Source organism: Pelodiscus sinensis, chromosome 17 (assembly GCF_052426305.1).
Source record: "Pelodiscus sinensis isolate ZL-2025 chromosome 17, ASM5242630v1, whole genome shotgun sequence".
NCBI lineage: Eukaryota > Metazoa > Chordata > Testudines > Trionychidae > Pelodiscus > Pelodiscus sinensis.
The window spans coordinates 19,684,610-19,756,698 of NC_143068.1; the positions used below are offsets into that span (position 1 = coordinate 19,684,610).

Sequence of the window (72,089 nt, forward strand, 5' to 3'; positions counted from 1 at the left end):
TCCGGAAAAAAGCGCCAGTCTAGACGGGGATCTTTCGGAAAATAAAGCCTTTTCCGAAAGATCCCTTATTCCTTATTTTAAGAGGAATAATGGATCTTTTGGAAAAGGCTTTATTTTCCGAAAGATCCACATCTAGACTGGCGTTTTTTTCCGGCAAAGCTCCGAGCCTGAAAAAAGCGGCAGCCATGTTTATGCAAATGTAGCGGGGGGATTTAAATCCCCATTTCATTTGCAATTGCGATGTGTCTAATTTGCATCCCTTTTACGGAAAAGGGATGCAGTCTAGACACAGCCCATGAGTATAGATAGATACCGATTTATAGATTTATAGATATATACTGTAGACTAAAAAAGTAATTGTGACAGGGCATTAGCCCTGCACTGGCCCTTTAAGGGCAAACCCCAGCCTGAAGCAGGGCTGGGGAGTTTAGCCCCAGCTGGGGCTGTATTAGGGGATGAGGGCCAACTGGGGGCTATATAAAAACCTGGGTGGCGGCTCCCAGGAGGAAGGTCAGTGAGGGCCTGGCTGCTGGGGAAGCAGGAGGCTCCCTGGAGCTAGAGCAGGGCTGGGGAGGCAAGGCAAGGCAAGGCAGGGCTAGGGGAGCTCTAGCCAAACAAACCCCCAGGCGGCAGGGCCTGCATAACGGCCCGGTGGAGAAACAACAACCCCGGAAGGGGGGGCTCAGAGACGGACTTGGGCACTGCCGGAGGGCAGTGTGGCGAAGAGGACGACGCGGCCTGGAAGAAAGAGGGGAAGCCCCGCCAGAGGGAAGGTACTCTGCCAGCAGAAAGAGCTGATCCCGGAAGCAGATGGCAGACCCCCCGCTACAGTGGTGAGTGAACCCCCTCACAGTAATAATCTACTCAGAAGCGTTATTCTGTTCATTTGTGTCCCTGCAAATTGGGCTCAGTTCTTGAAAACAACCCACATTTGATCCTATTGATATAACCTTTTGTGAATGTCAAAAGAGGATGCACTTATTTCTTTGTATAAGAGGTGACAAGCTATTGAATGCAGTATGACTTTCCTGTGCTAGTCAACCTGTCATCCCAAACTGAAAATTAATTTCTCCTAAAACATGTAGTCAGGATGTTTTCTAGTCACACGGATAAGGAAAATACATAGAGCTTCAGAACCAATCTATGCCATCTGTTGGGACCTTAGAGGGGCTAAGGAAGGAAATGAAGAGAAGATAGAAATCACTCCCGGATAAATAGGAGAGAGAGCCTGACGCTCTTCCACTGTTGAGAAGCCCTGTGGATAGTTTGGGAAGATAGAAATATAGGACATTGGACTGAAAGGCTAAGTGTACACTGCCGCACTATTTCTGTATCCTGAAATAGCTATTCTGCATCTTTTGAGTACGCCTATTATTTCGAAATATAACAGGCTCACAATTCTGACATCCCTGTAAACCTCATTCCATGAGGATTAGCAATTTATTTCGAAATAAGTGCTGTGTACACAGTGCCAAATTTAAAAATAAGCTATTTTGAAATAAGTTCAAAATAAGATACTCAATTTGCATAGCTCAAATTGCATATCTTATTTCAACCTACAGTGCAGTGTAGACATGCCCAAAGGGAGCTGTTGGGTCATTGAGTTTAGTCCCTTGCTATACTATGCATCTCTGTCCTATAATCTATTTCATAAACTTTTCAGTTATTATTAGACAATCTTTCTATTAAGTGGCCACCATTCTTGTCTGTCTGTCATGGGATTTTCAACTTGCTGCTCCTGCGCACGTGCCAATGTAGCTGCCCCTGCCAGCTCCTGCAGGTGTGCTCTGCTGCCTGGCTCAGTTCCACACAGCTCCACTGCCTCCTCCCGCCCTCCCCCAACCTGCCTGACCGCAGGAGCCATCATGGGTGAGCCTTGGCTCGTGAAGGATGGGAGTTGGCTGCGCATCGCTGCAGGTAAGAGCGCACCACAAGCAGAACTCTGTCCTGCCATAGTCGTGCCCCAGCCCATAATATTCCCACCCCCAGGGGAGACCTTCATGGCTGCCACCGGCTGCCCTGCCAGCCCAGTGCTCTCCCCCAGCCAGCTATTCTCCCCAACCTGTCCTGAGCATCCCCTGCCAACCCTATTCACCCTTCCCCCTTCTATGTGTAACCCCCTGCCATCCCCCCTGCTTGCCCTCCCCCCTATGTGTAACCCTCCAATGTGTAACCTCCAGGCATAACCCACACACCCCAATTTGTAAAAGCCTCCTCCTCAGGCACAGCCCGCGCTGAACTCCCCACCCCACATTTGCACATACACTTAAAAACCTATTTTATGGTTATGAAGAACTAAAGAAGAAGAGTTCCAACAAACAGCCCCCCACTATCCTTATCTATCAAGTGCACTCCCCATCAACATCCACAGCTCCTTCAACTTCCCCCTGAAATCCTACTTGCGCTATAATGTGTACAGCACCCATAGCTGGATAGTTGGTGATCCGTGACAGCTCTTTGTGTTCGTTGCCTTGTCTCCCCACCCTTTTTCTCAATTGTGCTCATCTGTTGTCTCACTTATATTTGGAATAGTAAGTTTGTTGTGTTTCTACAACACCTATCACCTTGAACACTCTTACACGAATTCCAGTTACATTGAACTTTCCAGAAGCCCTTCCAAAAAAAATTGGAAACAAGTCTAGCTCAAAATACATAAGCATATCAAAATGAACCTTGGACTTTTTATTAGTTGAAACACACAAAAAGACAAAAATTAAAAAAAATATAAACACTTTTTAAAAAGACAATTTTTCTAAAAGCACACCAAAAGACTAAAAATAAAGTGCACCAAAAAGTCAAAAATAACGTTTTAAGCTAGCAATGTAGGAGAAAGATTGGATGGCTAACAGTTAGCAACTACCTTGAATCATACTTAGCTTAAAACGTTATTTTTGACTTTTTGACATACTTTGTTCTTATTTTTAGTCTTTTGGTGCGCTTTTAGAAAAATTGTCTTTTTAAAAAGTGGTTTTTATATTCTTTTTTATTTACTTGAAAAGCTATCTGTAGATAAACAGGACAAAATTTCTCTTCAGGTTTGCTATTCACTTCCAGGGCGTCAGGATTTCATTGTCAGTGTGGTAAATGTCCTATTGACGCCAATTGATTTCACCCTTTGGAAGGGCCTTCTTTTTTCTAATACTGCTCAGGAAGCAAGCACTGTTTTAGAATCCTGCACTGTGAATCAAAAATGTACCTTCCTATGCTTTGCTGTGGATTCTGAGCACAAGGATTCTTAATTTTATTTTATGTAGGCTTTTATACAGAGTTCATCACTGGTGTATTGGCGTGCCTTCCATTAGTGCATTAAGCGATATGATTACACAGCTGTCACGTGTTGTTTGTTCTCTCTTACCCCCCACACAGGGAGAAATATGTTCCAGGTGGGATCTCATTTTGATAGTGTGTGTCTTTTTAGGCAGACAGACAGATAGATGTTGCTATGTGTTTGTTAAGATGGCAAGGTTAAAGAAATGTGTCTTATATTTGGAGCAGACAGTGATGAAGTTTGTAATAGTCCTTAACAGTGTTCCCCATAAGCTGTTAACTTGTGTGGCCACTCAGCCACTGAGCTGATTAGCTGAGCGCCCACTGAGCGGTTTGTGTTTCTATTAGTGGCACACATTCACAAATACCTCGGTGCACATAAATAATGTATTCTGTACGTGGATGAAAAAAAATCCACACAGATGGAAAAGATTAGAGGGATCATTGGTCCTTAGATCCTAGGGGGATTTCATACCTTGGTCTCAGACCATTTCCAGAGAAGGTTCGGTCATGTGCACAGATGCCATTTCATCTGATTGCTGAGAGTTCTATTTTGCCAGATGTGTGTAGTTGTCTACCATGGTTCTTGTCCCAGAGCTTTAGATCTTTGAGATGCTGAGCCCAAGCCATGGAAAGCTTGGAACATAAAGACTGAGACCTTGAACTTGATTCAGAATTCTATGGGAAGCCAGTATAAATAGTGGAGGATAGGTGAGATATCTTCATGGTAGGCTGTGTTGTTGAGGGGATGAACTATGAAGTTCTGAACTACTTGGGGATTCCTAAAGGCTGAAGGCTTCACATTCAGTTATGTTGTATTTTTGTAGTCCATCTGAGAAGTGATGAAGGCATGAATAACTGAGGCCAGGCCTTTATCTCCCAGGATGGCATGGAGTTTCCTACTCCAGTACAGATAGTAGAAAGTGCAGATACAGTTATTTGAGAGCTTGGCATTGGTGAGGAATCCAGGAGTCCTCCTAGGCGACATATTGAATTGACCAATTGTGGTTGTGTATTCTCAACTAACAGAGTCCGCACTGTAGATATCATTTCTTCAAAATACTATCCTCCACCCACCAGCATCACCTCTGCTGTGCTTCAGGAAGCTGTTTGTACCTCAAGCTCATCTCATCTAAGCACGGGGTATCCTAATATTAGTAGAATGGACCTATGGTGCGAAAGATAGGTAGAGCTGTGAATCATCTGTATATTGCTGGCACGTGAGTCCATGTTGTTTGATCTATTCACCTTGTGGATGCATGCAGATGTTAAAAAGGAATGGGAAGAGAACTGATCTTTGTGTCCATAAGTGAGAGGGTCTAGAAGAGTTACAGTTCCCCTTCACTACTTGCTGGGAGCATCCTTCCAAGAAGGACTCAAACTATTTTAGCACATTCCTTGGACACCATCCATTTTTCTTAGGAGATACAGAAGAATATCAACGAAAATGGGCAACAAAAATTATTAGGGGGCTGGAGCACATGGCTTAAGAGGAGAGGCTGAGGGATTTGGACTTATTTAGTCTACAGAAGAGAAGATTGAGGAGAGATTTGATAGCAGCCTTTAACTACCTGAAGGGGGGTTCCAAAGAGGATGGAGAGAGACTAAGACAGATGACAGAAAGAAGAGCAATGGTCTCAAGTTGCAAAGGGGGAAGTCTAGGTTGGATATTTGGAAAAACTATTTTACTAGCAGGATGGTGAAGCACTGGAATGGGTTAACTAGGGAGGTGGTAGAATATCAATCCCAAGAGGTTTTTAAGTCCTGGCTTGACAAAGTCCTGGCTGGGGTGACTTATTTGGGGTCAGTCCTGCTTTGGGAAGGGGGTTGGACTCTGTAACCTCCTGAGGTCTCTTCCAACCCTATGATTCTTTGATTCTAATATCATGGTCAACAGTGCTCAATCCTCCAGAGATACCCAGGAGAATGAAAACAGATATCTGTCCTCTGACCACCAGTATTAGAATATCATCCATCCATACCATTAAAGTGGTTTTGGTTGTGTCCTGGCCTGAATCCAGATGGTGTTGGGTCTATAATGCTAGCTTATGTTAGATGAACTTTTATCTGGCCTTCTGTATGTGCTTGCTTAGGAGTGGAAAATTTGGCACATGGTAATGGTTTGTTAGGGCTAAAACAGTAAGGGTAGGTTTCTTCAGTTTTGATTAGATTATTGCATATTTAAAGAAGGAAGGGAGATTCCTTCCCTGAATGAGGCATAACAACCTATACAAAGGAAGGTATCTGAGGGCATTTCTATAAAGGGACATCCAGATAAACTACATTAACTAAAGATGTGAGTTTAAATTCATGCTTTTAGTTAATTTGGTTTATCTTTCCTAGGTGTCCCTTTGTAGATGTGCACTACATGGTACCTTTTTGGTAATCTCACATTGCATATAAGAGTCCAACTTCTGTTCTCATTTACACTGACGTAAATTCAGGGTAACTACCTTGAACTCAATGAAGTTATCCTGGGGTTACCACAGTGTCATTTAAGGTACGTTTACACTGCGCACTTATCCGGAAGAAATACTCCAAAATCGCTTATTTTGAAATAGCACGTCTACACTACAGAGAAACCTCAAAATTAGTCCAAGGCAGACTTCCCTAATGTGCAGTTGGGTGCCTAATATGGAGTTCTAAGATAGTTGGGTGCCTAATGTGGACATACTACCTCAATTTAGAGCCCCAGGAGGCAATGGGGAGTAATTACTTGGAATGGCCTTAGGAAAGAGCTATTTTGATATAGCAGCAGTGGAGCATTCACACTACTACTATTTTGAAATAGCTATTTTGGAATAGGCATTATTCCTTGTGGAATGAAGTTTACAGAAGTCGGAATAAGCTGTCCAATATTTCAAATTTATTTCAAAATAATGGAATTGCTATGTAGACACTCACATTGTTATTTCAGAATAACGGTAAATCTGAAATAACGCTTCTGTTTAGATGCATTCTTAAAGAACAATTTGACACAAGACTGAAGATTTTTCTTCCTCATCATAGTGTCATTTCTGCATATTGGGGCTTTTACCGTGAGGCCAGTAATCTCAATGGCAAAGATTCTCACTGGATTGTGGAAAGAAATTTCCTCTCCATAGTGTAACTAGCAATAGCAGGTTAAGAAACTTACCTGTGACACATTTCCTATGCAAAATGTCTTCCAGTTGACAGATAAACAACAAACCTCATCCTTTCTTCATAAAATATATGCATTTGAATGCATTTTATAAAGTTTCTACTTAGAAGCATTTAACAATAGGAGCAACTTATGAGAATAGTTCTCTTTTGCTCCGAAATCTGCATGGTTTTCCTTTTCAAAATACAGTCACCCTTCCAAAGTACTTTCATATTGTCAGACTTGCTGGGGAAGAAATTCAGTCAGTCAGCCATTAAAAGGTGGGAAAGCTTCCTGCTGTTATGTATATGAGAGCAGGGCATTGTCTTGTCACATGTCAGATACTCAGCAGTAGCGGGAGAGAAAATCCTGTTGGTATATGATGGAGTTTGTGAGATCTCCAAACCGTAATTATTGGAATGTGTCCTGGGATAAGTGATGCTGTCACTGAACTCTGATTAGGTCTGAAGCAGGGTAGATGTAAGAAGGTGGGGGAAATAATGTCAAAGCTGTTAATTAGCAGGTAGTAAAAGTAACCAAAATTGTACAATCTGAAAGCAATTTGTCATCCACTTGCTTTAAATTAGAAACTTGGTAACAACTATGCACTTCTGTTGCACCTTTCATTTCTGGACCTCAGTGCACTTTATATTCATTAATTAAAATTCACAATGTCTGTGAGGGAGGTGAGTATGAGCATACCCATTTTAAGAAGGTCACAATGCAAGACCAATAGCCATGCCAGAAACAGAACTCAGGAGTCTAAAGTGCCAGCCATGTTTTCTAACCATGAGACAATGCTCCCTCTGACTGATTTAGAAAAAAGAAATATGCAGCTGAAAAAAATAATTCATGACCGATGCATCAATAAGCATGCATAATACATTTCTGAGCCTGCATCTTAAAAGGCACAAAGTTTTAGATTACCCAGTTCTCAGCTGCTCATTTACAATGTTTGCTAGATATGTCCATTCTCAAGAGCAGAATATTGGCCCCACTAAATCCGTTCTGTCCACCAGCTGGGTGGTACAAAGCAGGCTCAAAGTTGGTTTTAACCAACAATGGGAGGATTCCCCACATGTACAGAAATTCTTCAGTATTGTAGGGCTGCCCTAATGGCTTCTTTATCACTTCTTTTCCCAGCTTAGAGAGTCTGGCTTAGGAAAAGAAAGCAGGGAGACAGCACTCTAGCGATCCCCAAATGCCAGAATAGCCTTTGGGACTCATGGGAATCAAGGGGCAACTTAGAACAGCTCAAGCTTCTCTGTTACTCCAGGAGTGAGACCAACTCAAAATCAGGAGAACACAAAGGAAACTTCTCCCATCTCCATAACTCAAGCCCCAGACTATGACACAGACACTGCTCAGAATATAGCCAATAGTTCTGCGAGCTCAAAACATCTCGGCTGTGTCTACACTGGCATGAATTTCCGGAAAGACTTAAAACGGAATACTATTCCGTTTTCAGTTTTTCTGGAAAAGGAGCATCTACATTGGCAGGCTGCTTTTCCGGAAAAGCCCTTTTTCTGGAAAAGCGTCTGTGGCCAATGTAGACGCGCTTTTCCGGAAAAGAGCCCCAATCGCCATTTTCGCGATCGGGGCTTTTTTCCGGAAAAGACTACTGGGCTGTCTACACTGGCCCTTTTCCGGAACAGTGTTCTGGAAGAAGGACTTATGCCCGAGCGAGAGCAGAATAGTTTTTCCGGAATAGCGGCTGATTTTGTACAGTATAGCAGCGTTGCTTTTCCGGAAATTCAAGGGCCCGTGTAGACAGCTCGCAGCTTATTCCGGAAAAGCGGCTGATTTTCTGGAATAAGTGGCCCAGTGTAGACACAGCCCTCATGTGTGTGTGTTTATATATATGGACCATTCTTCTTGATGTTACCTGCCTGAACATTTCACAAAAGTAAGCCTACGTTCAGCAGACCTTTGAATGCTTCATAAAAAAAAATCAGTAAATGTTACTCATTAAATTGTGGGATGATAATCATCCAAAAACTATAACTTGGAACTTGAGCAAAAAAAGGAAGCAAAACAACAGTAACAAAAAAATCAGTCTACATTCTTTCTTTGGAGAGAAACATTTTTTTTTTTTTTTACAATCTACCAATATGGAATAGTTTCAGCATTTCCTGCATGACTTTCTAAAGGCTTAAAATGCCTCAAGGCACTCCTGTGTGCTGTACTTGGAAAAAAGCATTACTTTAAAGACTGGACAAATGAAGCACAAAAGAGTGCTTTTGACCTGGCTATTACCACAGTGTGTTTATACATGCATAGAGTTGGACACTGCTTCTCAGTGCTGAAGAGGTAACTAGTGCAAGAAGGTTCTCTCTCTGTCTCTCTCTCTTTCTCGAAATGAGTAGAGGACTAAAGGGGATTCCCAACTGTAAAACAAAACATGTCAGGAAGGAAGGGATTGTCTCAGGGTGTGACTGTAACAACTATGTGGTTATGTGGGGAGGAAAATATGGGAAGGTTCTGTGAATATTTATAGAACACTGGAGAACTGTATATTTAGAGCCCCCAGGTGAACTCAACCATAGTAAAAGAACAACAGTCAGTGATGTAGGGATCTTGGCAAAGAGGATCCTGTGACATTTTCTGGACATATTCCAAAGGGTTCAATAGCCCCTTGCTACAGCATGTTTTTCAGCTTAGTTATGAAATGCAGAGAATCCTGCCAGCAATTTATTACAGTTATCAGGGAATTGTGTTTTCTCTTGCAGTAATTTTAACCTGGTGCTATGTGACTCATAGACAGATAGACACTGGACCCAATTCTGCACTGATTCATACCACCTGCAACCCCACCAAGTCATCTGGAATACAGGGATTAGGTCTAAAGAGTTGGCCAAATTGTTCCAAATAGCTGACATATATCATATAAAATCTTTCTTTGGATTTGACTGTATTGGTAACTCAAATAATAACAGACCATAACCTGCAGACAAAGCTTTCTCCCAACACTCTCTCTTCCTTGAGTTTCCTTGAATAGCATCATGCCCTTTTATCCAGATGTAGTTAACAAACCACATCAGTACAATCAGGCACCAAAACATGTTCATCACCCTTCTGCAGAGTTTTCACTCCCACTGAAAGGAAGGGTCAACAGCCTGGTATCTCTGTATGGCTGTAGGAGAGGCCATCCACGTACAAGAGATAAAGGTCAGTTTTTCTAAGGTAGTTGGGTGCCTAAAAGGTGCAGATAGGCATCTAAACACCTAAAAATCCCACTAGGTGCCCATCTGCATCTTTAGGCACCTACGTACCTTTGAAAACCTGGCCTTAACTTAGTTTTTGGTAAATTGACCTAAATAAGATTAGATTTTGAGGGACCGAGAAAAAGTATAAGTAACAACAGCTTCCACAAAATGATGCAAAGGTTAAAAATTCAATGACAAAAGGTCACCTTTTCACACATGCATTCAGACCACTGGCAATGCAGAACTGTATAACTGGATAGGGAAAAGAAACAGAATTTAGACACAGCCTTGGACTCATGTCTGAATTAATCTCAGGTAACAACCTGAGCCACAAAGTTCAAATCCAAACTTCCCAGGGCATTTTGCCTGTCATTATAGAAATGTGCCTAAATTACAACTGCTCTGAATATCCCCAAATTTCATGGAGGTTCAGATCTAGGCTTCAGCCTCTGGAACAAATTGTGTCATGGCAACTCAGATAAATACACCTGAAGGGCAAGCATTTTGCCTCTGCAATAGATCTAGGGCCAGGTGTTTGTTTTTTTTAATGCCCTAAAGAAAGAGACTCTCGGATCTTTCTATAGTCTCCCTGCCCCCATTCTAATATTGCCTCCCCATTCACAGCATGCAAAATGAGCCCTTTGCTATTCTCTGAATATAGTTCTCAGGGATTGTGTACATTTACTGGGAGATTGACGCTGCAGAGATTGATCTCCTCGGTCTAGTAAGGACCCACTAAATCAACCACTGATAGTGCCCCCGTTGACTCCGATACTCCACCAGATCATGAGGAGTAAAGGAAGTTCATGGTTGAATTTCTCCTATCAATCTGCAGAAAGGATGCTGTGAAAATTTGACTTAAGGTATGTCAACTCCAGCTAAGCTATTCACATAATTGGAGGTGTGTATGTGATCTCAGGTTGACTTTCTTCCATAGTGTAGACTGGGCCTAAATGTATTTTTTCAGAACACAATGTTAATATTTCCATCCAGATTCTCTACTACATTCCATTTATGCTTTGTACTGCGGAGCGAGGGCCAATTAATGTTCTAGCTCTCTGGTTCTCTGCTTCACCTTCAGTACAGTTTACAGTGTAATTTATAGGCGATGGGGCTGGTGGCTCTGAAGTGCACCATCCAGCAATTTTTTCCTAGGGAGCATACTTCAGCACTGGTATGCCAGTGTGTACACTGCAGCTGCTCCTTTTACCTGACGCCCTCCCGCTTATCCCCGGGAGGAGGGGGGAGTTATCACACCCTGATATAAAACCATTTCATGGGAACATTTTCCTAAAATAGCAGCAGCACATCACTCCCTGCTGTGGGTTATTGCTAAATGTGTGTGGTTTGAAAATAATTACAGTTAGATCATTCAGTGCCTAGTATTTCTCCTACTCTCTTTTGAGATTAGACCATTCCACCTCTAGCCCTGCCCTCCAGCTGCTGAAGCAGAATTATCTGTCTCTAAGGTTCAAAACAAAATATTTCTTTCAAATATAAGGGAGTGGACTTAGATTGCTTGCCAACTGGTATAGAAGTCAAGAATTCAGTCCTGTGAGAGCTAAGAATCCTCAACTTCTGTAAGCTCCAATTGGAGATGGAGATATATGTGACCTTGTTCCAAATATCTTTCAAATATTGCTTTAGTCTGGAGATTCATGTGACTACTCTGTTGTCAAATGTGGATTGCATCACATGTCATCCAGTTAGCTTTCCTTATGATAAGGTGCATCCTGACTAGGGCGCTACCAAATTCATGGCCTACCAAATTCACAGTTTGTGATACATTTTCCCCTGCTGGGAGTTTGGTAGGGCCCTAATTATGGCATGGTCAGATATGATCTGATGCAATACTGTACAATGGCTTTTGATTATTTTGAGCTATTTCAAATCTATATAGAGAAATTTCAAGTATATAGAGAAATACCATCTAGATCAGGGGTTCCCAACCTGGGGTACGCGTACCCCCAAGGGGTACAGGGAATATTTGGTAAATAACTAGATTATCCTAATTGAAATATTCCAAAAGTAGTAGTGTTAGTGAAAAAAGTTGTGGATTCTAGAGTCTAGAATTTATTTCCTTTCATATTGAATAGGGGGTACGGGAAGGTTTACTAAAAGCCAAGAAGGCACGGGGACCAAAAAAGGTTGGGAACCCCTGATCTAGATGGAGCTACTATAATGAGGATGTATACCTAGCTGGAAAACCATTCTCATAAAGTAGTTATACATAGTTCACAGTGAGGCTGGAAGGGCGTAATGAGTGGCATCCTGCAGGGATCAATTCTGGGTCTGGTTCTGTTCGATATCATCATCATAAACATCATACATGTAGTGAGTACATTTATAAAATGTGGATGATACCAAACAGGCAGGGTTTGCAAGTACTTTGGAAAACAGGACTATAATTCAATTGATCTAGAAAAACTGGAGAAATGGTCTGAATCAACAGGATGAGATTCCATAAGGACAAATGCAAAGCACTCCACTTAGTATGTGTGCAACGGAGTGTTCCTTCCTAACTCAGAAATGACTGCCTAGGAAGGAGTATTGCAGAGAGGGATATAGGGGTCATAGTGGACCACAAGCTAAATCTCAGTCAACAGTGTGTCGCGAAAAAAGAAAACATTGTTCTGGGATGCATTAGCAGGAGTGTTGTCAGCAAGACACAAACAAGTCACTGCGCTGATTAGGTCTCAGCTGGAGTAATGTGTCCAGTTCTGGGTGCCACATTTCAGGAAAGATGCAGACAAACTGGGGGGGAAAAAAGTCCAAAAAAGAGCAACAAGAGTGATTAAAGAAAATATGAACTAGAAAATATGAACTGTGAGAAAAGATTGAAAGAATAGAGTTTCTTTAGTCTGGAAAAAATAAGTCTGAGAGGGGACATAACAGCTTTAAAGTACCTAAAAGGTTGTTGCAAGGAGAAGGAAAAAAATTATTTTGCTTAACCTCTGAGGACAGGGCAAGAAGCAATGGGCTTAAACTGCAGCAAGGAGGGTTTAGGTTGGACATTAGGAAAAATCTGGCAAGGTGGTTAAGCACTGGAAAAAATTGCCTAGGGAGGTTGTGGAATCATCATCATTAAGAGAGGTTAGACAAACACCTTTTATGGGTAGTATTCCTGTAAGCTTTGTGCTTGTGCGGCCACATAGAAGAAATTCAAATGTTGCTCAGAGGAGCACTCGCAACTAGGTTTCTGTTTCTATTGGTGATGCACATTTGCACATGCATTGGTGTACATAAAATTATTCTGCACGTGGATGGAAAAAATGCACAAAAGAGTAGAGGGAATGCTGGTTATGAATGATCTAGATGGTGCTTGTTTCTGCCATTGGTAGAGGGGACTGGACTCAATAACCTCTCAAGGTTCCTTCCAATTTTATTCTATGAAGTTAGTCACTTATTATCATTTTGGCTCACAAATATTGACACATCAGTATTCTATCCATGGTAGAACTGACATGAGCACATAAATACAAAGATAAGCAAGCTGGCAAATACTTTTTGTTCACAGCTACTCAAATTAAAGACAGGTACTTTGGTGTGTCTTCAACCAGAAACAAACTGTGAAAATTCATTTCCCAGTGCTATCTAAGTATTTTTTTATAATTCACTATGATCACACTATATATTCAGATAGAAGTTACAAATAAGCTTTTCAACTCTTCCTTGTTTATACAATATTAGCACCACTTTATAGAAGTGGGTGCTAATTAAATGCTGTGTTTTAATAGAATCCCCATGAATTTGTAGAGTACATGCTGGAAAGACTTTTCAAAATAATTTACTTTTAAAATAAGTGGGATAATCAAAATCAAAATAATTCAAATCTTATGTTTTGATTCCCACTATCTTTACCACCAAACTGATTAGGCTTAGATGCCTCAAATGAGGAAAAGAGGAATGGTATGGAGGAAGAATCAAAAGAAATTTTGCTCACTTAATTTTTCAAGGGTGGTTATTTAATAAAGGATTCCCCCCTATTTTCAGCCATGATTTTGCTCACACAAACCAAGTAACTGTGCGTGGACCCTGGAACTACTCTAACTTGTGCTGCCTGTGGGATGCACTGCAGCTCAGAATCTGTGGCACACTCCCTACCCTGTCCCTGCACTGATAGAATTATCTGCCAAGCTTTTGTGGGTCATTTATGGCGCTCATATGCTGCCAGAGACATGTCTACAAACCGGAGGTGAGAATAGCATCATGGCCTCCTCCCAAGAGTCTGATGATACTGAAAAGCCTACCCCTATAAAATCCTTTGGCAGATTACTGAGTCCCCTCAACACCAATCAAAAGTCAGTGGAAGTTGAAGATTTGCAGTCCTTTGGTATGGTTGTTCAGTGGTTTAATCGAGTCATAAGAACATAAGAATGGCCACACTGGGTGCATGTCCATCTAGCCCAGTATCCTATCTTCCAACAGTGGCCACTGGCACATGCCCCAAAGCAAATGTATAGAACAGGGAATCATCAAGTGAACTCTCTCCTGTCATCCATTGCCAGCCCCTGAAAAACAGAGGCTAGGGACACCATTCCCTAGCCATTCCTGCTAATAAATATTGATGGACCTAACCTCCATGCATGTATCTATTTTTTTTTTTTTGACCCTGTTAAAGTCCTGGTCTTCACAACATTCTCTGGCAAGGAGGTTCCACAGGTTTACTATGTGCTGCATAAAGAAAATGTTCCTTTTGTTTGTTTAAAACCTGCTACTTATTAATTTCATTTGGTTTCCCCTGGTTCATATGTTATGGGAACAAGTAAATAACTTTTCCTTATTCACTTTCTCCATGCTTATTTTGATTTTATAGACCTCTATCATATCCCCCCTTAGTCTCCACTTTTCTAAGATGAAAAGTCCCTAATCTCTCTTTATCTGACATCCATTCCAAACCCCTAATCATTTTTTTTTTGCCCTTTTCTGAACCTTTTCCAATGCCAACGTATCTTTTTTGAGATGAGGCAACCACATCTGCAGTAATCAAGATGTGGGCATGCCATGGATTTATATAGAGGCAATAAGATATTGTCTGTCCTATTCTCTATCTCCTTTTTAATTATTCATAGCATTGTTTGCTTTTTTGACTGCCACTGCACACTGAGTGGATGTTTTCAGAGAACTATTCACAATGACTCCAAGATGACTCTAGAGCAGCGGTCCCAAACCTTTTGGGGCTGCCGGGTGCCCAGGGGTAGGGCTGCTCACGCGCTACGCACCCGGGGGTGGAGACATCCATGTGCCGCGCAGCCAGGGCAAGGCTGGCTCTGATCACTCGGCAGGTGCCCATAAATGCCCTGGCAGGCACCACGGTGCCCGCAGGCACCACGTTGGGGACCACTACTCTAGAGTGGTGATAGAAATGTAGCCGTGTTAGTCTGGGGTAGCTGAAGCAAAATACTCTAGAGTGGTTATAGTTAAATTAGTCCCCATCATTTTGTATGTATAGTTGGGATTATTTTTTCCAATGTGCATTACTTTACATTTATCAACATTAAAATTAATTTGCCATTTTGTTGCCCAGTCACCTAGTTTTGTGAAATCCTTTCGAAGCACTTCACAGTCTGCTTTGTTCTTAGCTGTCTTGAGCAATTTAGTATAATCTGCAAATGTTGCTACCTCTCTGTTTACCCCTTTCTCCAGATCATTTATAAATAGGTTAAATAGGATTGGTCCCAGTAAGGGACCCTTGGGGGACACCACTAGTTACCTTTCTCCCTTCTAAAAACTGACCATTTATTCCTACCCTTTGTTTCCTGTTTTTTAAGTCCTACATTTATTCTCAGGGGCATCAGTCAGAGGTACTATTGCTTTGTTTACGCTTGATATTAAGGGCAGGTACATGAGTTTGGATGAAATAAGAAGTGACCCACATTTTCATCTGGACTGATCTTTTTTGGTGGTTCAGAAATCTGTGTTAACTTCATTCTCTGTGCTTCTGAGTCATAGATCAGGTTGGAAATTGAAATGGTAACATATTTTGAAAGCAGATGTTTTTGTGTCTGGAAATATAGAAAGGCAAAGAAATTCTAAGACTTCTAGATACATCAGAAATTCAAGGTATACTGTATTTCTTTGAGTGAACTATTCAATCTTAATTCAAATATAATGTGCCTAATTCTCTTTGTACTTGCAATGGTTTTATATTGACTCCATACATTATGTCCTAACAAATAAGAAGATAATCAGACCCCTAGGTACAAATACAGACCATCATCTTTTGATATTTCTGCTTCACAAAAGCATTGAATTCCCCAATTGTCTGGCCAATTGAAGAAGCATAAATGATTTTCAGTCCCATTTTTACCTTCCATAACATTGGGGAAAACATCTCTTGACAGAGACCTCCATCCAACCTATGTAGGTTCTGAAAATACAAAGTGGGAATAGAGACACTTCAAGTAAAGTTAATAAAAATGGCAGAACAGCTTAGTCAAAGTTATTAAGAAACTGCATACTCCATGAACAGTGATTGCAAATGCAGAGACAATAAAACCTGAAAGATGTTAAAGTCCAGATTGATTACACTCATGACGTTCCATTTATTATATTTCATTATTTTAAAATAGATACTGAGTCATAAACATGGCTGCCAATAAGTCCACCTGGGTCCTATGAAAAAGATAATAAATACTCCTCCCTGACTTTTTTTGGTCATATTACAGATATTGCAGAGATTGCTTTGGGGCTTTCATCCAGGACCCTAGAAACCTCGTCCCTTGTGCTTTTCTCTACTCCATAAGTCGTGGTTTTCAAATATTTTCATCTCTGTTCCATATCAGAAAGCATCTGCATTGTATTATATTTCATCCCTGAGCCAAGAAGGGAATATGTTTTTGGCATTTCTGAACACGATCAAATAGATTTCATTGCTAAAAAAGTGGGAGGGGAACCCTACCATACAGCTCTTGCTATTACCTTAAATAGAAAGAAGATCTGCAGGAAAATGTATGTTGATGAAGGATATTGATTTGCAGGGCCCTATTTATACCTGCTGTATGCCCCTTTAACTTATGCCAGGGATGAATTAAATTTACTTATTGTCAATAGCATTTTGCAGTTTAAAAAAAAAAGAAAGGAAGGGAGAAATAGGTGATTAATAGTAAGCTACATTTCAGTATTCTGTAACAGCAATAAATTAGCTGAGCTTAAATATGTTCCGCAAACTGGATAACAACAAAAAATAATCATGAATATCTCATGTATAAAAACTAGTTTCACTAAAAAGCAAACCCTTTGGAGCATTTTTTCTACAGTAATTTACTGTGGAGTAATATATTGTCAGCATGGACTATGCTAAGCACATCTATTTTTGTTAAAAAGATAGAGGCATGATCTTGTGGTCAGAACACAGAACCGAGAGCCAAGAATATCTGGGATCTAATGCAAGAGCTGACTATTATTCCCTCTGTAACTTTGGGAAACTTAATCTCTCCCTCCTCTTCACAACATGTAAAGTAACATTTAACTCCACAGAACTCTTATAAGGGCAGATAAACCAATATATGAACATCAATTTTAAGAGGGAAATAGCCATGTATCTGCAAATTGTTATGAAATGAACTTTTTTTTAGGAAACCTACACAGTTAACACTTTAGTGATTATTTTTTGCCTTTTTGTCCTGTTTTAAAATATTATCTTGAAACAGCACAATAGCAACTTTTTGCTGAACTTTAGCCAATCAGGATCATCCCACCAAAATAATGTAAATACAATTAGTTGATTTAAAGCACATTTCATGTTATGCTTATCTGCTAAGTGTTTCGGTTATGGCACTCATACCACATGAGTCACTCATACATATTCCTCAAGGAAGAGCCAAAAGATGGAAGGAAAATGCAGCCCGAGGAAAAAGTCTATAAAGATTTCTCGCTTTTCTAATCCCTTCTCTCTAATGTTTCTTTGTAAATTTGTCAGATGGGAATGAAATTGCCTCATAACTCTCCAGACGTGAAGAGCATCACTGCACAAAATTACGTACTTGTCAAAGCAAGGGGGAATTTATGTTGGTGTTCCTGAGATGTGATTTTATTCAGTCTATTTCCTTTGTGCACATCATTGCAACTAGAGAGACAAAAACAACTAGTTTATGTATATTCTTTTTCCTTTGGTTTCTTTCTTTTTTTTAATACTATGTTGAATTTTTTTTCTTCCATTTTTCCCTTTTGTTTCTTTTTCCCCCCAACTCCTTTTATCTACTGCTTATTGATAGTGACAAGAAACTTCCATTCAACAATACAGTGATGATAGCAGCTATGATTTTACCAGTACTAGGCAGTTCAAACAAGTACTAAGATAATTTCCCTATGGAGCATACAGGAAGGTGTGGGTTCTTTTCCGGAGCCATGACAAAAGATCAGAAATTATTTTGATTCAAAAACCTTTAACATGTCTTCCAGACAGCAGAAATTTTATTTCAATTAATTCTTACCACTGGGTTTTTGTATTGCAATTTGAATTCATTCCCCCATCTGAAGGCTCTGCCTTTGTATCTAGCCATTATAAATTTGCCATAAGTGTTTTCCCAATATGTTTCAATCCAGCTCCTCAACACTATTTTGAAATTGTGTGAATTTAAATTTTGGAATTTTTTCCTTTCTCTTTAAGGATGCGATTTAATCGGGAGATTAAGTTGAATTTCAAAGATACTTGATTGCCTAGTCCTCTTATGCAGCATCTTTAAGAATTCCAGCTTTAACTTTTATATAACTATGTGTTTATCTGTGCCCACATTATTTTCCAAATAGAAACTAGGGGTGCATCTACACTGCACCATTTTCCTGGAATAACAACCGTTATTCCGGAAAAACAATACTAGCGTCCACACAGCAGTTGTGTCATTTTGAAAGAAAATCAAAATAAGGGAGGGCTTTTTCCAATGTTGGTAAACCTCATTCCATGAGGAACAACGTCTCTTCTGAAAAAGCTTTTTCAGAAGAGGATGTGTGGGAATGCTCCACTGCTGCTATGTTGAAATACCTCCTCACCAGGGCCAGTCTAAGTTATTCCTCCCCAGTGCCTCCTGGGGTTCTAAATCAAGATAGCACCTCTACATTAGGGGAGCCTGCCTTGGACTAATTTTGAGGCTTCCCTGTAGTATGGATGCTCTATTTCAAAATAAGCTATTCCGGAAGATATCTTTCAGGATAGCTTTTTCCAAAATAAGCTTGCAGTGTAGACATACCCTAACATAGAAAATAGGTAGGTAAAGGCCCAGATCTTTATCTGTCAAATAAATTAATGTATCCAGTTGATCAACAGTTCTTTACAACACATATAATTATAGAGTCTAACACTGAACCAAAAATCATTGTCTATAACAGACTTCATAGTGGATTCTAATCTTCATTTCATATCTCACCCAAAAATTACATGCTCTTCTAGGCTTGTTTGTTTGTTCTTCTTGACTTCTGTTATAGTAGCTGAGTTTCCTGACATGTTTTGAAAATGGCTTCATCGTGGAGTTGGCCTCAAGTTACAAAGTTCATATATGGGTGCAGATTTGGACTTGTAGGTGGAGAAGATCATTTCCATGATGTACTCTCAAGGCCATCTATGTTGCTAACATTACTCATGGGAAACTAGTCCAATTAACCTACAAAACTAAAAGTATAGTTAGGTGAAGTAGTTTGCAGCATCCATTGAATGGCTCTCATGGAATAAACAATTAGGAAAATCTTACAAAATACTACTTAGACACCTGCCCTGAGCAAATAACTTTTCTTCAGAAGCAAAGGAACTATTGTTTTTTCATCACTCATGAACATGATTATGGGGGCAAAGCAGAATTTATGCCAAGGTGGCTAATCTGTCGTGACAATTTTGCAAAGCAATAGCAGAATTGATAAGTTACTTAGCTTTTACACTGTCTAGGGTGGGGGTTGCCTTTTTGTTCAATGTTTGCACAGTGCCTAGCATAATGGGGTCCTTGTTCATGGGTGGGATACGTAGGCACTATGGCTGTACAAATAATAATGAAACTACTTAGATGGCAAAGACTAAATCCTGCTCTTCCCTTACTCCAAAGAGTGGTGCATTTCGAGATAAATGAAGTACTCTTGTGAGCAAAATTTGGCTCTATAATCATAAATGGATTGTACACACCCTTTAATGGATCCCATCAGCCATTCCTGCTTAAAAACACAGAGATTCAGGCTTAGGATAAGGAAAACTGTGCGATCCTCTCCGTATAAACATAGAGCCAGGTTGTTTCATTGCCCATCTTCTTTTGTGACTTTCCATGTAACAGTAGAGGCAAAACTGGCCTCATACAATGTATGTTCCTAAAATGCAATGTATATATATTCTCTGTAGTTGCAACCCTAGAAAGAGGGAAATAAATGTTGCATTGTAGTCACATCTTTAGGACAAATGTGGTAGCAGGACCTAAGTCATGGTTCTAAGCAGCCAACAGTAGATTGTATAACTGTACAGAGATGTTATAGATTCCTTTTTTAAACAGAATTCTCTCCACTGAGTGCCTGCATACAGAATCACAGAGTTTAAGGCCAGAAAGGACCAGGAGATCATCTAGTCTTGTCTTTCTATATATCACACCAACTCTACCAGCACCTTCAGACTAAACCTAGCAACAGAATTTAGACCAAAGTATTACAGCCTGCAGGAGCCTAGATTATTACATACCCCCGGCAGAGAATAGGAAGATCAAAGTACATCACTGCCTGTGAACCTCAAGATGAAGGGAAGTGACTGATACATACCCAGGTAATCCTGGCAAGTGACCCACCCCAACATGCTAAAGAGAAAGGGGAAAAATCTCAAGAACACTGCCAATCTGACCTGGGGGAAAATTCCTTCCTGACTCTAAATATGGTGTTCAATTAGACCCTGAGCATGTGATCAAGAAGCAGCCAGCCAAGCACCTGGAGAAAATGCCCTAAGTCACCTAAAAGCCTCCCCCTCCAAAACCTTCTCTCCAGCAGTGGCCCTCCTTGATCCTTCAGAGAAAGTAGGTTTTTTTAACATACAGGCTATGTTAGAGGGGGAGGGAAATCCCTTCCTGACCCCTGCAGGTGCCTGGCTGAAATCCTGAATTGTGAGCTTTCAGGAACATAAGACAAACTGGAAGAGAGTTTCTGGGCTGCTGCACCTTGCCCAGACCATGACAAATAACCCTGTCGTATAAGTGCACTCATAAATGTGTCCAGTCCTCTCTTAAAATTAATTGTTTGCCCCCACAACTCCAGATCTTCACCCTCCAATAGTTAGAAATCTTCTGATTTCCAGTGTGAATTTGTTCACAGCCAGCTAACATCCAGTTTTTCTTGCACTAACATTGTCCATTGGAGCAGGGGTTGGCAACAGGCTGCCAGCGGGCCAGATCTGGCCTGCCAACCCACTAGATCTGGCCCACAGCCCCCTCACTGGAACCCCTTAGGCAGAGATCAGTTTATGTTTTAGAAAATCAGTTGTTCTCCACTCTCAGACAGCTGGGGATGGAGGAAGGAGACTTCTCATGCTGTTCCCCTCTCCCCCAGTAAAATCTCTTAGCTCTCATTGGCCAATCTCTCAGTTTACGGCCAATAGGAGCCAAGAATTTTTGCTGGGGGAACAGGCAGTGGAGGGAGCCTTCTCCCCCTACTCCTCCCCCAGGCCTTTCCCTCCCTCTCATGCCTGGAGCGGAGCCATGTAGAGCAGTGATCAGCCTTCAGCAAGAGCCTGCCTCTGGTACCCCAGTCCCTCCCTAGTGTATACCAAGCCCCTTCTCGTAAGATATGGCCTCCATTCCCCAGATCATCCTCCAAGCTTTTTTGTGTACCTGTTTCAGTTTAAATTCGTCTTTCTTGCACACGATGACCAGAATTGCACATAGTATTCACACAAGATATTATCAGTGCCTTGGACAGTGACATGAAGACTTCTGTGTACAAACATACATTTCCTTTGCCTGTATGATGGTGTGAGTCTACATGCAATGTATGTGTGCAACTATCATTGATGTCAATGAGCCATTAATATTTGTCTAGTAATGTTAGAAATCTAACATTTCTATCAGTGTTTTATCTAGGAGAGAGTATAGCCAAATGGTTCTCAAACTGTGGGTCATGACCACATTTAATGGTAACACCAGGACTGGCATTATATTTGCTGGGATCCAGGCCCGCGTCACCCAGTGAGGAGCAGTGGGGCTTGGGGTCCCCCACCCAGCCTAAGGGGGTGTCAGCCGATGGTCAGGGCAGTGTGTGTGTGTGTGTGTGTGTGTGTGTTACACCCAAGTCTTCAACTGCTGGGACACAAGGCCCCATCGCAGTGGGCAGTCTTGGAGAGACTGACGGGCACCCCAAGGAGTTTAACAACCGTGTCTTTGTCTGCTAGGATCGGGATCCCTTTGCTGACAGATGCCCCAGAGTTTATAGGAAGAGCTTATTACATCTCAGATTTTAACTGCTAGGATACAAGATCTCTTCGCAGCGGGCAGCCTAGGGAAGACTGAGAGATGACCCTACAGATCTGTCCTCTGGAAGTGACACGATCCAAATGCCCAGCTCTTCCTATATCTGTCCGTTATGACTGGCTGAAGTTCTTGTGCTTGGTTCTGTTACAGCAACTGAAGGAGTCAGGTTAAAGCTTAAACAGTTACAGGTTTATTAAAGAAGCTTATAAATCATATGGTTGCAATGGCTATTGCTCTATTTCTTAACTGCTAGCAAATATAGATCTTAAAAATGGTTACAAAGAAAATAAAGATAGAAAATAGAAATAATGGTACCAAGTGACAGCTTAATCTTTAAAGAGCTCTAAGTCTATGTGTACACTTAAGACAAAGGACACATCCAGGTACAATTTTTACCCCCTTCTGTGCCTCTCGACTCCAACGGGTCAAGCCAGGGCCAGTCCCTCAATTCCTAGGAAAGACGAAGATGAGGTGGGCGTCCCCATGCAACCTCGGGAGGTCAAACACCTAACCCGACCAGCAGATAGATGGTAGATTGACACTCAGAGTGTGCTGCTGGACCCATCTTTATACCTGTAGGGGCCCATATCCTCTTTCTTATCTAAGATGCGAAATTGTGTTGGTCTGTCTTTGTGATGTCAGTTCTTACAATGGAGTTTCAACTTAATTTACACTTGCAAGAGAGATAACTAAATTGTGAGTACTGGACTAAATTGTGAGTACTGGACATTTTTTTTTTTTACTGGGCGGGAGATTCCGCCCCCCCTCCCCCCCGGACAGTGTGTGTTCGTATCAATATAGGTTTCAGTCGAGGGTACTCCTCGGCAGCCTCTTCGTCAGCAATTGGCATATCTCTCTTTACAGCCATCCAGGATCGCAGCAGCCTGCATATCCGGGTCTTCTGTTCAAGGCTTTTACAGCTCTGTGTGCCCTGTATGCTCCAGGAAAGCAAAAATGGATGTTACAGGGAGGTTCCTGTCTGGCTACAGGGGGACAGGGCTTGGGCTTTAGGTCCAGCCTGCCTATCTTGCCCCCTCCCTGGGCAACGAGGCTCAGGTGAGCTCAGGCTTCATTCCCCCCTTGTGGGGTCATGTAGTATTTTTTGGTTTTAGAAGCGGGGTGCAGTGCAATGAAGTTTGAGAACTCCTGGAGAACAATGAGCTAGCAGGACTGGTGGATTCTCATTTCAAGCACTGCCACGAGGCCCTCCAATGGGCAGGGGAGGGGTAATTGCTTCAGGGCCTAAAAATTCAAAGGGGCTTGGTGTCTCAGCCACTGTGGCTGCTACTTTGAATTGCTGCCAGAGCACCACTCCACGCAGCTCTGAAGGCTGGGAAGGAAGGCACGCTGTAGTCTGGGCTGACTTCCCCTGGCCCTGCCTCTTCTGCCTGTGGCCCCACCTCTTCTAGGGGTGCAGAGCCAGGCCTTCCCGCATACCTTGCCCCAGGGTTTGCAGTCCTGTCAGTCCTGCTGACTGCCACAGCTCTGTTCTGTGACATTTCAGAGAAGCCGTTTATCCATCTGTATATTGGGTATACTTGTATTTACCTCCACATAGGTGGACTTGCAGGGCTAGTTTTAATAATGTTGATGAAGTGTTTTGAGAACTATAGAAGAAGGATGGTAAGTAAAGGCCAAGCCACATATTTTGCTAAAATAAATTAACAAGCTCCATGGCAGAATTTTCTACTATTACTCTTCTTTTTCCCCTTTATATTTTCTCTGCTGTTTTGATCAGAACATACGTTGTTTATAACCCCTAGTTTACTGGCCCCAAATATCATTACAGCGTCTGCACTATGATATATGTTTGGTTGTTACCCTTTTAATGGATAAAAAAAGATTTAAGTACTTCATTCTGTTGCATTTTGACAGCTGTTAGCCATCATTTTTCCATTCACCTGCATTTAGCAATCCCATAAAGGGAGGCAATCTTAGAACTAACAAGAGCCGGGCACTGCAAGGTGATAATTCTGTATCACTTTGGCCTATAAATACCTGACAGGCTTTGCGCTGAGTCAGCAGTCTGTAACAAAGTGGCAGCCATGCCCTTTTATCTGTGTGAGTGTTTCACAGCAATTGGACTATCAGCCCCTGCAGTGAAAATCCATAGTATCGATCAGGCCATTTCTCCACTGTAATTCTTTTGTAGGAAATCCCTGATGACAAATTTTATCTGCACCACTTTTTGATCGCTGGTTTGATGTAAACGATCTCCAAGGGCAGAGTTAAGCTCTTGGCCGTTCCACATTATCAAGCACTAGCTTTATTTACTGAAACTACACTTGTGGTCACCAAAGAAAATAAAAAGAGAGAGAGAGGCGGCAGAAAATTAGGAGTGAAATAATATTTCAAAGAAGCAGGAGTAGGGGGAAACAGGTACACTAGTTACTTTGTGTCGATTACAAAAGCAGGTGCCACATTTATAATCACAAAAAGAGTAGAAACAGATTTTGCTAAAAATGCCTAGATGGCAGTGGATGGTATATTGAAATTGGAGTGTCTATGGACTTGATCCTGCAAGCCCTTGTTTTTGTGATTGGTCCTGCTAGTTTCAATAGAGCAACACTGAGAAAAGACAGGTCACATGAGTAAAGGGTGAAGAATTAGATTTGACTTCTTTTTCAGATTTATAAATCTACCTTTTACTTTGTTTCTCTAACAAATATGTAAGCGAGGCCATGATGAAGTTTGCTGTCATGGTAAGATCCCCCTCCCTATGGCCCTACCTTGTCTCAAAAGGTTTGGAGGCTAAGCCCAGTTCTTCTACTAATTCAAAAGATACAGGTCTATCAGTATTTGGTAGTGTTAAACCAATGATTTATTTTTAGGCCCTTTAGTCTGTAAATTGAACATGAAAATCCTACAAAACAGACTCATGTGATTCTATCCCTTCTATAGCTGGTCAAAAGCAGAAGCAGAGAGAAACAATAAATACAAAGAACAAAGGAAAGGTGCCGTTCTAGAAGGGGGTCCAGGTTTAGGTATTTCTAATTTTTATTATCTTGCTTGGTCCCCACACAGCTCCTATTGCAAACAAGGGAATGTGTGCACATGTCTTTCTCTGTTAGCTCAATTACCACAACAAATGCAGCACTACAAATTCCAATATAATATAGTCTGTTTGGCTTAAATAAGATGTAGAACAATCTCAGTATAAGCATGGTACTGCATTCTTTGAACCCATCTCCCCTACATATTCCGGGTGACTTTTGAGTGCACAATCCATGTAGGCTGGGGGGGGGGGGGTGTCATAGTTGCATCCCTACTAATATTATAGGCCTGTTTCTCACATATGCAGGCCCATCTGGGTGAGGGGCAGAGGAGTCAACTTCCCCAGGGCCCAGAGTTCCTGGCCACAGCTGGTGTTGCAGTAACAGCAGCAGCAGCCAACAGACCTGGGCCCTTTAAATAGCTGCTGGAGTGCAGCACAGGAGGTTACCTGGGTGAGGCATAGTGCTCCAGCCCCACCTCTTCCACCCAGGGCCCCCCACCTTGCCCAGGGATCTGGTGAGGCTGTTGGCCCCTCTGCATATATGTGGATAAAAACTTTGTCTTCAATGTCTGTTGTACATTAGCCATACTAGGTACGTATTACATACTGTGCTCTTGCTTACATATTTCCTCCGTAGCCAGCTTCTTCAACAAGAAATACTGAAAGGTGCCCATGTTTCTCAAATTATACCATCCAATATGCAGATTTTTTTATTTATTCATAACCCTGAATCTTCCACATGCCCCAAACATGGCATGCAAAGTACAGAACTACTTGGCAAACGCTCTGCTTTAATTTCTTTTCTGATATGTTAGGTACCAAAACAAAATAGGTTGCATAGCAATGAGTTCTTGATTATAAAAACGTCTTTCTGTTTCCACAGTTGTGCTTCAGCATGGAATTATGTCACTCCAATAAAATTCAATCTTATACCTACAGCTACATATTGGGCAGATTAAGTTTAAGAAACTGGAATTAGATGACTGCTGGGGATGGATCACTCGATAAATTATCCTGTTCAGTTCATACTATCTGAATAATTTGGTACTAACCGCTGTCAGAAGACAGGATACTGGCCTGACTTGTATAGACATTCATATAGTCGGGATGATCTCAGTGTGATATATTAACCCTAATTTACAGAGGGCATTAAGTGCACAAATGTATGTGCAAAACAGATATTTGCAAGCACAATACCACATCTTGCACATGCAATTACACAGTTTGCATGCAATTATAGTCCCTACAGACACAAGTCAAGCATGCGTTTATGTGAACATTTTTCATGTCCAGGTCCATACTTAATTCACTGAAAATTTGTCTCATTATTATTGGAGCACTGAAATAGTTTTAGCTGAGTAGTAAAATGACCCATTTTTACTATGTTATTATATGCTTTTTTAAATTAATGGAGATTGCCTATCTCCTAGAACTGGAAGGAACCTTGAAAGGTCATGGAGTCCAGTCCCCTGCCTTCACAACAGGACCAAGTACTATTCCTGACAAATTTTTGCCCCAAATCCCTAAATGGCCTCTACAGGGATTGAACTCACAATGCTGGGCTTAGCAAGCCAACGCTGAAACCACTGAGCTATCCCTCTGCCTTAACTTGCCAAAAGAAGTTGCTTTTCTCATCACTTACTTCAGCAAACTGACTTGTGGTAAGGGAATCAACAGTCATTAGGTTGGAGAACTTTGGGGAAACCATCTTAATTATATGTATAGTTGAATTAATTCAAAAATTTCCCCCATTGGTACTTACTATGTAGACCTATAAGCATGAAGACAAATAACTGATGTTGGGTTGGGAGTTCACAACACATAGAAGACAATAAGAAATATTTATAATTTATTTAGATTTTTAGTGACCAAGTATCTTATGTTCATGGTGCCTCCCATAAAAGAATGGATAGTACAAATAGTGGAGACCTTGAAGTAATTATACAGCTACCAGTACAGTATTACCATGTGTCCAGAAAGTAGTCTTGAATGCATTTTCCAAGCTTGGTCACCCACTCCCTTTCCCAATGCCGAGAGGAGAAGGCATGTCCTTGGAAGCTTAACAAATGCCCTGCCACAGCTCAATTACACTGATAAAGAGGAAGTGCCAGCTCAGATGCAGCTGAGAATTATCACCATGCCATAGGGATGCAGAGGAAGTCTTTGGGGGTAACCACCCAGGACCCTTCCAGCAGCCAGTGCAGATTCCAGCAGTTGGACAGTTTTTGCTCTTTTGTGATTCAATCAGGGTTTCTTTTGCTTGTTTTAAATCTTTAAAAGAAATTCAGCACTGGTGAAATGTACCAGCTTGACAGCTTAGGCAGTCAATTTTGTGTGTGATACAGACACCTGTTCACTAGGAACTGTATTAGGACCACCAACGCAGTTCACTTGAGCTACTGAACAGCCATCATGCAATAATGACTTTCAATTACTACTAACCTGGGCTGGAGTTGAACCCCTGACCTTAAAACAGTCTCTAGCCCATTAACAATCCCCTGATGTTTGACTGTTCTGAAAACAGCATAGGGGCTTTTCCTCTTTATTTCAGTTTTTTTTAAAGTACTTAACATTGCGGGGGAGGGGATTGAAATACTCAATTTGCAGTTTCTCTGTATCTCTACTAGCACATCCAGAAGAACAACTTTCATTTTCACTGAGGATGACTCCTGCTGAAATCAAATTCTTTTTTTCTCTCATTCCTTGATATCCTGTCTCTCTGATACCTTTTGCACACTTAGATTTCAAGAGTAATTAGAAGCTGCTGCCATTGCTCTTTAAATTACAGATGTGAACGTCTGAATCCCATTATGAACCTTAGGATCTCCTGATTAGTAGCTGAGTATGTGGAAGGGCTAAACAAATAACACTCAGTGAGTGATGTACAGCATCTGATTCATTTAGCCAGTTTTTCAACTTGTAGAATATCCACCAGCAGAGCTCAGTTTCCTCAAATTAGTTATTTTAATTGTTTGGGGTTTTTTTTTCCAAAATATTTTTGCTCTGTGGATTGATGACAAACTGTTCTCTGCAAGTATTGGATATTTGAGCGATGTTGGTTAGTTGTGCTTAGTCAGATAAGTCACACAGTATTGATTCTGTTCCTTGAATGGATGAACCATGCCTTGAGTCTTTAAAATGAAGACTTCTCCTTACAAATACAGTCTGTGAGGTAAGGTATTAAACTTAGTTACACATGACTGAAGGCTACTGACCCTCTCACTGCATAATTGCAGCTTGTCACTTACCTGGAAGAAAGGTTTAACTTCTCCTGGAAGGTTTGAGAATGAGTGCTTAGTCCATTTCAAACAGGTTTCTGAGATATTTCCAAATTTCATTCTCCCTCCTCTTGATGGGTTTATGGGGAGTGGGGTTAATTACTTTTCTGATCATAAACAGTCTTGAAATGGACTTTTAAAATGTGGTGCCAGGGAAGATCCTGTTTAGACATTTCTTGCTAGACAAGCCTAGTAAAGGTGATCAGCTTTCAGCTATGTCACATTAGCTTGTAGGTTATATGCACTAAAGTTAATATGCTAAGTGGAAGGATGCTTCTGTATAGCCAGGACAAAGTGCAGTGTTCCAAATGCAGCAGTCAGATTAAAATACAAATGAATCAGGAAGGTTCTCTTACAAATACATAGGATGGCATTCATTATAATCCTGTTTGGTGAACCAAGTCTGATTTTCTGCATACAGAGGATCTGATGTTGACTTACCTGACCCAGTCAGCTGCTTGAGATTTCACCGACTTTCTACCCTTAGACATTTGCCTTACTACAAAATCTAAGGAAAGGGCCATGTTTTTAAATACTCCTAGAAGTGCTATCACTAAATGACATGTCATAACCTCAATCCATCAATCAATCAGCATTGAGTAAAAATGTGGTAGCCTATCCAGAAATTCCTCTTATTCCGATTATACTTCCAAAAGTAACATATTTCAAGGTGACAGTAGAAGCCAAAGATTTTATAGAAAGGTCGTACACAGAAACCCTTTTCCTAGACTTAGCTAAATAGCATTTTTCTGTATCTTCTGTGGCTACGTCTAGTTATACACACAGGCTGTGTCTAGACTGCATCCCTCTGCCGACAGAGAGATGCAAATCAAGCACTTCGGAAGTGCAAATGAGCCCAGGATTTAATTATCCTGGGCTTCATTTGCATACTCACGTTCCGACGCTGTTGCGACGCTTTGCATACTCACATTTTTTGAGGAGTACAGCATCTGCCGAAAAAGCTCCCCGCTGTCAGCAGAGCCATAGCTACACTTTACTTTCTCTTTCAACACTGAGCCTGATTGGCACAGCACCCAAACATGAGTATGCAAATGAAGCTCTCCTGACTGAGGAGAAAGACACTCCCTACATTCCCCTCATATACCAGAGCCTGAGAGGGGCAACCCTAGTAGATTCCTTGTGCTCTAGCCTCATGGTAAGGCAGCAGGGGGCAGGAGAGCCAGTGCAGGCTCCTCAATGCTGGGGGGACCATGAGCTTTGGGGGCCAGATCTAGGCAAGCCAAAGGGGCCGCATCCATACCCCTGGCCTGAGGCTCCCCACCCAGTTGTAGAGTTACAAAAACATGCTTAGTGTTTAGGCTTTATTGAATGTTTGGAAATTGCTACCTGTATTGAAGTCCTTTATAATATCCATATCCCATAAAGTAAGGCTATATTTGAACATTTGCTTTATAAGTTGCAGAAACTATGCTATTCATCAGACAGGAAGAAGCATTAACTAGTGGGGAATATTAAGCTCTTTGTACACACTCACTTATGTCAATATCTTCAAGGGTGTGAATAAGCCACCACGTGAGTAACGTAAATCACACTTTTCTCAGCAACAATATGGACAGCACTATGTCAGCAGGAGAGCTCATGCAGACATAGTTATCTTTGCTCATTGGGATGGGTTATGATGGGAGAGCTCTCTTTTGTTGGCTTAGAGCAGCTACAGAGAGATGTATCTGCACCCCATTAAGCTTTCTACTGTAGCCATAGCCAAAATCTCCAATAAGTGCTGTGCCCTGCCTGACAAAGAAGGCCCACTGACACCCACATGAGCTATTGTGCAATATCTGAGGACAAAAGACTTTATTGATTCCCTATGAAGGGGAGATATGCAAGTGAATTTCTCCCATCAGCTGAATCTGCAACTCAAATCTAAATGGGGGAAGGAGTAAAAAATCCTAACAAGGAGGAGCTGCCTAGACATACAGGAGCAAGGATTACTAAGCACAAGCAAAAGATCTCCAGTGCTGAGCCTAAAATAGCCCTTTAAACATAAAGGGTGTGTCTGGACTACATGGCTCCATCGATGGAGCCATGTAAATAGTTTACCCGACATAGTCAATGAAGTGGGGATGTAAATAATCCCTGCTTCATTAAAATAAAAATGGCCACCTCACTGTGCCGATGATCAGCTGATCTGGCACAGCGCAGCAGTCTAGACGCGGATCGCTTGACAAGGGAAGCCTTTGTCGACCGCTCCTGTAAACCTCGTTTCAGCTGGGGAAATTGAGCTGGGGAAAGAGACCAGTACTTTGGAACTGAGAGTAACCTGAATATTGCTGTGATTTTTGCAATAAGGGACTGTGTGTAACAAAGATAAGGTTAGCTATGTGGCAAGATATATCGGAGTACCCAAAAGAACTGCCTGTGACTCTTTGTTAAGGTTGTTACTGTGGCTGAGGAGTTCACACTTGATAACTGCTTGGTGACACAATGATTTAACTGACAACCAATTTGGAGCTGGTGCTCTCTTTCCTAATAATCTTCTCTTAGCTTGCTATACTCTCAAGCCAATATAGGACAGCTTGAGGGGGTCATTTCCAGAATGTAGGTAATTTTATGCATATAATATTCTGGTGACCACCTGTTATGTATCAGAACGTTATATAAAGTGTGCTAGACAGCTCAGAGTAGTAATACGAAGACCGTGAATAGGATTACGAACCAGGAAGGACAGAGGAGGCAGAGAAAGCATGAGACAGGTTTACCGCTATGATATTATGTGGTACTCAGTAGAGACCACGGCACAGCATGGTAAAGCAAACAAAATAATGATTTGTACACAGCAGACTGAATCCTCACTTGTGTCAAGATCAGGTTTGATGTAGCTGAAGTGGGGAAGGCAAAGATGGCTTTAAGTCACCTTTCTGTCCTCCCTAGGATCGTGGAGTAAGAGATTGGCTTAAAGCAGGTTTAGGGATAAACACCAGAATAAGAATCCCGACACAGGGTTCTATACTGAAATAACTATTCCAAAATAACTGTAATATTCCAGATTAGCTTTTTTGGTAAATTCCAAAGTGTAGACAAGCCCTTATTAATTTCCTTCCTATAATACTCATGCATGCATGAGTGTAAATTGCCTACTATACAACTTATATTTTATCTAGCGTGGAACAAAGTTGCAGGGATGATTACTGCACCTACAAATTTAAGTACACAATTATGCATGAATTGTCAGGCTAAATCATCTGGAAATCTAGAAAAATAGTTTTTTTTACTATTCCCTGTCTCATTGTGGAAGAACAAGATACCACAGACCATCAAGCACAAAGGGTCAGTTCTTTCACAGTGGAATTTTATACTATCACCAAAGAAAAAGTCATCACCTAAGTTTGTGTGTGTCCCTTTACTTACCGATAGTGGCATATTAAGGTTCTCACTACTGCTGAAGAGAAAAATTCTCTACTGGTGTGAATGGGTAATACTCCATTGAAGACATAGAACTATATGTATTTAGACAAGCAGACAATTTGGCTCATAAGTTTTTGCACAGTCCTTTCTTAAACAGGATAATTTAAAAACATACAGCTCTCCAGTCAGAATGTACTTGTAAAAATAAATTTGATATTTATTATTCAACCATGTAATATCCTCTGCTTATACAGCTTCCCCAGGGATAGCCTTATGTAGTAAAGCTCTTATGTTATCTAAAGTGCTTTTATGTTATCCAAACCCTTTTTCTTCTTTCAAACTCTCTTGCTCCTGCTTGTCACTCTCTCTCTTCTTCTTGTCCCTTCTTCATATTTCTTTAGGAAGTGCCAGTCCAGCAAAGTGTGGTACTGGGGAAGCAGACAGAGGCAGCCCAAGACAATCTGCTACCTTAGGCAAAACTTCAGTGTGCCACTCACTTTTAACTCCCTAAATAGAGGTTCTCGTCCAAGGATGTGTGTTGGACTTTGGGAGAAGGAGGGAGAGGTAATGATATTGAGCCTTCTGATGGGTCAGTGCTTTTGGTAAGTGTGGGGAGGCCAGCTTGCAATATTGCTCACTCCAGTTTGACCCAGCCAGACGTAGGGGTGGCCAGGCCAAATTTGAGTGGCTCTGTGACCAGGTGTAGAGTCATGGCACCACTTTGTTTTGGCTCCACCACCTTGACATAGCAGCCGTGGAGTAGCTGGGCCAAATCTGAGTGAGTGGTGTTTCTACCTGGCACAAAGGGCTTGCAGCACCACTAAAGTTTGGCTCTGTCATCTTAGGCAGAATAGGCCAACCTAGGCAGCCGCCTCATTTGCCTGGAGCTACAGTGGTCCCTGGAAGCAGAGATGAGTAGCCACTACAGAACATCAGAATGGCCTTAAATAATGATTGCACAACATAATAATGGGTAATGGTAATGGTGTAGGCTGAGTATATGTTAACTCCATGGAAGATCTAAGCTTTGGATCTTATTTACACCAGAGTAAATCTTGACTGCTTCCATAAAAGTCAATAGACTCACCACTGTCACACAATATACATGAGACCAGAATCAAGCCATAGGAATAGTGAACAGTGAGGTTACCCTTCCAGAGAACTGCTTTACACCAGCTGAGGATCAGTCCATTTCTCTTGCTGGACTTTGTGGCCATATTTATCTATGGTCCTGTGTATAAAATCTTCCTAGATTGCATCCTAATCTTTCCCTGTTGCACTAGACAGACGGAGAGATGGCTTAGTAAATGGCAAACAGATCGTATTTTAAATCTGCTACACCACACATCTCATGAGAAGCTATTAAGAGTCTTGGAGGAGGTAGATCAGTAAGCTGGGTACTGAAAAGCTAGCACCCACATAGGGCATAGAAATGAGACTGGGGTGTATTTTGGGTGTGTTGGTGTAGACGTGGTAAAGTGTGTGCCTGTGGATGGAGGAGTGGAGAGTAGGCTATTAGGTGGCTTAGCTGTACATTTCCTTCGTATTGAGTCAAAAATGCTACATGTGGCGTGCAGCAACATTATCATGTTTAATGCCCAGCCAAGGAACCCCAGATTTCACTCTGATGGAAATTCAGTGTACAAGGCCTGTACAAGTCCCTCTTACCAATTAAGCTCCCTATGGGTCTATGTGGGTATGTCTACACTACCACCCTAGTTCGAACTAGAGTGGTTAATGTAGGCAACCGGAGTTGCAAATGAAGCCCGGGATTTGAATTTCCCGGGCTTCATTTGCATATTGCCAGGCGCCGCCATTTTTAAATGTCCGCTAGTTCGGACTCCGTGCCCGCGGCTACACGCAGCACGAATTAGGTAGTTCGGATTAGGCTTCCTATTCCGAACTACCGTTACTCCTCATGGAACGAGATGTACCGGTAGTTCGGAATAGGAAGCCTTATCTGAACTACCTAGTTTGTGCCGCGTGTAGCCGCGGGCATGGAGTCCGGACTAGCGGACATTTAAAAATGGCGGCACCCGGCAATATGCAAATGAAGCCCGGGAAATTCAAATCCCGGGCTTCATTTGCAACTCTGGTTGCCTACATTAACCACCCTAGTTCGAACTAGGGTGGTAGTGTAGACATAACCTGTATGAGCTCAGCAAGCTATAAGGCTGTGGAGAGTGTCTTTTTCCTTTCCCCTCCTCCCCCCACCTCTTTGTACTGTGGGACTAGTCTCCATATATAGTCTCTGTAATAATTTGGGGGCAACACTGGGAAGGATCAAGTGGGGCTATGGATCCACGGATGCAGTATAGTGTATTTCATGCAACAAATCTGGAAGGGCTGCAGCCAGTCCCACCAATGGGGGGACAAAGCGAGCCAATTGTTCTGGGGCCTGGTGATACAAAGGGTCCTGGGGATGTGGACACAATTTCTGCTGCATTAGCAGCAGCGGTGGCCTGAGCTCCAGCCCTTTAAATCACTGCCAGAGCACCATGCAGCATGCTCCAAGCAGCACTAAGAGCTGGAGGAGCACACCACACTCCAGGTAGTGCCGAAGGCTGGGGGCAGGGCAAGCTGTACTATGGGCAGAGCTGAAGGCCAGCTGCCCTCGGCCCTGCCCTTTCTGCCTTACAGGAGCATGGGGCTGGCCCCATCCACCTTGCCCAGGGGAGGCTGTCAGCTCTGCTGACTGCAGCCATTGTTCTGGCACAGAGAAAGTCCTGCATCCTTACCATGGGTCAGTGCAGTTAATTTTCTTCCCCATGTTCCAGTCACATTGAGTAGAAATGCAAATGCCTTATACAGGTGATGTGAATTTCACTCTTTATTAGCAGTGCTCTTCCGTACAGTACTTCTGCCAAGCGCTGAGCAGAAATGGCTGCTTTTACCAAAGAAGCTGCAGCCAGTACCATCCTCCTGTGAGCCAGAAAGGAAATGCAACAGCCAAATGCATCCCCTGATGGGATTTAGTCAATCACATCTACAATATCTCCTGACCTCAGCTTTCATAGAGGTCAAGAACCCAAGTCTGCTTTTGATCCCAGGTCACTGCACAATAAGTTGCTGCCATGCTCTGGGCGATAATAAGCTCTTGATTTTTCAGCTGGGGGATAGAGTGATGGAAAACAAATGCCCAAAACAACCAAGATCGGTTTGGAATCTAGTGCAAGGGAGAGACACATGCCTGCTCTGGGGAAATGTAGACTATTAATTAGGCTGCACCCTTTGATATTTACCTTTGAAAGCAGTGCACTGAACAACACAATGCATTGCCCCTCGTTTTAACGTTGGGCATGGCATGGTGCATAGGCTTCCATCGTGTGTAATGGAAGTTGACAGAAATTTAGAAAAAGTTGGTTTTAGATTGAGAGGCCGTGATCAATTCTGACAGCATCTTGCTCAGCTCGATATTATTTCTGAACTGCCTAGAACCAAATGCCAGTGAGCAGCGCATGTCTTCCCAAAGTTCAAGAGGGTAGATGCAAACACAGGCCATAAAAGACCTGCATGTCTTGAGCTTGTAAGAGTCGTAATTCTTTCCAGCAAAGTTACCTTTCCTGTTTCTATGAATTACTCTTACATTCTTGTAAGAGATATGGTTTGAGGTATTTATGGTGCATTCAATTCTGCTATCATTGATTTACTGGACTAAACCTGCTCCAGGATATGATGTAAAGCCCCTAATTCCAAAAAACCTCTTACATCTTGGTGAGAACAGCATTTTCTGCCCTGTTGCCCTCAAGCAGATGACCAATGGAGATAAACCGAGGGCACTCCACTCTCGGTTGCAATGTGCTTGGTGATGTGAAGGAATCAATCAGACAAAAGCAGATTATTAGAGTGTCTGAGAGAGATCAAACATTGTTGGCATCTTCACCCACACACGGTTGATTTACAGGCAAGCTGATAAAGTGCTGCAGCTCACTGTCAGAAGTACATGACAGCTCCTCTAGCTCTATGGATAAATTATTGCTGAAGCCCATGATAACATTTCTCCACCTAGCAACCAAACATTACAGGATGTGGCTTTTAGTACTAGAAGCCAAAATGATACAAAGAGAAACATAGGAACTCTTCAAGCAGGAAGGTAGCACAAACTAAGAGGGAAATGGTTTACTGGGATCACACACACACAAACTATGTGTGCATGTCTGTATCTACACAGAGGAGGATGTAAGTAATAGGCAACTTTTTAGAATTGCAAACTTGGAAATTCATATGCAAAATAATCCTGCATAATCTGGGTATGCAAATACTGCTAGAGCGTGCCCATTCATGGTAATCATGCAGTAGTATATGCATACAAATTATGGCACACAGTTTCAGATTTCAGGGTCATTGTCTGAGGTTTCATATTTGTTCACGTCTCAAACACAGTAATTTTTAGAGCCGTGCCTTTATCTTCACTCCTCTTTCAACTTCACAAATATGCACAAACACGCAGAAAAAACAAGCCGTTCAATTAGGTTTGTGCTACTGACTGGAGAAGATACTAGTGATATGGAGATAAGCAAATGATCTTGCTGGATATGGCAGCCTCACAGTACTTTTAAAAACAATGATCTGGAAGATAACATTAAACAAAAATATAGTTCAGATCATTTAAAGATGTAGATTGTATTTTACTGCCATCTACTATTTTACGTTAATTCTAATGCATACTATTTTATATTATTAGACTGTAGATTTAGTCAATTGGCTCTTGCCCTAAAATTAAACTGAATTAATAGCATTATTAGTTATTAGAGCAGTAAGTGTTGAAATATATCCCCTAAAAAGGGTAAATTAAGCACCGGCTCAGGAACTCAATCTTTCAAAGATTAAAGGGGCACTATAAACTTAAAATCTAGACATTTTCAAACATTGAGTTAAAAAGTAATTTCAAATCCTACTCTGACTCAAAATCACCTTGACTATTTGTTGTTTTAGTATACATCTTTATATTGTTTTTAAAGTTTTTTAAATCACTGTTGCTGTGTGAAATACCCACACACAAAGAAGAGTGGGAAAAGAAGTATATAAAGAAAGCAATGAAACTGTACATAATATGTTGCCTAGTGAACAAACTTAAAACACTGAATTTTTCTCTCTCTTTCAGTTCCTCCAGTAATAGAAGTCAGATGTACTTGGAAAAAATAGTAGGTGAGAAATTTTGAAGCATAACTATAAATTTTTGAGTTGAAGGTGTTCCTTTAATAATTCCTTATGTTACACTATGAATTTGTTTCAGTTCTCCTTATACAGACAGCATTCTCATTGGCTTTACTCAAAGTTCTGTTTGTCAGATCTAGTACTGGGTCCTTGTGAACCTAAATTTCAAGAACGGCAGTTGCACATCTAATTTATGCCTATGCAATTATTGCCGTGATTGAGTGCAGTCAAAGCAAAAGGACCCACAAGTCTTTGCCTAATTAACCATTTACACATGCCATTGGATGCTTTGTGTACACAATTGCAATAATTGCCTGTGCAATTTTGACTATGTGGGCCTAACTAAAGCATTTTCTTTGATTTAATATCACTCACTCTTCTCTCTGGATTATTTGAAAGGTGTTCCTCTCTACTTTGGTTCTCTGTGTCACGATATGAGAGAAGGATTCTGTGGTTGCTAGTCATATTCTAAAATACCAATATACTGTTTAGCATAATCTTACACACACACCAATATATACATACACTACAGATCAGTTTTCAGTGGACTGTGTGACTCCTGTAAGTGGCTTCATCCTTGCTACACTGAAAAATTACCCATAAATATTTCACCATTGTATTTTTATTACCGTCAAATTTGTTTTATGTACTTATTATTTAAGGGATAATAGAGCGGGTGTCCCATTTTATGAGGCAATAATCTGGTTTGCTTTGGCTCTATAGTTTATCCCTACCAATGCCAATGAGATGCATTATTGCTATGGAAATGGGGAGCTTGTCCTATTATAGTAATAATGTCCTATACTTCTATAGCACCTTTCATCTCAGAAGAATCTCAAAGCACGTTACAAATCCTATTAGATTGATAACAACAAGGGGTTACGTCAAGAATTATCTCAACAACACCCGTTTTGGAATCAGGGCCAAACCCAGTGTTTAGACAGATTGTGCCTCCTCTCCTCATCTTCCTCTTGTGTATACCATTGTAACTCAACCAACTTGGGGTAGGCAGGTAGAGAACGAGGCCCAAGGTGCTGATGGATGTCACTGACTCTGAGACCATGTACTGTAGCATATGAGCATGACGCCCTTCTTCTCAGACATCATGCTAACACCGCTTTGTAAATGTATGAAGCCATTTTCTATTAACAAAAATGTCTTGAGATGGATAGGTCCCATACAGAGCCAGCCTGTCTAATTATTGGAAGGCTGGCTAGAAACCACATCAAAGGAGAGTGATTCCAACACTCCATTAGACAGTGTTCTTATTCCAGATGATTTAGAGTGAATTTCCTCTGCACAGGCACAAAGTTAGACAGAATTAGTATCTTTTGCAAAATACTGGGACTGCTTCCAGACATACATATTCTGTTCCATTTAGTTTGGTTTTGCACTGCATCAGTGGTGAAAGTAGCATGTAAGTCTAGACTGGGCTGTTGTCTCACTGGCAATCAGTGAGTAAAGAAGAGATTCAGATTGCCTAATAGCCCAAAGTGGCCTGTTCCACTTGAGCTCTTGGTTAGTCTCTGAATAATGCTATACAATGTCCCCACATGCCCACCTCTTCAGCTAGTTCTGGTGTGGCAGTATGACAAAATACCTCAATATTTCTGGGGCTACATACTCCTCCAGACCCTGTGATTACAATGTTTCTTGTCAGTTGTATTGGGTTCTGGGGAAAGAGTTGCCATACTGAGATTAGGCTGCTAATATATGTTATCAGAGGAGGGAGGAAAGGATTTATCCCCAATATGCTGTTGCTTCTACCACTTTGTTTTCTCTTCCTTCTTTTTCTTTCTCTTCATCCAGCTGAGGAGTCATAACAGTAACAATATTTATTATTTAAAATACCATCAAATAATAGTTTCATTTGTACTTGTGCCTCAAAGTGGAAGCTCTGGTATTGAGGACCACACCTTTAAAGTCTGAGCTTTCGAAACTGACGGAGTGGGCAGGGCACTGGGAATATTATTGTGTTATGCACAGCTAGTTGGAACCCAATACCCAATAAGGCAGATCTCTTGCTAGAATCTTAGGTACTGGGGGCATGTCTGCACTACATGGAAGATTGATGCTGCTGCAGTCAATCTTCCAGGGTTCAATTTAGCTGATGAAGTATAGACCCGCTAGATCAAACTCAAAAGGTTTGATTTAGCTGGTGTAATATAGACCCACTAGATCAAACCCCATGAGTTCCAGTACTCCTGCTCCTCGCAACTTCCCACTGTGTGGACAGGAATTTAAGATACATCAATTCCAGCTGCATAATTTACAGTTATGTATCTTCCTTTGACCTTTCCCTTTAGTGTAGACCAGGCCTGAGTGAACACCACAAAAGTGAACCCTGCTTAAACAGAATCATTTTTGGTTAAGGAAGTTAGGAATATAAATTGCATATGCTCTTTTCGCATCAATGACCCCTGTTTCTTCCCTTTGTAGGACATACTCTGAAAGACACAGGTATTTTCCACTGACATTAAGGGCATATGTGTGTATCCATACAGTCCCAGTTGGGTAGACTGAGTCCATAAACTCCTTCCATACGTTATAACGCTAATGTTAGAAAATCTGGAATCTCTTGTGATTTTTACTTTTCTAAGAAAACACGGTCAAGTTACTAGGCTTAATATAGCACGGTACTTAAAATCACCCCTACTCAGCATAGTAGATAAGTAGTCAATGATCACTGAAGCAGTAAAATAATAAGGCTAGGTCTACACTAGATCTGGAAGATTGGGATAAGGTACACAACTCCAGCTATGTAAAATATGTAGCTGGAGTCATTTTACCTTAAGCTGAGCTTGGCACCACCTTCACAGAGAGAGGCCAATGGGAGCAAATTCTCCTGTCAACGTCCCTTACTCCTTACAGCTACGAGAAGTACCGGCACCGATCAGAGTCACCCTCCATGTTTGATTTAGCAGGTCTTAACTAGATCTGATAAATCGAACAACAGAAGATCAATATCTGGCATGGCAAGTGAAGATGTGGCCTAAGTCAGTGAGACATAAGTACATACTTTAAACTGAGCATAGGTTAAAGTGTTTTGCAGAATTGAGATTCTAACATTGTAAGATGCAAACCATGCTGCATAGAGATGCTGCACTGTACAGCACCTAGTACTTTGAAAATTACCTTAGGTCGATGAGTGTATCAGAGAGAAAAGGAGCCAGACAAATCCAATAAACTAGCAGTGAAATGCTTCTAGAAAATCTTGCATTTCTTAATATATTTTTTAAATTATCATTGTGATAGGCTTGTGGAGAAACACAATAACTCAAAAAACCCACACAGAAACATACACTGAGGTTGTTCATGTGGAAGAGTGGCTTATTTTTTGCTAGTGATGGGCTCAAGTCTCAAAATTTCCAAACACAGGAAAGTCTGACAGTTCATGGAGACAAGGAATTGGCTCAAGTCTATCTCTGCTTTCAGTGTTCTGTATCTTGTATAAACAAGCATACTCAAAATGTACTACTTTTCAATAAATGCTGATGCAAACAAAGGAACAAATCCTGCAGTTTTCAAAAAGAGTTAAGGGCTACAGGTCAGATTTTAAAGGTTTTTCATAAATTCATATCTTCCAAAGCCAAAAGGGACCATTGTCGTCATCTAGTCTGACCTGACCTAGAAGACTTGAACTTCTCTAGAATAATTCCCAGTACATATTTTCAAAAAACATCCAATCTTGAATTAAAATTGTCAGTGCTTGAGAATCCACCAGGCCTGTTGGTAAATTAAGAACATAAGAATGTCTATATTGGGTCAAAACAATGTTCTAGCCCAGTATCTTCTCTTTTGACAGTGGCTAACGGCAGTTACTTCAGAGGGAAGAAACGGAACAATGTAATTATCTAATGAACCATTTCCTATCATCCAGCCCCAACTACTGCTTGTTAGAGATTTAGGAACACCCAGATCATGGGATTGCAACTCTAATGATTTTGTCTATTAACCATTAATGAACCTATCTTCCATGAGCTTATCTGATTTTTGGGGGGGTGGGGGGGAGGGACCCAGTTCTGAAATTTCATATTTGAGTTCTTTCAGAACTTTTGGATAAGTACCATTGGGTCCTGGTGACCATTATAATTTAATTTATCGGTTTGTTCCAAAACCTCCTTACTGACACCTCAATCTGGGACAGTTCCTTAGGTTTATCACCTAAAAGAAAGGGTCAGGTATGGGAATCTCCCCCACATGCTCTCCAGTGAAGACCAATGCAAAAAATTCATTTAGTTTCTCCTCAATGGCCTTGTCTTCCTTGAGTGCACCTTTAGCACCTTGGTCATCCAGTGGCCCCCATGCCTACTTGACAGGCCTCCCACTTCTGAGGCACTTAAAAAATTGCTGTTAGTTTTTGTCGTTTGCTAGTTGCTCTTCTTACTATTTTTTGACATGCCTAATTATATTTTTACACTTGACTTGCCAGAGTTTATGGGCCTTTCTGTATTCCTCAGTAATGTTTGACTTCCATTTTTTAAAAGATTCCTTTTTGCTTCTAACTGCCTCTGTTATTGTGTTGTTTAGCCATCAGGGCAGTTTTTTGGTTCTCTTACTGTTTTTGTTTTGTTTTGTTTTGTTTTGATTTGGGGGATACATTTAGTTTGAGCCTCTGTAGTAGTATTTTTAAATAGTTTCCATTCAGTTTGGAGGCATTTTATTCTTCATTTGTTTAACTGGCTTCTTCATATTTGTGTAGTTCCCCTTTTTGATTTAAAAGCTACAGTGATGAGTTTCTTTGGTGTTTTTTCCCCTACATGGATGTTAAATTTAATTACACAATGCTAGCTATTTCTTAGCAGTCTGCTATACTCTACTCTTGTACCATATTCTGTGTTCTGCTTAGGACTAAATCAAGAATTATTGCCTCTGAATTAGCTGGTCCAAGATCCAGTCATTAATGGTGTCTAGAAACTTTTTCTCTGTATCCTGTTTTGAGTTGATGTGTACCTGTCAATATCAGTGTAGTAAGATAAAGGCCTGAAACAAAAGTCCATGTAGCACAGGCCTTGTTTGAGGCCTGAGGCCTATCTAACAATTGACAACACTTGGCTAAAATAAAACAAAGTTAAGCTGGGAGCAAGAGGCAAGCCCTTGATCACAGAACTTGGCACAAATAGGGCTGACAGTCCAAAACACTAATTAGTAACAGGCCCAGGTATAGAACAGTAATTGGTACTAAGTACCAATTGTAAAACAGTAATTGCTACTGGTCATAAGTTGAAAGCACATTCCGAAAGGATGGTGCCACCAGCACATTAAAAAAGACCTTGATACCCACACTCCCCACAGATACCAACCCAGGTATAGGAAAGGGTCTAAAAGGATGGATAGAGATGATCTGATCAAACCACGAGGAATAGGGTGATGAGTGATATCTAAGTAGCATCAGAGGGTGGCAACCTGACACACAACTACTCACAGCTACTAATGTACTTAACTTAACAATGAACATGGCCAGGCGCCTTCAATCTTTCTCTGATTTGTGGTCTTTGGGGGCTCTCTTGAATTCTGCTGTGTTGACTAATTGCACAAGTCAACATGGCACACATCATAGAGCACACACACGCAGCCTTCTGGTTATCATCACTGATGGAATAGGAGACCTATCAGGACATCACGAAAATAAATCCTGACCCTACAAGGGGTGGCCAACCCGCAGCTCTCAAGCCACATGTGGCTCTTTGCTTAAAGAAATGCGACTCTTGCTAGTTCTGAGCCATGTGCCCGGACTGCTCACGGCCGGCCATTCTGCAACGCGCCCAAGCACCTGCTCATGGCCAGCTGTTCTGTGCACATGTCCCAGCGCTTGCTCACAGCCAACCGCTCTGCGTACATGCCCCAGTGCCCGGAGGGAAAAATGTTTGGTGGTAGCTGCTCTCAGACCCAGGAATTGGGTTAGAGCGGGGGGAAGGGAGACGGGTTGGGGGTGCCTGGTTCTGGGGGAGGGGAGGACATTAGGTTAGAGTGGGGAGGGCTGGGGGTGGCAGGCTCTGGGGAAGGGGAAGGCATTGGGTTAGAGCAGGGGGACTGGGAGTACCTGGCCCTGGGGGAGGAGAGGAGAGGGGCATTGGGTTAGAGCAGGGGGACTGCGGGTGCCTGGCTCTGGGGGAGGAGGAGGGGCATTGGGTTAGAGAGGGGGGGGGGAGCTGAAGCACCTTAAACCCAAAGTCTTCATGGATCATAGAATCATAGAATCATAGGACTGGAAGGGACCTCGAGAGGTCATCGAGTTCAGCCCCCCGCAGAATAAGGCAGCCAACACAGATGTTATATTTAAATTACCGGGCAAAAAAGGAATCAGCATGTGCCTGGTTTACACTGTGTTTCTTTAAAGACAATTCAAAGGCTATTGTTTTCCAGGCTGAAGCTATTATTCTGAGATATGAGTCTCTCCTTATTGTTTTCAAACCTCTCATATTTGCAGTCTGGGACAGACCTGAATTTTTAGAACTATAAAAAAGCCATAATCTTCATAAGTAAAAAAAAAAATGAGGGAACCATACCATAGATCAACAAGCTGGAGTAAAACAGGCACTTCAAATTGTGCTAGTTTACTTCTCAGTTCAGTTTAATTTAAAAAAACTCACAAGACATAATAGGGCAGTAGTGTTAAATTTAAAATACATGGTGGGGATGCTTTTTTTTTAGTGTGAGAATTTTACTCTATTTTAGAGGGTGTTTTAAAATTTGATGTTTGTTCCTTGTCCAGTTCTCTGAAAATATATGGACTGGCCATGAATTTTTTAAGCGAGTAGAGACTTTTTTAATGGTTTTTGTCTGAAATGTCCTGTAATGTTATTTTTATCACTACATTTTGTGTACTATATCTATCTATGGCTGTGTCTAGACTACACCTCTCTGTCGACAGAGAGATGTAGATTAGGCATGTCGAAATTACTAATGAAGCAGGGATTTAAATATCCCATGCTTCATTAGCATAAACATGGCCGCCACTGTTTTTCGAAACAGAGATTTTTCGAAAAAAAATAGCAGTCTAGACGTGGATCTGTCGAAAATGAACCCTTTTTTTCAACAGATCCTGTAAATCTCATTTTTTGGTTTCAAAGCTCCATTTTGAAAAAAAGCGGTGGCTATGTTTATGCTAATGAAGCGCAGGATATTTAAATCTCTGCTTCATTAGCAATTTTGACGTGCTTGATTTGTATCCCTCTGTCGACAGAGGGATACAGTCTAGATGTAGCCTATCTGTGTCTGTAGATATTTAAATATATATAATACATGGCTCTTCTCATTCTATCCAAAGCTATTTTGGCTCTTCGTCTCTATCTGGTTGGCCACCCTACTACATTGGTGATCCTACTAAAATGGGGATAGTTGAAATCCCCTTTGATTACTGGGTTTTCTGTTTTTTTTTTTGAAGTTTCTCTAAACTTCCTGGCTATTTCACAGTCAATATCATGGTCAGTAATATATTCTGGACATCAAAAGCCTTTGTCGACCACCCTGTTATGCCTTGTGGGATGAGGTTTACTGGGGTGGTCGACAAAGGCTTTTGATGTCGACCACCGAGCATCCAGACTACCGCGCTGTGCTGACAAACAGCTGATCGGCACAGTGCGGCAGCCATTTTGATGTAATGAAGCGGCAATTATTTAAATCACTGCTTCATTTTGCTATGTCTACAAAGCTCATCTACATGGCTCTGTCGACGGAGCCATGTAGCGTAGACATACCCTTACTGAATGGATATCTTATCTCACCCATCCATTAGGATCTGTTAAAAGTTCATTGGATTTATGTATAAGAAATCACCAACTATCTTTCAAGCATTGTACAAAATTATCAAACATGATCTAATGTCACAGAACAACTGGTTCAGGGTGGTATAGAAGAAGTATGTGCCTACTTTTAGCACCATGACTAGTCCCATTGAATTAAAAACATGAACAAATAATATGCCTTCCCTTTCCTCTCTCATAGGCCAGATCATTTCCCAGTTAGTGCCAGAGTTTCAAAAACACCCAGCAACCACTACACTGATTTTCTTTTGAAAATCTGGCATTGCGTCTTCTGATTCTGCTGTTAAAATATTACACTGTTTTTAAAAAATAAGTAATTTCAATAACTGCAAAAAAACAGAAATTGGATAAATCCCATTAAATTACAATGAAAACGTTTATCATTAAACATTGGTCATTAATGTTACAAACTTTCTAATGGCTCCACCGTCAACAAGACAGAATGAAAAGGTCTGTGATGAAGCAAAACATTGAGTCATTTTATCTGAAAGCCCCTGTGGAGTTACTTAGAATTTTCTTTGGAATGCAGAGTAAATTAGAAAATTGGCTCACATATGCCCTCAGTTACAGGGTGCAAGTCAATGGGAGATGCATGCTACAGCATATTGCAAAACTGGGCCTGATCAGTCTATTCTAAAGAACATGTTGCAGCTTTTATGTTGATGGCAAATTTTATCCTGAAGCTGAACAGGGTGTAAGATCATATTCTGTGCTACTCAGTCACTGAATCAAGACTATTGCAATTCCACTTGAAACAATAGCAGAGCTGGAGCACATTCTCACAAACACCCCCACTGCAATATTTTACTAATTCCTAAAAGTCTGTTTCCTTCTTTGTCCATGGCACTGACGAAGGAACTGCTGGGGTAGAGGATGGCTCCATGTTACATCCAGATGGTTAGTGTCAGCACCTGATTACTGCCACGGCACACACAAATTGGGAAACTGTTCCGGCCAACTCACACCCACGTGTGCTTATTCACAAGATAGTCAGAGTATAGCCAGTGATAGTGCAAAGCTTGTCCGCCTTGCTCTATTCACTACCTTCATGAGTCTCCCCAACTGTTTGCTGCCATTATTGCATCTAAAATGAAAGGGTGTTTCCATCATCGGAGACCTTGCAAACCTCAACCTCTTTGTCAGCAAAGGTGCCAGTTGTGATTGTGCTGGTTTTGGAGAATGGATATCTATTGAAAAATGGACTGAGGCGAACTCCTCAATTCACAATCAGCACATCTTTAAAAATGACCCCAAAAAAGACAATTCAGATTTGTAAAAGTGACAGTGAATGCATCAAGAGCAGTGGTAACTCAAGACTTAGTTAGCAAAACTGCTATTGAAGTCAGTAAGAGATGTCAAAGGAGGGTAATGTATGTTGCTTCACATCTAAAAACTATGCTGATTTGCACTAAGGAGTCATGGACCAACAGTCTTAAACTAGGACTGAAAGCTTTTGCTGATCATGTTTAACAAATACTGCCATGGTTCCACCCTCAATCCCATAACTGGGTTTCCAAATTGTATGGTCTATAATTGCCTCCTGTTTTTTTAAGTGAAAGCTGGTATCAGTAGACTGCTCCTACAGTTCTGTGAGTATTCATACAACTTGAAATATAATAAACAAAATGTTTTTTAGTGGCACCAGTTTTGAAGATCTGGATAGGAGAACATAGATGTGTGATCAGAAATAAAATTCTAAATTGATGGGAATGTTAAATATGAAGTATATTGTTAAGTAGCTATTTCATTAGTACTTCATCTTTTGCCACTGACTGAACATTTGCCACTGACTAAGCACTGAATTCTTTAGAAAAAATTATACAGTTCTCTGGTACCCTTTTATTCTGCATCTACTTGTCCTACTTTTTGAGATCCCTTTGTAATTTATATTGAACAAACTTTTTCTGAGAACAAAAGGTTCTGTTACATTCTTAATTGTTATTTCTTAATTTTAATGTTAAAATAATCATATTAAAATATTTAAATGATACTTATTTTTCTCATTTTCATGCACTGCTGCACTTCCTGCTTATATACCCTAAGTCCGTGGTCACCAACCCATGGATCGCAATTGACTGGTCAATCCTGGGGGGCCCGACCAGTCAATCATGAGGCTTTCAGGGGCCCCCCTCACTGCCCTCCACCCCCAGGATGAATGCTGCATTGATGCCTCCTTCAGGGACAACGGAGGTAGCGCACATTTCCGGCGGAGAGGGGGGGAGTTCTGCAGCTGCACCCCAGGTCCCTTAAGTGTGCGGACTGCTCTTCCTTCCCCCTCCCAACACCTGGCGTGGTACCTAAGGTGCCGGTCCATCATGCGCTGGGGACTTTGTTCCCCTGCTGCCTTCCTACACACAGGGAAGGGGATGGGGGTCCAGGACTGCACCAGCTCCAGCTGCTCGGGAGGCACACGCTGCCATGGGGAGTGGAGGAGCAAGGTGCGTGCTGCCCAAGCAGTGGGGGCTGGCACGGTCTGGGACTTCCCCTCCCCCCCGCACAGGAAAGCAGCAGGGAATAAAGTCTCCAGCACGCCGGCTCAAGCTGGTGCAGTCTGGGACTGCCCCTGCCCCTGTTGCCACCCCGGCAGGAAGGCATCAGGCATGTTGAGTGTTTGGGGGATAGGGGAGCAGCTCACGCTTTTCCTGGGCCTTGGTGCACAGCTGCAGGATCCCCAGGTACCAGTCCCTGTCCCCTTTCCCCGCCCAGACCCCCACAAGTAGCTGTCCCAGCACCCACCAGCACCCTGTCCCCTGCCCCAGGCTCCTGCCCCAGCACCCACTGGCACCCTGTCCCCTGCCCAGGCACTCACTGGCACTCTGTCCCCTGCCCCAGAACCCTGTCCCCTGCCCTCAGGCCTCTGCTCTGGCACCCACTCATTCCCACCCCAGAGCCCGCACCTCCTGTCTCAACAGAGTGAAGCTAGACTGCAGGGATTTTTCTAGCAAACATGATCTTTCGGCAGCCCCTGTATTCCTCATTCCACAAGGAATGAGGGGGCTTCCAAAAGAAGGGAGTTTTCTGATATTTGGTCCAGTCTAGATGGGCCAAATGTTTGAAAAATTTCCTCCAACAGAAGGATCGAATAAAAGCAGCAGTGTAGCCGTACCCTGAGAGTGTATAAGGGCCAGGGCTAGCAAGTGATGGAGAGAAGGGGAACAGAGAGGGCAGGGGCCTCAAGAAAGGGGTGGAGTCTTGAGGAAGGGATGGGGTAGATCTTGGCTTGTCCTGACATTTAAAAAGTGATCTTGGGTGTAAAAAGATTGGAGTCCACTGTCCTAAGTGCAAAAAGTTCCTGGTTCTCTCCTCAAGTGCAAGACCTATTCTATAAATGACTGAGTATGTCCTGTGAGCCTCTAAGCTTCTTCCGTAGCCACTAATATGGGAGTCTGAGTCTGAGATGGTCTTGTGAGGTGCCAGCGATCTGCAAGGCCAAGCCTACTAAGAAGACACTCAACAAGCATGAAGAAAGCAAGTGATTTTCACCCTATTTCTTCAGACCAAGTAGTTTATCATAAGCTAAATGAGATGTGTATAGGAATCTAAAATGAGATGTTCCAACTGGACTTCTGAAACTATCACAAATTGGCTTTGTTACCTACATCATTCCCAGGTGATGTGAGTAATCTACATGTTGCTAGCTGTTGTAAAGTGTATGAATTTCTTGCAAAAATCATAAAAAGTCTTATAATTAAATGAGGAGTCATCCAGCTGATGAGAGGTGCAGTTTCCTAAGCCAGTGAAAGCACTTTGGGTTATGGTATACTTGGCTTGACAGCAGATTGGTCTGCTCAGTGGAAATACCGGCCTGCTCCCTTCCGGTAACAAAATTCCAACATGACTGTAAAGTGAATTTTTTTTAATTCAAACATTCATAATTATGTTCAAAATTTTGGCACTGCTGATACTATCAGACTTCCAACATATCCCATGATAACGATTAAAGCTAGGCAAATAACTCAAAATATTTTCCATGAATACTCCCTTGAATAAAACACTGAATTCCCTTTGGCAGTCTTCACAGCAGCCTTTTAATATTTGCTTTCTGTGAATATTCTAGTGAGTGATTTACCGGCAGAAATATCCACGGAAACAGCAAATTTTAAGAGAAGGTTGCATAGTTTTTGTTGAATTCAGTAATATGAGTCTCTTTGCTACCCACCATCTAATCAGGGAATAGAAACAACATTTTGAGTTCACTTAAAGCTAGTCAATTCAGCTCAGTGTTCAATACTCAGTAGTTAAAAAAAAAAAAAAAAAAACCCACTCCTGCTTCAGAAAGACCAAAAATTAGGTCCTGTTTTACAAAGGCAATTATGTACCTACAGACACATATAAGTGCTAGTGACTCCTGTTTACTTAAATGGAGTCATGAAATTAGGTACCAGACCTGCTTAGGCATTTTTGAAAATCCCCTAGTTGTCTAGCTTTATCTGTAGGTGCCTAAATACCTTTGTCCATCTGGCCCTTGTCAAGGAAATGTTCTGAAAATGTCAATACATTTGAGAAAATTATAAACTATGCATAGCCAATTTGTGAAAAGAAAAAGAAGCTAACTCCTTGACTAAGTTGTTTGGTATGAATTATTCACTAAGCCCTAGTAGTAAATGCGGCATATATTTCTCCCTCTTTGTCAAGGGCTGCTTCTTCAAGTCTTGTCAATATTAATTTTATTTTGGACGATGAACTGGTAAGGGCTAATGTTTCAAAAATGTACATATATTGTGCACCTAATTTGCATGTGCAATTTCTGCCACTGCATGCATAAATCAGGGGAGAGAGCACACAACTGGCAATGGTCATTTCCATCTGCAGTAACCCTGTGTAACTGCTTAAAGGTGTCAGAGTGCTAGCCAAGTTAGTCTGTACCTAGAAAAACTTTAAAAACAATGAAAAATCTAGTAGCACCTTAAAGACTAACAAAACATGTAGATGGTATCATGAGCTTTCATGGGCATAACCCACTTCTTCAGATGACTGGAATATTAAAAGTCCAGATCCAAGAATAGATAAGGGAGGAGGGGGGAGGTGGAAAAAATGAGAAAAAAGACAGCGAATAGATTGTTCAAGTAGATACAAGAGGCTGAACATCAGCCACTACATCAGGGGCTCATTTAACTGCACATCAACTAATGTGATCTATGCCATCAAATGCCAGCAATGCCCCACTGCCATGTATATTGGCCAAACTGGACAGTCTCTACAGAAAAGAATTAATACACACAAATCAGATATCCGAAAAGGCAACACGCAGAAACCTCTTGGAGAACACTTTAACCTGCCCGAGCACTTATTAATGGATCTCCAAGTCACCATGTTGTTTCAGGACAATTCCACAAGCCAAATACACAGGGAAGGATTGGAACTTAACTTAATTTACAAGTTTAATTCTTATCAGAATGGAATGAACAGAGATATCAGCTGGCTCACACACTACCTTCTACATCCTAATGACTTAACCAAACAAACAATGGAGGTGCTAATTGTTTTTATCAGCCTCTTGTAACTATTTGAACAATCTATTCACTGTCTTTTTTTCTCCTTTTTTTCCCACCTCCCCTCCCCCTTCCCTTATTTATTCTTGGATCTGGACTTTTAATACTCTAGTCATCTGAAGAAGTGGGTTATGCCCATGAAAGCTCATGATATCATCTACATGTTTTAACAACAAGAAGTCCTATGGCACCTTATAGACTAACAGATTTATTGGAGCATAAGCTTTCGTGGGCAAAGACTCATGCATTTGATGAAGTAGATCTTTGCCCACAAAAGCGTATGCTCCAATAAATCTGTTAGTCTGAATCTGCATAAACAATGAGAAATCCTGTGGCACCTATACTGGGCTACCCCTGATACTTATCTACATGTTTTGTTAGTCTTTAAGGTGATAGTAGACTATTCATTTTTTTTTTAAGTTTTTCTGCTTAAAAGTGATAACTGCATGCACACATTTGATATGTCTTTAATGAATACAATGTTTAAAGTACCAAGCATTAATATTTGCATTACCACTATAAACAGTCTAAACAAAAGTGTACTTAAAATTACAAAATATTTGGTACTGGAGTTGTTGTTCCATTCCCTAGGCCAGCGGTGGCCAACCCGTGGCTCGTGAGCCGCATGCAGCTCCCAAAGAAAAACATTGCGTCTCCTGACAGAACTGAGACAGGCCGCTCTGAGCTGCATGCGTGCTCAAGGCCCTTGCCATTCTGCTCATGGCCCCCAGCACACTACGTCATATCCTGCATGTGCAGGCTGGGTCGCACTCAGCGTCCTAGCCTTCACGTGCTAGCAGCCATCCGCTGAGCACAGGCGGTGGTGGCAGTTCCAGCTCCAGGTGCGGCAGTGGCTCCAGGACATGGGCACAAGGTTAAAGGAGGGAGGGGATTTGGATTAGAGTGGGGGGGAAGATGCTTGGCTTTGGAGAAGGGGAAGGAAGGGGAGGAAAGGGGAATCGGGTGAGGGGATGTGCATGGTGTCCCAGCATCCCAGTCAGGACATGTTTAAAGCCAGCCACTCAGCTCAGGCGCCCAGTGCCTGTAGAAGGATGCATGTGGCGGTAGCAGTGGCTCCGGCTCCAGGACCCAGGCATAAGGTTGTGGGGAAGGGCATTGGGTTAGAGCTGGGGGGATGGAGATGCCTGGCTGTGGAGAAGAGGGGAGGGGGGGTGCGCATGGCATCCTGCCATACTGGCCAGCACATGTTCAAAGCCAGCCTTTCAACGCACGCACCCAGCGCCTGTAGGGAGACGCACATGGCAGTAGCAGTGGCTCTGGCTCCAGGACCCGAGCATAAGGTTGGGAGGAAGGGGGACTGGGTTAGAGGGGGGGTGTCTGGTTCTGGGGGAGGGGGATTAGGTTAGAGGAGGGGGTGCCTGGCTCTGGGGAAGGAGAGGGGAGGGGGATTGGGTTAGAGCGGGGGGGGAGGCTGCCTCTGGGAGACGGGAGGGGAGGAGATGAGGATGCTAACATGAAGGGGAAAGGAGTCCAAGACAGCTGGCAGTATTTTAAAGAAGCCTTATTGAAGGCACAGAAAGAAACCATCCCAACACGTAGCAAGAGAGGCAAACATGGTAGGAGACCGGATTGGCTTACAGGGGAAACCCTTGGTGAACTTAAGCACAAAAAGGAAGCTTACAAAAAGTGGAAACTTGGACAAATGACCAGGAAATAGTTTAAAGGTATAGCTCAAGAATGGCGAGAGGTTATCAGGGAGGCGAAAGCGCAAATGGAATTGCGACTGGCTAAGTATGTGAAGGAAAACAAGAAAGGTTTCTACAGGCATTTTAACAAGAAGAAGGTGATCAGAGAGGGTGTGCGGCCCCTAATGGATGAAGGAGGTAACCTACTGACAGATGATGTGGGGAAAGCTGAAGTACTCAGTGATTTCTTTGCCTCTGTATTCACGGACAAGGTCGGCTCCTGGACTTCTGCGCTAAGTGACGCAAGATGGGATGAAGATGGACAGCCCGTGGTGGGTAAAGAACAGGTTAGGAACTATTTAGAAAAGCTAAACGTACATAAATCCATGGGTCCGGACTTAGTACACCCGAGGGTACTGAGGGAGTTGGCAAATGTCATTGAGGAGCCTTTGGCTATTATCTTTGAAAAGTCATGGAGATCGGGAGAAATCCCGGACGATTGGAAAAAGGCAAATGTAGTGCCTATATTCAAAAAAGGGAAGAAGGATGATCCAGGGAACTATAGGCCAGTCAGTCTTACCTCGGTTCCTGGAAAAATCATGGAAGGGATCCTTAAGGAATCCATTTTGAGGCACTTGGATGAGAGAAAAGTGATTAGGAATAGTCAGCATGGATTCACAAAGGGAAAATCATGCCTGACCAATCTGATTAGCTTCTATGATGAGGTAACTGGCTCGGTGGACATGGGGAAGTCAGTGGATGTTATATACCTTGACTTTAGCAAGGCTTTTGATACGGTCTCCCACAATATTCTTGCCAGCAAGTTAAGGGAATGTGGATTGGATAAATGGACGGTAAGATGGATAGAAAGATGGCTAGAAGGCTGGGCCCAGCGGGTAGTGATCAACGGCTCGATGTCAGGATGGAGGTCGGTTTCTAGCGGAGTGCCCCAAGGTTCGGTTCTAGGACCGGTTTTGTTCAATCTCTTTATTAATTATCTGGATGAGGGGATGGATTGCACCCTCAGCAAGTTTGCGGATGACACTAAGCTGGGGGAAGAGGTAGATACGCTTAAGGGCAGAGATAGGGTCCAGAGTGACTTAGACAAATTGGAGGATTGGGCCACAAGAAATCTGATGAGGTTCAACAAGGACAAGTGTAGAGTTCTGCACTTGGGACGGAAGAATCCCAAGCATAGTTACAAGCTGGGGACCAACCAGTTAAGTAGTAGTTCTGCAGAAAAGGACCTGGGGGTTACAGTGGATGAGAAGCTGGATATGAGTCAACAGTGTGCCCTTGTAGCTAAGAAGGCTAATAGGATATTAGGTTGCATTAAGAGGAGCATTGCCAGCAGATCCAGAGATGTCATTATTCCCCTTTATTCGGCATTGGTGAGGCCACATCTGGAGTATTGTGTCCAGTTCTGGGCCCCCACTACAAAAAGGATGTGGACTTATTGGAGAGGGTCCAGCGGAGGGCAACCAAAATGATTAGGGGGCTGGAGCGCATGACTTATGAGGAGAGGCTGAGGGAGTTGGGTCTGTTTAGTCTGGAGAAGCGAAGAGTGAGGGGGATATGATAGCAGCCTTTAACTTCCTGAATTGAGGTTCCAAAGAGGATGGAGAATGGCTGTTCTCAGTAGTGACAGATGGTAGAACAAGGAGCAATGGTCTCAAGTTATGGTGGGAGAGGTCCAGTTTGGATATTAGTAAAACCTATTTCACTAGGAGGGTGGTGAAGCACCTGGCTGGGTTGATTTAGTTGGGATTGGTCCTGCCTTGGGTAGGGCGCTGGGCTTGATGACCTCCTGAGGTCCATGATTCTATGATTCACCAACAGTCTTTCTTTATAATGAAGAGCTAGAGCGCTTGCTTATGTTTACTAATGCTGCACTGTACATCCACAGCCTTTGACTCATTGCAAAACATCACAATGGAAGGGCAGTTTTACATCTAGAAGGATTAATAGCAAACAGTTTCAGAATAGAAAATATGAATGAATGCTGTGCGTACATTTCCCAAGAACTGGAAGAGTTTGCACGGAGCCCAGATAAAGATATTAAGCATATTTTCAATGGCTACCATATTTCCATGCTTTTATGAATGAAATCCAAAACCCGAGACAGCACTTTGTAATTTCCCCCATCTAGCTTGCTTATCACATATGCCCCTTCCCACTTCCCACTTGTTAAAAAGAAGTTACATCTTTCTTTTATTAATAAGGCAGTTAGTTTCAGTGTTCCTTAAATTTCCTGTATTTTCCTGCCATGGACTTAATTCACTTTATTTCTTATCCCAAGAATGATAACAGGATTTCTATAAAAATGAGCTTTTGTGATCAAAGAACAGCCCTCTATCATAAACAAATTACAACAACTGGACATGCTTTGAAATAGCTTAACCTAATTAAGCTCAAACACTTTTGGCAAAAACTTAAAAAATGGAAGTAATTGAAGCGCCATTCAAGTTCAGCTGATATAGTGGGATTGTTTTGTTTTTTAAGTTTTAGTTTGGGTTTTGTGTTGTTTCTCCTATTTTTTTAGAGCTTTGCATAAACAAAGTATTTTGACAGTGGTCCCTTTTTATGAGAAAAAAATTGATACTGAAAACTCTGGCAACTTTTCCAAATTAAATTTAATTCAAACTGCTCATATGTGGGCTTACTTTTTAATAACCTTGCTGCACAGCTGCAAGTACAAAATGGAAAATGCACATCTAGTTCTCATGTGCTAAGATCATGATCATATTCAGACATCAGATGATCATGTAGACAGATAATCACAAAAAGCAATTTGTGCATTTGATTATCCAGTATGTGCCTGGAATCATAGTATATGCATACCTGACATGCAAATGCACTCATTCTACACACCAAACTTGTTTACAAAACAAGTCTTTTTATTCCAGTAAATAAAATCAAATGCAACTTCTAACTGCACAGACCATCATTGCCATTAAAAATCATATGTAGAATCGCATTTTTAATGGATGCTTATGGGTGTTATGCACTAATACTTCATGCTACTGTAGCAGCGATGTGTAGAGAGAGCACACACACTGACTTTCCCAGAGATTTCTACCTTCCATTTAGCACAGAGTTTTTCAAACCCTTGAAACAGTTTGAAACCTGTGGCCTCTTGCCAAAAGCCAGTAGATAAGTAGCTGGTGGGAGCCACTTGGCCCACTGAGGTTCTGGGCCATGAATCTCCATACTGTGGCTATGTGTAGACTGCAAGCCTCTTTTGAAAGAGGCTTTTTCGAAAGATACTTTCAAAAAAGCCTCTTTCGAAAAAGAGCGTCTAGACTGTAACCAGTACTTTCGAAAAATCACAGTTTGCATTACATAGCACCTTTTTTCGAAAGAGCACTTTTGAAAAAAGGCATCATTCCTTGTAAAACAAGGTTTTCCATGGTCGAAAAAACTGCTGCATTCTTTTGATTTACTGTCAACAGAACGCGGCAGCAATCTAGATGCAGAGTAAGATTTTCCGAAAAAAAAGGCCAATTTTTTGGAAAAACCCTGTAGTCTAGTCACACCCTGTGGGAAAGGGGGCACTGACTAGTTGCCTGGCTGCCCTTCCAGCCCAGCTCCCATACCCAAGCAGCTTCTCCACAGCTAGGTACTCCCCAGGCAGGCAGGTGACACAGCAGAGCATGACTGTCATGAAATGCTCCCTGAGGTGTTTACTCATCGCTACTCTATGGCTCTTGGTTCTGCTGCTGCTCCTCAGCCCAGAGGTAATGCCATGTGGCAGTCATGTGCCCCCCAACTTTTAAATTGTGCCCCTCGCCATCAAGAGTTATACATTGTCTCTGTGCAGCTGCTTGGTTTTGGATGAAATATCAGACTCGTTCAAGTCTGTGTCGCAATACTGCCTCTGTGAAAGGTGATTCCCATTCATTCAAGTGGTATGGCCTATGCTTTTGGAGCCTGGAGACTTTGGAAGGGATTTTTCAAGAAACATAAGCAATTTAGGAGACCAATTCTAATGAGATTTCAGCAAGTATCTCCCCTGGGCTTTTTGAAAATCCCACCCTGAAAATATTTAATTGTAGGTGGCAGGAGTCCATAGGTATATTTTTTACAATGAAGTACTGTACTCACAAGAATACAGCAGATTTCAGTATACATGTTTACAAAAACTCCTGCTTAAAAATCAATGCCGATCAAGAGATAAAAAATATTGACCTGGAACAAACATCTATAAGCAGCGAGAGGGCATTCCACTTTTAGAGGAACGAACTCTGTTGGTTTCTTCTTCCTGAATCCAATCCTAGGCAAGTATGCAGCAGTAGGATTTGACCTTCTCTCATTGAAGTCAATGGCAAAATATCCAGTGGTTTTAATAGTACAGGATCAGAACCCCAATGAAAGAACATTACCTCTTGGTTGAAGAGTTAACCTATCATTAGACCTCAGTGAGTAATTCTATTCTATTCAGGTTCTTATACTGTGTTTACCACCATAGCATGTGAGGAATATCCAGCAAGACATTAAGCAATTATCATCTGTCATGTGAATTCTGTATTTTATCACATACTCTCCCCAGGGGAGTGAGAGTGTGTGCGCGCGTGTGTGCATGTATGTGTGTGTGTGGTGTTTTGTTTTGGTCATGGTCTGTTTTGATTGACTTTTAGTTAATTCATTTATGGCAAATAAGTATAGGATGCTTATAGAATGTGTGGGAGCAAACAGTAATTTTCTAAAGTTTATTCATGTGTGTGTGTGTGCGCGACTTTAAGTTAATCTATAACTTTGTAGTTGAATTCTCAGTCTCTAAACATCAACACTGGCTTGCTTCCTTGTGATTGGTCACAGAAGTCACATTGTATCAGTTTTGTCCACTGATTGGATGAGCATATCGCTCGTACTCAATTTCTAGCATGAATGCTTATGGAAAAAGCATTTCAAATGTGCTTTCCAGCCTGGAAGTGTTCACGCCTAACAGCTCAATACTCACTGTGTTCCGTGAGTACTCATGCTTGTAAAAACTGACTGCCCCAATGATTGCAGGAGATGAACACAAAAAGGCCACAAACATGGCCAAAGCAAATGCATATTTACATTTGAACAAATATTTTTGTTTGCATGGCTTGCCCATCTCTGCTGATTTCAATTTTTAATAAAAAGCACATCTCTTTAATAACATTTTCTTCACTCGAAAATATTAGAAGCACTGAACCAAATTACCTGTAATTATATCACCTTCTCATTCTTACTGTGTTTAAAGGATTAAATGTTCCATTTTTACAACTTTCAAGGTTAAGTGCTCATAATGGGGCATGCTGGTGAGTAGGTCATATAATCCACAGCAAGTGGCACTCAGTAAACTAAATGGAAGACAGCTATTAAAGTCTACCACATACAACTTTAATCTAATGCTTAAATTACAAGGAAGCTACTTATAAAGAGCTAAAGGCTGTTTGCAGGTTCAAAATGTTCATGTTGCTCTCAGTAGCGATCAAAGACTGGTACTTCACATGTCCCAAGCTGATGTGAGGGCTCATTTAGAAAAGTCGCAAATTTTCTGCTGTTATATCTCCAAGCTACAGTAACTCATAACTGTAATTATTTATCTTTGAATAAGCAGTTATTTGTAGGACATAGCTTCTATATCCATGCTCCCGATGTCTATTGACTCTTAATCCTTCTGAAAGCAATAAAAGCTAAGACAAATTCAACCCCATATCTTACCAGAAAGTTTTCAACTTGATATAGTCACACCTTCATTGGCAAATATTACTCTACTAAAACCCAAAGCCAACTTTGCCATAAATTTCAGACATACCACTACTGTCAAATGTTTCCTATGTGCTCCTGGGTTTTCTGACTGCTGTATGCTTCTTTTTTTAAATTTGAGTTTTCTTCCATTCTACTAATATTTTCTTTGTAAAATCTACCTTGAAAACTATGTAGTGGTTGTAAAGTTAGCTCCAAAACTACTTTAGACCTATGAGATAACCTACAATTAGAAAAGGAGTTGATTTTTCAAAGGCTGCCTGTATTTTTTTTAAATTGTAGTGATAGTCCTCTACCAAAACCATTCTACCACCTTTGCTCTGCTGTTTTCTTTCCCCTGTCAGTCCTTGAAATGACCTTAGTTTAATTACCTGCATCTCAATGAGTGAATCTACATAGAAAGTGAAGGTTAATTAATGAAGGATCGTTTCTTCTTCTAAACCCATCAGGCACTGGCTGACAGCAAGTCTGGTCCATGCAGTATTATCCTATATCTCATTACAAATGGTCAGATTGATGTGTTAGCTTTAGTCTAAGGAGAAGAAAGAGGACAGTTTATTAATGATAAACAGTATTGGTGCTGTTGTACAAAAGTTCCCAAATATGTATTGGAGTCCATTATCACCAATGTTACTGAGTGGCAACATTTTGCAGCAGATGGTTATTTTATTTATCCGCTAATCTATTCTGGGTACAAAGTAGGCATCAAGGTTCTCAACCCAAAAATTATAAAGGTGTTAATTTAACCATGTGACAAGTGATTAAAAGCAACACAATAAAAGATCCGTCAATGATGTGAATTAATATAGCTCCATTCAAGGACTTTACGTCAATTTACAACACCTGAGATTCTGGTTCCAGAGGTTTTACTCTGTTGACTTAGAATTCAAAAGAAATATTTTCACAAGATTCAAATAATTACACTGGAGAGCTCATGTACTGAGTTATGTGAACATTAATTGTGGTACCCAGGAAACTATTCACAGATATGGCTGAACAGTCCATCTCCTTAACATGTGCTTTCTCAAACATTCAAAAAAGCTCTTTCACAGCTCAAAAAAGCCCCGAGCAGAAAAGTAATTAAACAAGCTGAGGAAGGTCTTACTGTAATTCTGTCATCCCCATAGGTAGATTACTAATTAAATAATGGCTACCCCATCAACTACAGTACATTGAGAAATCTGCTAAGGTCTCTGCCCTGCTGATCTACTATAACATCTACGCCTACAACAAGAGAAACATTGTTATCATGAAAGCTTCAACTTTCTTCATGAAAAACCACCATGAACCTACTGAAGATGACAATAAGATGAACCTCAGACATGGACTATGGCTTATGACTTTGAGCATTGCATTCACTATTGTTATCAGTACCAAAAAAAAAACTGGGCTATGCAGAAGAGTCCTGAATATGAATCCTTAATGCATCTGGCTTTCCACTCTGCTTCACCTGTAAAGTTAACCTGTAAAGTTGTAGAAGGTCTAATGTTTGAGACTTGTCCAAGCACAAGAACATATTTTGTAGTGAATAGTAAGCACTGCTAAAGGTGTGAACTAATATTTTTATATCTTTGAGGGCTATGGTCCTATTATTCACTTGTTATGTAACAATTTCCTGAGTGGCAATGTATCGACAATGACATTGGTGTGAGATAAGAACTGTGAAAGGCACCTAGGGCCAAAAATAAAATCCCATCAAATAACCACAGGAAGACGACTGCTTCTTGAAATTAGAAGTTGAAAACAAAGGTTTAAACCTGTTGGACTGCCACATTCATCTGAGGTACCAGGGACCACACATATATCGCCAGGAAGGATGTCTGAAAGGCAAATACATTTCTCATTCATATCCACTTGGCTGGTACTGCAACTGTAAGGTTACATCTTTCTTCTTTTTGAAACAGCTGTTCAGAAAGTCAGTGACAAGGTGGTGTCTCCAGTGAGACAAAAGGATGCTGTGCTTGGGGGTGAAATTCACACCTGTGGAAAGGAAGGACACAAGGGCCATGTGCCACTTAAATTCCAGTTAAGCCCTAAAAAGTAAGTCTTAAGTACTAGATTTCTGCACAGGGGTGAAACTCATCTGTAGAGATTGGTCACATTCTTTTTTTTTAACATTAGTCTACAGAAGGGATGTTAACAGGTAACCAGTTAACTGATTACCTCGTCATCTAGTACCTGGGGAGCAGCCTCCACATGGGGCTGCTGGCTCTCAGCTCACATCTGAGAGCCAGCAGCCCTGTGTGGGGACAGAAGCAGCAGATACTTATACAGATAACTATAAGACTTCACTGTAAGTCAGTTGCCAATCTTTCCCTCATTGATGTCAATGGAAATCTTTTCCATGTATTTTAATTGGATTGACTCTTGAGTGAATTAGGAGACTGGTCCTTTCAACCAGTTTTACTCAGCTTTTCCATGCTGGCAACCTCTTATTCAAAGTCAAATATTTTCATGACTCCCTTATAGTTATTATAAAAATAAGAATAAAAACATTATTAACAACACTAAGTCTTTGTAACTCATTTGTGGATGTTTCAACTACATTTGGCCTCACAAACTGAATATTTTGGGTGCCCCAAAATTATTCTGGAAAACGTATTGCTCTTAAGATCGTAATAACATTATCGATGCCTCACATCTTTCTCCTGCCCCAGCTTCCAGATTGTGCATTTGGAGGCTTCCAAAGAATTAAGCTTGTCTAGTGGAAGAAGAACAGCATTCAGTGTGGCTTAAGCTCAGTTCGACCATCTTTAACCTGAAACTTTAAAAAGAGATGAAAAGTAAAAGATTAACTTTGTTCCTGCCCTTCCTTTTGCCCAAAGTAGTGCTTCTTAACCCATGGTTCATGACCCACTGGGGTCACAAAAAACAATCAGACCTTTCAGCAGCAATCTCCTTTTCTTAGGGAGAAAATATCTTGTGTGATCATGCACCTGTTTACCTTTAAAAATGTGATTTTTCTATATGCAAAAATATTATGAATTATAGTTTTGAGGATGTATCCGAATTTCACTTGTGCTTTTTCATTTTTGAGTACTAAGAAAAAAATATATTAAGTTTTCTGTTATCATGAAACAGAACTCCTTTACCTTTGTAATTTTCTATTAATCTACTACTAGAATTCATTTTGCATTTAACTCTGATCTCTAATGATTTAAAACTGTGTCTTTGGTCTTTACACATTTGTGGTCCCAGTCTTGTCAAGCTTTTTCATCTTCTTTATGTTCATTTATTTTAACTTTTAGTGGTCGTCTAGCCAATCCTTTATCCTTTTTATTACAGGAGCATGAAATTTTATCATCCCCTAGAGCTTTGTTAGTCAGCTGCTACCAGATTCTTAACCTAACTTAATTTATGCCTTCATTTTTGACTTTCAGATATGGAGCATGTTTTAATATTTTGTTTTTGAATATGAAAGCAACTCTTATTAAGTAATTTTATTGCTTTAATAGATTTTTATTTCATCTTTTACAGTTGTGTTTAGGTTTCTGCTGGTTATATTGCATATCATTTTTCATAACCATTTATAATTTTGCATAATATAACATAAAATCATTTAAAATTTAATAAAAAGTATGGATAATATAATAACAATGACAATAAACTTTAGATAACTTTACTAAACAATCTTTTTAAACAAAGATGCCATTTTTTTTACTATTATTTTGGAACCAAATGTTTTATTGTTTGTTAGCAATTTTCTGAACTAGAGCAACTAGTCTTTATTGAGAAACTAAAGAGTGAACCACCAAAAATGTATACATTTTGATCACTATATTTGGAGATATTTTTTAATGAAACCTGAGATTGGCAAGCTATCCTTTTATTTCAGCAACTGGGTCTTAAAATGTTCCAAAGCAACCACATCAGATGTTGCTAGATCCATGATAAGAGAACAAGAATTATCTATACTGAGTTCCAGGCATTAAGGAAAAAGATGGGGAGGAGGTGGGGAAATAAGACTAAGGAGAATAGTGAGACAATTGACAAAAGCTGTTCAAATTAGGTGAATAGGGAGCAAAGGGAGGCATGACTGGAGAGAGCTAAAAGGGGGCTAAATAATTGGAAGAAGGCCTTCAAATTAAGAAGGAGCGTGAATTTGGGGACTGAGGAAATAAGAAGCTAGTGAAGGAATTTGAAGCAGGATAAACTTGAGTATAGCTGTGGACCAGAAAATAATTTTTGCATCTGAGTTTTCAACTGAGTAGATATGGGAAAGGTGATTGTCAAGGACACCAGAGAACATGTTCCTGTCAGGGCTCACAAAGCTTTAGTTCTTGGAAATGGAAAGAAATGGATGTTTCCTGGAAAAGCAGTGAGAGAAAACTTGTAAGATTTAGTGACTGTATCAAGGTAAGCAGAAGAAGGACAGAGGAAGCCAAGCTGTTGACAATAATGGAAAAAAGCAAAGGAAAGTTGTTCAGGAAAGATAAGGAGTTCAGTGTCTAACTTTTTGAGTTTAAGTTGAGGCAAAACATCCAAGAGAAGAGGTCAAAGAATTAGCTTTCTCATTCAGTACCTGCTTTTTTCATCCCAAGCACACATGCACATGCAAGCATACACTCAGTAATGTTCGCAGGGAATAAGGCAATACAGTCTATCAAACAGGAACCAAAATCCTGCTTTCTTTACATTTTACATGAAAATGCCAGTTGATAAAATAGTGCCATGAAAAAGCAGGCGAACAAAGAGTTAACACAAGCTACATCACAATACTCAACATATTGGCTAGTTGCCCAATAGCTGAAGGATCAGTTGCTTGTTTGAGTTATCACTTTTTTTTTTGTCTTTTTAAGTTTTACATGATTTTCTGTAAGTCTTGAATGCTAATAAAATAATACTTTCATTTCAGAACAGGTAAGTGTGCCTATGTTTTCCCTTCCTCAATGTGATATATGTGCTATTCCAGCTACAGTATTTATTTTTGTATGTAACTCTGTGTAAGTGTGTGTGTGAGAGAGAGAGAGACTCCAGTCCCCTCAGAGTTTTGCTTCTGGCCCACAGGGAGCTAACATTTAACATGATTAATTTTCTTTTTTAAAGAAATGAACATTTCTTTGTCAGGTAGAAGCTTTTACTCATTCTGACATGAGGCTTTCATACAGCAAAAATATTACTAATACTATTTTGCCTCTAAAGTGCATTTGTTATCAATATGCACTTAAACTAGTGATCAAGAGTTGGTGGGAGAGACACCTGCTCTGCATTTCTTATCTGTTTAATACCTTAGGGATACATCACTTAATAATTTAGTGCTAAACCATTTAGCATTTTAGCCCATCATCTCTTATATTACACATAGGATTTCAGTAATGTCTGATAAAATTATGTGTTAGCTGCCTTATGTGTGTGTAAAACTTAATAAGTCTTTCCCCCCCCCCCCCTCAAGTTTAATAACTGATTTCTTACATTTATGGATGTGAAATTTTATTGCTCATGGATATAGTTTGAGCCTAAATCTTCATATCTTATAAATTGATTTTTAGTTTCCTTTTTGACCTTATGAATTTCAATCAGACATTGACCTCTTGTTGCTCATGAATCTGACTGATTTAATGCCATATAACAATAATACTATAGAAAAGCATTATCATAAGAGCCCACAGGGTTTGCTGAAATCCATAACTAGATTTTGGAGGCTGCTAGCAATAATAATTCTTGACCCAAGACTATTCTTTAATGCTTTCATCCTTTACTGTTCTGGACTGGCCAATCCTTGTTTTAGCACAGTGAAGAAAAGGAGTGGAGATTATAAGCTAAGATGGTACTGAATATACTCCTGTAATGAGAAGCATATACAAAACTAATTTTATTGAGATTTGTCATGTTCAGAAGTGAAGGGGAAAGAGAGCATAGGAGTCTTTTGTGGTAAAATTACTATTTTTAAGTGTTTAAGCTCTCTACAAATAAAACTTTAAGATTAATTGTCTTTGTAGACAATTTTACTCTTCAGTCTATTATTGAGACTACAGCCTTACTAAAGGCCTTGAACAATTGTGCCTTTGTTTGCTTGGCTCTGCTAATTTAATTTAATTGATGTTGTGCTTTACTGAATAACTGACTTTACTGAATAACTGGGTGAAGATGTTCTTTATTCCTAAAAGAAAGATTCTTACTTCAAAAATAAAAGTGTGAAGGATATGGGGGCTGCTTTGTATTAATTTATGAATAGTGTATGTTACTGAAATGTTGCTTCATGACTATGCTGAAATGTTTACCATGTATATATGAGAGAATAGTTTAATGGTATGGTCAATGGAAAACAAACAGGAGGCAACACAATCAATCAAGATAAAACATCTCCTGGTACACAGTTATTAGCTGTGAAGATTCAACTTCCGGTCTTCAGCCAAAGATACACAACTGTTTTGCCAAGGCCAAGGGTACATTTCGAGTGCATGGGGCAGCAGCCATGCACTCTGGGACCTGGATAACTTTTCATCCCATTCCCCAGACGCTAAGGGAGTGAGGGGAAAGTGCTTGCATTCCATGCATTCTTCTCACACCTGGCTGGTGATGAAAAGCTTGCTGCTTCCCGGAGCATATGGCTGCTCCCCATCTATGTGCCCAAAATGGTGCCCTGGGCCAAGGCTGGGAAAGCCAGACCCTGACCCTGGGCTTAGGGAAACTAGGTGGAAACCTGGAGTTGCTGCAGCACACCCTGAACTCCTACTTCCCGTACCTATGCTGGGAAAGTATTTCTGAAGCTGGGGAGCCTTGCCCCCCCATCTAGGGTAGCCAACCTAAGCTGTAAGCTTTAAGGTAAGAATGTTCCTGAGTCCACCATGTATATAGTCATAATGGCTGTCTCACACAGAACTGTCATGTCTGCACTCCTTGCACCCACTAAGGGTATTTTTTTTAATATTTTACAGTTTAACTAGCTCTTTGTGTGAAAAACCATCAGGAGGACAGACTGGTACCTGCTACTCTAACTCCTAGAAACTGTTGCGTCATGCTGCCAGACTAGGGGAAGAGGGAGTTGTCCCTCATACTTCTTATTAAGGAGGCCATGTCCTTGATGTCAAGTATTTAAAAATTAATTAAAATGAGGCTGTCCAAAGCTATACTGGCACAGAGCCACTTCCATTTGTCTTTCTTTGGAGAGCCTTTCCCTGCATACTGATACCACTGCATATAGGTTATCCACTGCAATCCCGCTAAGTTTCACTGAAGTTAATGGGACTCTACCAGATAGAAGGATTTATCTGTATAGATCTGACTGAGGGACCAGGGCTCATATTGGAGTTCTTTGGAAAGAAGTCAGGGTTCAAATAAAAGTCCAAAAATTAAAACTAGACTCACTTCCTAATGATATCAATCCCAATTCCTCTCTTTTAACAAACCCCTCACTGACCTTTTTCTAAACACCACTGGGCCCCTAATCTTGGTGATATTGTTCAAGTAGTACGTTTTGAAAATTAATGTTGAGATGCATCCAGTAAATAGTAATTTACACTCAGACAAGCCGCTAGTCTGAAATCTAAACATACCAGCAGAACTGTTCCATATTACTTTACTATGCCACTAAGGATATTGAAAAATAAAAATCTTGCCAAGTCATTCCACCTTCTGTGAGCTATTTAAATTATTTATTGTCATTTAAAGTTACCAATTCTCTGAAGGTACTTGAGATTACATTGTTATATAATATAAATGAGACTGTTTACACTTTGCCTTATCCAGTTTTCTCATTATTTGTTTGCAATAGTTTTGTTTTTTTCAATACCTGATCATAGTCACCTGCTGCATAGTCACTTCTCATTTTGAAATGACAGATGCAGCATCAGCATTATTGCAATTAGTGATTACAAAATATCACAAGGTTTAGGAATTCAGTTCAGAGCAACATACAAAGATTTGGGTCCAAATTTTCAACATTGCAACACTGCACATGTTTGACCATTTCCCTTAGTTGAAAAAGTCATATAGTTTAAAAAAATTGTTCATGTAAATGAGCAGTTCTGTTTTTACATGAAGATATCTGAACTGTGTGCGCAGTCACAGTAAAATGCATTTTTAAATTTGGAACATTAATATAAGTGAATTTTGCTCATGCAACATCCTTATTTTACTGAAAAAATCTGCCCTCAGATGCTTCACTAATGTACTTAGAAAGGTGTATGATTTTTGAAGCATTTAACTTCATGTTTTTTAATAAAAATGGAAGGCTATTCAAAACACAAAGTCACTTGGAATTAGAAAATTAAAATATTTTGATTCAAAACATTGAAATGAAAATATTTTGACTTTTTCAAACTGTTTCTGGTCTTTGTTTTTTAAAGGAAACCGCTTGGCAAAACCAACATAAATTCACAAAATGTTTCTGTCTCTCCAAATTTACAGTTCTTCCTGAGAGAGTTTTGGCCAAAAAAATATCACCCGGTTCTATCCTAGATTAGATATTAGAAGACCTAAAGACAGAGTGTTTTCAGAGATGGTTCTACAGTGCTAGAATGGGACTTAGTATGAGAGAATTTGAATGTATTATATGTGGTAGTTCTAATCTTTCTTTTGAAGTAGCCCTCATCACTACTGGGGCTAACCTTCCTCTTCTGTCTAAAGATGCAAGGAGGATTAAGTAGGAAAAGAGACTATTCAGGGAGAGTGTTTGGTTTGGACAGGGGATTCTGTACATTAGAACATTGGTTCAAATTGTATTTTGAAGGTATATTTTAGCAGATGTAACTGCTCTTTTGATAGATGGGTGGCATATTTTGAATAAACCAGCACAATGAACGAATTAAAAAAATGTAGAGACAGAGGGAGAAATCTTCTCATTGTTCTTCCCAGGTCTTGGCTTGATACAGTATTCAACAGTCAGATTTTCCAGGGATCATTAGATCTTCCTTCTTCTTTTTTTGGTTCTTCAGCAACAAGAAACTATGTTGATTTCCTGGTGTCCTTTTTAGTTATGCCGTATTACTCATAACAGCAGTGCAGTGGTAGCTGCCAATACAAATTTAATCTTTTCTGTTTATTCTGTAGTGTACTGTCAAAGCAGATAGGTCTGCTTTGCATTAGAGCTCAAAATTTAATTGTGGGAAAATGATGAGTCACTCTAGTTAAGCTAACCCAGTGTCTGTGTCAGAGGGTTTTCTTCTGATGTGCAAAGCAATAAAGTGACATTTTAACCAGGGGCCAAATTCACTGAAACTAACAGAGGAAGGTGTAATTTACACTTTTCTATGCCAGCAACTCCTCTTGTGCCAGGGAAGATATTCACTCAGGGAGCAAATTAAAAGAAACAAAACAAAAAAAATGTAGTAGTGCTAGTCTCCCAGGCTTTGCTTGCCAACAGACTTTATCCACTTGACACACCAAAATGGGAAGTCAAAACAAGATGCCACTCACGACAGATTGTACAAGATATTGACCATATGATCATTTTACCTCTTTCTGCCAGCAATGAAAGAGTAAATAATGTTGACATTGGATTGCCATCATTGGGTTTTAGAGTTAACATAGGTTTTAAAATAATAAAGGCAGTTCACATTCCTCAGAGGGTTTGTGGCTCTTGAATTAAAACCATGTTCAGAAGGTCATCTCTTTGTTTCTCTTTTTCTCGCTTTCCTCATTAGCGTTAACCGTACCTCCACAAGAGTTCCTTGTACAACCAAGCCAATATCATCTTCTGATGCCACTATAAAAGCCCAATTCACATTTGCTAACTGTGGCTTTATTCCAAGAGGAGAAAACACAGAGCAAGCCATAGATTTAAGAACATATATATTAGCCTGCAGGTGCAGTGAGAAGAGGGCCTGACACATGAGCCCATGTATCACAAGCCTGATGTGAGGGTTGAGGCCTAGATAAAAGGGGTCAAGACTTTGCTAATATAAACAAAGTTGAACTGTGAGCCATAGCCAGGCCCTGCCCACAGAATTTGGCAAAGAGAGGGCTGATATTACACAAACACTCATACCTAGCAGGTACTAGGCCCCAGTTGTAAATATGTTCCAGAGGGTTGGTAACAGAACACCTCATTAAGAGACATCTTGGTACCAACACATACACCCCCCAATAGATAACAGGGACATACCAACCCAGGTTTAGGATAGGATTTAGGATGATGTCATGATGAATAGCGATGTTTTGATCGAGCCACTGTGTACAAGGGAATCGGTGGTATCTAGGTACATCAGAGGGAGGTAACCTATCAGGGTGATGTGTAACTTGTTTGTACCTTTGTATAAGAATGTATCTAAGGGGGTTGCTCTTGTCCAACCTAGGGATCAGTGGAAAATCCTGACATTGACTGAGCTAAGTCCACTGTCGGGGGCACATATGCATCGTGGTTCCATAGAGTCTGCTGATAACTATTACTGTGCTTCATTTGACAATAAACCTGGTCTGGTGCCATCACACCTTATCTGATTTTGTGGTTCTTGGGAGGTCTCTTGGAGTCTGTTGTGCTGGCTATCTGTGCAGAGACAGGGCAACACCCAGGAGGAACATACACACGCACACAGCCTAATGGTTATCAACATTTGATGGATCAAGATACCTGTCAGGACACCTCATCGTTGACTTCTGACTACACCAAGGTAATAGTTTCAAATTGGCTAGGTGCTATATTTTCTGAACTAAATTCTCCATTCAGCTGTGCTGTTGCAATGACTTGAAGAGGAGCGTCAGAGTCACGACATTGTGACTTAGAACCAAGGGATCAGAAACTTTGGCATGTTCTACGTATTTCATACAGTTCTGGCAGCACAAAGCAGCCTGAGTCTTGTGTTGCCACTTAGCTGAGGGTTCCCCAGATGGGATAGAGCTAGTGTAGCTGACTCTATTCAGCCCTCTTCTTCTCAGTCTCCAGCACAGAAAGGATTCTGGGAGTTTTAGGAGTGGGCAGAGAACAATTTTGCTCCACCTGTCTATGGATGTGGGAATGGCCCCTTGGAGCTGTGGGTAGCCAAGTGTAATTTACATCAGGCCAGAGACTAGTTTAACTGAAGCTGAGAGTCAGCCCCAGGACAAGAAAGCTAGAAAATCATCTTAAAGCTGCTTCCCCTCTCTTGCCTTGCCTCCATTAATTTTTCTCATCTGCAGCTGAGGATCAAACCCATTATCTCCATCCCAAGACCAGTTTTCTTGACCTTTTTTTTTTAAAGGTTGCTCTTTAAGTGCTTATCTTTCCTTTTCTCTGCATCCTCTTCTCCATGAAACAGAAGAAGAAAATCTGACTGCAAAGTAATCTGTCTACTGAAGAATCTTTTCATATACTTCTATATCTGTCCCATCTGATACATGTAATTTTCCACATGCCCTGTATTTTTATATGAAGAAGAATCATGATAGTAATATCCATATACGTGCATTACAATCTCCTCATTCAGATTAAATCTCTGTCTTATCACCATGTCCATACACCCAACTGTTCATCTGCTCTATAGAGAAAGTTCAAAAGCCACGGCTGTTGCTGAACTCGGTAGGAGGCCCATGTAGGGAAGCTGAATGCCCTCATCCCAGATGTCCAAGATAATTACCAGACTTGTCTGGTTTTTATTTTACTAAAATCATGCAAGAATGACCTATTTTTCTGTGTATGATTCAAACTCTAAATCCATAGCAGATTTGTCATGTTATCTAAGTGGAGAAAGAAATGCTCTTGTATTTGAGAGTCTGTTCCCAGCTTTGCCACTGAGCATTGTGCTACTATAGAAACATCTTTTTACCTCTCTTTGCCTCAGTTCTACATCTTTAAAGTTCAGTCTGAAAAATGTTTAACTTCCTGCTTTCTTCAGATCCATAGTTAAATGAGCTTTTCCCATTGATTTGCAACTCAAATGAGTTCATTCTTCCTGGGAAATTCTTTTTTGGGACAATAAGCCTTGGGCCTCTCTGCCTATGATATAATAGTACCTGAGTGTATGGGGGGAGCCAAGAGATTCCTGACTGGGCTGGATGAGTGTGACATTCGCAAAGTTAGTTCTACAGTACATTTTTCAAAACTGCCTAAGTTTCATTTGCAAAAGTGACAGTCACTCAAAAGCCTAGATCTCACTGGGTATGTCTACACTTGCACCTTTTTCCAAGAGAAGGATGAAAATGAAGACATTCAAAACTGCAAATGAAGTGCGGGATTTAAATATCCCGCACTTCATTTGCATATTTGTGTTATGGCACTATTTCGAAATAGCACTATTTTGAAATAACAGACGTTGTTAAGATGCGGTTATTTCGAGAGAAAACCCTTCTCTCGAAATAACCCTTATTCCTCATACAATGAGGTTTACCAGTTATTCCGAGAGAAGGGTTTTCTCTTGAAATAACTGCATCTTAACAGCATCTGTTATTTCGAAATAGCACTATTTTGAAATAGCGCCATAACGCGAATATGCAAATGAAGCACAGGATATTTAAATCCCAACTTCATTTGCATCTCTCTCTTGAAAGAGGGAGCAAGTGTCGGCATACCCACTGAAATTCAGTGGAACTTGACTCCTAAATTCCATGTTGACAAAGGTATTTAGATATCTAAAGTACGGTTGTTGAACTAGCACTAAGGGACTAAAGTCACTTTTGAAAATGAAACTTAAGCTCTTAAATTGCTTTGGCTGTTTTGCAAATGTTACCCCGGTCATGATGTTGTTAACAGTTGAGGAATTCTCTAATGTGGCTGCTGTTGACTGGTTGCATTCGTATTTGACTAGTGTAACAATAGGGAGTGCCCTTTACACACCTTTGAAAATTCAAGGCTTAATTTCTACTTGTGGATTCTTATGATATATAGTCTGAATTATCATGTATTTACAAGTGCTACTGGGATGAAGTGTTAGGAAAAGGGGTCAGAAAAAAAAAGGTGATACTAACTTGGTTTTCTTTTTGAAAATTATGAGATCCTTTCATAGAGACTTTGCCATACCAGCAGATGCTGATGCTGCTCTTTGTCCATATTGTACAATCGTCTATTCCTGTAGAAGAGGACTTTTCCCAGAGTGAGCTTAGCAATGTTTGATGTTATGGCCATGTTGCAATGCTTGAAAATAAAGTTAAATTTCACATCCTTCATCTTTTGATCCCTAGGAAATGAAATGTGTGCTTATGAGCTGACCTTTGCTTAAAAAAAAAAATCCTAAAATTCTTTCATACATAACCCATAAGAAAGATATTCTGAAACAACTTCTTGAGTAGCTCCTTAGAACAGAAATTTCAGTTCTTATAAACTGTTTTAGAGCCTTAAGCATGATATATTTCAGTGATTTTCCATTTGATCAAACAACATGCTTGAATTAATGGAGCCCATTAATCATGAAATGTAAAACAACATTTGTAGTTTTTTGGGTGTGGTTTTTTCTGGATGGATTCTCATTTTATTTTTAAACTTTTGAGGAAAACTCATAAAGGCAATTTATGTAATTCAGGGATACTTCTGACAGAGAAAATATATATCACTTTGCAGAGACCATAGAGTAAGGGGGATATGGTTAGCAGTGTGAAATATTAGGACCAAAATCTAAGGTGTTTCACATTGGTTTTTTTTACAAAGTCAAAACCAGGCCCAATTTCATGGACAATTTCCCTCTGATACCTTTAAATTTGTTAACAAAAATTGTTATATTTCTAAGTTAAGTTGCTTCCATTTTCCATGCAAAGGGGGAGCTCACATTTTTGCATGTTTACCATGTAAATTTAGATTTTCTATTGAAAGAACAACTGGAATGAAAACTGAGGATATCAGAAGCCACAAGAAACAAAAAAAATCCATTTGAAAATCCATTAAACAAATATTGAAGTTCGAGTTATAACTTGAGTGGCACTGAATCTCTGACAGAACAGCTAAACACAGGTATCTCGCAAGTTACAGGCCCATTACAAAAGATGCAGTATGCCCGTAGACCATTGAAAAAAGATGCATTGGTTTGGATGCTTTACATGCTGTCTGGCAAACTTTAAACATGAATACCCAAAGCAGCCTACCATCTCATTTCTACTGTTTATGACAACCTAGATTATAACTGTAGCTATGTCAATACCAGGGTATTAGAGAGACAAGATGGGTTAGGTAATATCTGTTATTGGACCAGCTTCTGTTAGTGAAAGAGACTAGCTTTTGTTGACCTGTGAGGCCAGCTATAGGGGCAGCTGGAAATGAAACATACTATGTTTTTTTCCCCAAAAAATTGGTTTCGGAAGGTAGGATGAGCACAGAGGCTTTTGACAAGGAATTTTGGAGAGAGCAGGTCCAGTCTTCAATCTAATTCCCAGTGACAATGCAAAATAGAATGGAATGATGGAACTTGTGCATTCAAATCAGCAGGGCTTGACAAATCACGGTGAAATCTATTACCAGCCCCGCACTGCGCATGCACAAGACCTGCACTGCGCATGCGCGCACCGCCGGTGAACGGGGCGACCGGCTGAAATCTACTCACCATGGGCGAGTAGATTCACTGATTTGTTGAGCCCTGAAATAAGAAGAGATCACATGAAAGTGTTTTAGATCCACTTGCACATGCACAAGCATAGTTACTGTGAGCATGCAGTCCACATGTAATAAGACCCCTCTGACTTCTAATTTAAAAATTAGGAGTTAGGTGCACAAATGCCATTTGAGCAGACAAGATATTTTGCAGTGCAGATGTATGTTTTTATACACAGAAATGTGTTCTGCAAGATACTTCCGTCACA

The 72,089-nt window shown here is 40.9% G+C and overlaps 1 long non-coding RNA gene across 1 annotated transcript; it reads left to right on the top strand.

Moving 5' to 3' along the window:
• Positions 1–262: 262 nt before the first annotated feature.
• LOC149523462 (uncharacterized) lies at positions 263–39,230 on the top strand. The gene is made up of 2 exons (XR_016347032.1): positions 263–833; positions 36,757–39,230. It is a non-coding gene; the product is annotated as an uncharacterized LOC149523462 (long non-coding RNA).
• The last annotated feature ends 32,859 nt before the right edge of the window (positions 39,231–72,089 follow it).